The sequence below is a fragment of the Bos grunniens genome, chromosome 15 (assembly GCF_055505025.1).
Source record: "Bos grunniens cultivar Pamir isolate PY7600 chromosome 15, Bosgru_T2T1.0, whole genome shotgun sequence".
Classification (NCBI taxonomy): Eukaryota; Metazoa; Chordata; class Mammalia; order Artiodactyla; family Bovidae; genus Bos; species Bos grunniens.
Genome location: NC_141179.1, coordinates 69,723,599 through 69,795,687, shown reverse-complemented (window position 1 = coordinate 69,795,687; position 72,089 = coordinate 69,723,599). Strand labels below are relative to the sequence as shown.

At 37.4% G+C, this 72,089-nt stretch overlaps 1 long non-coding RNA gene across 1 annotated transcript; it reads left to right on the top strand.

The window, feature by feature from the left end:
- The first annotated feature begins 33,011 nt into the window (after nucleotides 1-33,011).
- On the top strand, nucleotides 33,012-57,609 carry LOC147358444 (uncharacterized). The gene is made up of 3 exons (XR_015141663.1): nucleotides 33,012-33,209; nucleotides 51,023-51,252; nucleotides 55,736-57,609. It is a non-coding gene; the product is annotated as an uncharacterized LOC147358444 (long non-coding RNA).
- Nucleotides 57,610-72,089: the final 14,480 nt, after the last annotated feature.

The following is a 72,089-nucleotide window of genomic DNA, read 5'->3' as shown; positions in this document are numbered from 1 at the left end:
GATAGGAATAAAGAGGGGGTTCCAAAGGAAGGCAGGTAAATGAAATTTTGATATGTCTTATTTTCCAGAATGGCAACTCATTAATTAATTAATGAGGGTCCATTGAAAGTGTTAATTAAATTTTTTGAATTTGTTTCTTATCACTTAACTTTACAAATCCCTAGTGATATCAACTTACTTTCCAACCTATACACAAACTAGTAAAATGGAATGGCTAGTTTATGCACCTACCTTCATAACCTCTGATGTGGGCACCACCCAAATGTTTCCCCATGGTGCTGGAAAAGTGCATACAATTTTCTAAAAGATCTGCACTTTGCCTAACCCCAAGTATTGAAAATACAAAAGTTATTTGCAGAGGATTGAGAGTATCAGAGCTCTTTAGATATTTTCTTGTCTGAAACTTGTTTTAAATTCAGGTCAGAAAAGCTAGTGTAATATTAGAATTGAAAAGAGCAACAGTGTTTTGACATTGTATATCTTGGCATAAACCTTGCCTCATTCACAGTATGAGATGTCATGAAACTCAACTCAGCATAACATAAAATCAAGTCGGTTAAAGGAGTTCAAACAGCAAACACCTACTGTCTCTGGTTTCACAGCATAGTTATGCAACAAGTCTGTGACAGAATAAAATCATCAGGCCAATATTCATTCAATATTTATTGTGCACCCACTATGTGCCAAGGACTGTGTCAAGGACACAGAAATTAATACAGCATTTCTCATTTTCAAGGAGGAAATAAGTTGACAAATAGCATTTTCTGAAAAGCCAGACACTAACCTGAGCATTTTACATGTATTGTTTTTTTTTTTTTAATAGTTTTTTTTTCTTCTAATTTTATTTTATTTTTAAACTTTACATAATTGTATTAGTTTTGCCAAATATCAAAATGAATCCACCACAGGTATACATGTGTTCCCCATCCCGAACCCTCCTCCCTCCTCCCTCCCCATACCATCCCTCTGGGCCGTCCCAGTGCACCAGCCCCAAGCATCCAGCATCGTGCATCGAACCTGGACTGGCAACTCGTTTCCTACATGATATTTTACATGTTTCATTGCCATTCTCCCAAATCTTCCCACCCTCTCCCTCTCCCACAGAGTCCATAAGACTGTTCTATACATCAGTGTCTCTTTTGCTGTCTCGTACACCGGGTTATTGTTACCATCTTTCTAAATTTCATGTATTGTTTTTAAACTCTTCCATGGGGTTTCCCTGGTGGCTCAAATGGTAAAGAACCTGCCTTCAACACAGGAGACTCAGGTTCGATCCCTGGGTGGGGAAGATCCCCTGGAGAAATAAATGGCAACCCACTCCAGTAATCTTGCCTGGAGAGTTCCATGGACAGAGGAGCATGGTGGGCTATAGCCTATGGGGTGGCAAAGAGTCAGATACAACTGAGCGACTAACAGATTCACTTTCATTAACCTCATGAATTTGATTATATTATTATTTTATAGAGGTATAAAGAGGATCCCCAAAATGCCGACAGAATTATCTAAGGCACTTAACCAGCAAGTGGCTGACAAATATTTAGAACAAATTGCCTTAACCACAAAATCTTAATGCTTTGCATTAGAATATTTCCTCTTCATCCACTGAAGGAGACAACCCCAAAATCCAAGATCAATTCACTGTGCTATGTACTTTTCGCATATGTATACAAATTACTACCTAAGAGTAAAGAGGAGGGCATGGAATTATGCCCTGAGACTGTTTTGGAGCGAGGAATGGGGTTTTAACTGGGTCTTAGGCCTTGAAATTGGTAGGCTGCAGTCCATGGGGTCGCTAGGAGTCGGACGCGACTGAGCGACTTCACTTTCACTTTTCACTTTCACGCAATGGAGAGGAAAATGGCACCCCACTCCAGTGTTCTTGCCTGGAGAATCCCAGGGACGGCAGAGTCTGGTGGGCTGCTGTCTATGGGGTCGCACAGAGTCATACACGACTGAAGCGACTTAGCAGCAGCAGGCCTTGAAATCTAGCCTTATCTTTACGGGGCCTGGCATGGATTGGCACCACTCCTGGACAAGCTGTAAGTGACGGGGCAGCAACAAGGAAGTGGTTGCAGGAGAGACGCCACCAGTTGGCCTCCTGCAGCTCGCGGCCCGGCAGCCGTTATCTGCCTGCAGATTTCCAGCAAAACACAGCAAACATAAAACCGCGGTGCCGAACAAGGACAAGATGCACCTCCTGAGCTGACCTGCACATCCGGGACAGTGTGCGGGTTACGTGAAGCTCTACAACGTGATGGCGTGAAGGATGCGGGGAGGAGGGTCCACAGCTGGACCACTCCATCCTAACCTGACAGCCTGCACGTGTTCTCACACTGAACTGTGTCTCCAGCCACTCTGCAGAACCCCAGACCACAGACAGGCCTGCCTGGACATGGCCTCTGAGTCGATGGACCCAAGCACTTTACTCTCGGCGGCCCTTCCTTCCACCGGGACTTAAGGGTTCTTGCCACCCTTCCTTCTCACCAAGCTGTCAGCCCGCATGCTGCAGGTATTTTCGGGGCTTTGCAGCCCTGTGGCTGTGGTTAAGCTACCACATAAGAAACTTTAGGAAGGGTTCTGGTGCTCTGAAGGGGTTTACCACGCTACTTCTCCTCCTCTTTGATGGCATGCTGCCGTGGAAGGTCTCGGCCTCCCTGCTCCCTGTTCTAGTCCCTACTGCTCCCTGTTCTAGTCCCTACTGGGCTGAAAAGGTGCCCTTCTCCCAAGACACCAGGGGATTGTCACCCAGGCGAGGGAACTGAGGCACATATCGCCCCTCCCATTAACATGGCGTAAGCGAGGTGAGCCCATCACCTGCCCCACAGCTGGGGGCTTAAGTGACTGTGAGCTACCAGAGATCAGAGAGGGAACAGAGATATACACATGACCTGTGACTGGTCCTAAAAATATTCCCTGCAGTTGGGCTTTTCTGACCCCATGTTGTTGATAAATAAATTATTTTGCACAAAGACACAAGTACACCCACACACAAACCAGCACAACAAACAAAAAGCTGTATTTTCCAGGAGAAAGTAGCAGCTTATTAAAAGCATGACCTAGTTAAGGAAACACAAAATAATTTTCTTTGTATTATGAGAAGGAAGGAAAAAACAAGCATCATACTAGAAATCCAGATAGGGCCAAAGAGTGAAAGGCCTTGGAGGCCATTTTAAACAAACATGAATGCTTTTGTTTATTATAGGAAATGATGGAGTCAGATATGTTTTTAATATATGTGCTAAGTCTCTTCACCAGGCTCTTCTGTCCATGGGATTTCCCAGGCAAGAATACTGGAGTTGTTTGCCATGCCCTCCTCCAAGAGATCGTCCAGACCCAGGGATTGAACCCACCTCTCTTACATCTCCTGCATTGGTAGGCTGGTTCTTTATGACTAGTGCCACCTGGGAAGTCCATGTTTTTAATATCAGGGAGACATAAGCATGCCAGCATTTATTAACACCTTAACAATATTCTTTAAACACACAGTAATTGTTTCTCTTATAAAATTTTAAATGTACTTGTAAATATTTTGGCATTGATTTTCACACAATAAAAATAGCTGAGGTGGATATGTGTGGCAGGGAAGATACTTGGAATGAAATGTTTGTGAAATATTTCACAAATGCAGACACTTTACATGCAAAAAACCAGAAAATTTCCTTTGTGAAAGTGAGTGTGGTAATGTCTTTGTTGCTTTTGAGTTTCAAGTAAGAGATTAAAAGCAGTTGATCATTCTTAGGTAGTGGTGTGTCACAGAGACAGATGTTTGGAGATATGCACTCTGCTTTTTCACTAGTTAAAAGAAGTAGTGTATACTTTTCTACCTTTTGTGTATAAAAGGAGGAAAATAGAAATAAAAGTCATGTTTTATTTATTCTGCTGGTTTCCCCCTTTATAACAAAGCTGTTTATAAGACTTTAAATGACCCCTAACGCTACAAACTAGAAACTTTAGTTATTGTCCTAGCACTGAAAATACCTTTTTTTATCTTACTCCAAACATGGTAATGGTAACATTTTAATTTCTTTTATTTTTACCACTTTGTATCTGTGGTCAAATTTCTTTAGGTATTTGTTCTTCTGATTTTAGGTTATATCATTTATTTTAAAAATAGTACAGATTCCAACTTTTCTGTAATACTTAATATTTTCTAATTTCCGTCTGTTGTGAAATTTGATAATCATGCCAGTTACATTTGGAATGACATTTTAAATGATTTTTATAAACAGAACATACAAATTCAAGAAAATTTCACTACATATTCTTGTAGAATAATGCATTGCACTTAATTGGTTGAGAGAAGATAAAATGCATGTGTGCATATATGTACAGCCATGTGTGAGTGTGTGTGCACACTTTCGGTAAGCCTTCTCTGTTGCCACTTTTCAACTTGGAAGCAAAGACTATATTTACTTTGTGAAAAAACTAAATAAGAGCTAGTGACATTTTATGTTTTTGTACTTTTATTTCACTTGTTATTCAGTGCATGTAAAAAGAACACATGAAGAAAAATACTAACATTTCATGAGATGAAATATATATATAATGAAAAGGTCCATATCTGGCTTCCTGGGTACCCTTATTCCATAGCAACCGCTGAGTTTGAGTCTTTGAATATTTTCAGAAATATTCTATGTATCAATTTATAAATATCATTATTAAGTATATCTATTGAGTGGTTTTTAAAATATGTGATTGGTGACAAAGTATAAAAGTGGTTCTTCAGCTGCTTCTATTCATTTAATATTTTATCTTAATAATTGCCTAACATCAGTGCAAACATTGACCTGTTTATAGTGACTTTTTAACATTATGTAAAACATGGCAAAACCAATACAATATTGTAAAGTAATTAGCCTTTAATTAAAATAAATAAATTTAAATTAAAAAAAATTTGTTTCCGTATGGACTTTAATTTGGTATCAGATCAGATCAGATCAGATCAGTCGCTCAGTCGTGTCCGACTCTTTGTGACCCCATGAATCGCAGCACGCCAGGCCTCCCTGTCCATCACCAACTCCTGGAGTTCACTCAGACTCATGTCCATCGAGTCAGTGATGCCATCCAGCCATCTCATCCTCTGTCGTCCCCTTCTCCTCCTGCCCCCAGTCCCTCCCAGCATCAGAGTCTTTTCCAATGAGTCAACTCTTCGCATGAGGTGGCCAAAGTACTGGAGTTTCAGCTTGAGCATCATTCCTTCCAAAGAACACCCAGGGCTGATCTCCTTCAGAATGGACTGGATGGATCTCCTTGCAGTCCAAGGGACTGTCAAGAGTCTTCTCCAACACCACAGTTCAAAAGCATCAATTCATAACTTTCCTTCCAAGGAGTAAGCGTCTTTTAATTTCATGGCTGCAGTCACCATCTGCAGTGATTTTGGGGCCCCAAAAAATAAAGTCTGACACTGTTCCCACTGTTTCCCCATCTATTTCCCATGAAATGATGGGACCGGATGCCATGATCTTCGTTTTCTGAATGTTGAGCTTTAAGCCAACTTTGTCACTTTCCACTTTCACTTTAATCAAGAGGCTTTTGAGTTCCTCTTCACTTTCTGCCATAAGGGTGGTGTCATCTGCATATCTGAGATGATTGATATTTCTCCTGGCAATCTTGATTCCAGCTTGTGTTTCTTCCGGTCCAGCATTTCTCAATGATGTACTCTGCATATAAGTTAAATATACAGCCTTGATGAACTCCTTTTCCTATTTGGAACCAGTCTGTTGTTCCATGTCCAGTTCTAACTATTGCTTCCTGACCTGCATAATTTGATATAGGATAATATAATTATCCATTAATAATGTTTTATTGGAAAGAGTACCCAACCTGATGATAGGTGTATATATATTAAGAACAAAACCATGTACCCTCAATTTATGAAGAATGTATAACCATATATTTGAATTTAAATGGAATATCTTATTAAAATTAATTAAATTTTATCAAATAATGTATTACTGAAAATGACCATAAGTTTCTCTTCTGTAAAAATTTGTGCTTTTGATTTATAAAAATGATAATTACTTATATTAAAAGGTCTATTTACAATGAACCATCCTTGCATTTCTGTAATTAGTCTCACAAGGACATCTGGTTTCTTCACTGTGATGCCAAATTGAAATGTTTATCAATATATATTTCAGATTTTTGAATTATTATGTGTTTGTTTAGTTTTATTTATTTTATCTCTGTGTATAGACTTTGTAACAATTTTGGATAAATTAAAACCTAGGCTGTAACTATTTTGGAACACTTATACTTCCTTATTTAACTGTCTTGGATTTCATTAGAATTACCTGTTTTTTCAAGTTTGGTAGTAATATTGAATCACCTGGATCTATAGCTTGGGGAATTTTCTTTATACTAATTTTTAGTTTTATTGGATCACAATTACTAAATATTTCTGGGTATTAACTTTCTTTTATTACATTTTAATTGATGCTTAATATACAGAATTGATTTTTATGAATCCTGCATACACATTTGAAAAAAAATCTGTAGTCTCTGTATATGGGAAACTATTTTCAAAATGTCTTAATTGTATCAGTGTAAAGAATTATGTCCCAGGGCTCATATAGCTTTATTATTTTTAGTCCATTTGATCAATCATGATGTGAAAATGATGACTTAAATTATATGGTAAATACCATATTTTATTTTCCTTATGTTGTTGTAATTTATTTTTATTTTCTGAGTATTGATCTATGTGATTTGGTACATATACATTTACATTGTGCTGTGCTGTGCCTATTTGCTCAGCCGTGTCCAGCTCTTTGTGACCTCATGGACTGTATGTAGCCAGTCAGGCTCCTCTGTCCACAGGGATTTTCCAGGCAAGAATACTGGAGTGGCTTGCCATGCCTCCAGGGGATCTTCAAAACCCAGGGATTGAACGCAGGTCTCCTGCATTGCAGGTGGATTCTTTACCATCTGAGCCACCAGGAAAGCCCATACATTCACTTTATTGTAAGGCAATTTCACCTTTTCTATATAAAGTACTATATTCTGCCCAGTTGAATGAAATAGTTATCTTAGATGTCTGATAACTTTATGCAACTAATCTTGTTAACTCATTATATTTTTTATCATTTTATTTATTTACTTATTTACTTGTGGTTGTGCTGGGTCTTCATCACTGTGCGAGCTTTCTCTGGTGGCAATGCTGCTGCTGCTGCTAAGTCGCATCAGTCGTGTCCGACTCTGTGCAACCCCATAGATGGCAGCCCACCAGGCTTCCCCGTCCTTGGGATTCTCCAGGCAAGAACACTGGAGTGGGTTGCCATTTCCTTCTCCAATGCATGAAAGTGAAAAGTGAAAGTGAAGTTGCTCAATCGTTTCCGACTCATTGCAACCCCATAGACTGTAGTCCACCAGGCTCCTCTGTCCATGGGATTTTCCAGGCAAGAGTACTGGAGTGGGTTGCCATTGCCCTCTCCGCTAGTGGCAATGGGTGGACACTATTGAGTGGACACTATTTCCTATTACAGCTTCTGTGTGCAGGATTCTCATTGCGGTGGCTTCTCTTATTGCAGAGCACAGGCTCTAGGGCACTCAGTCTTTAGTAGCTGCAGCTCCTGGGCTCTAGAGCACAGGCTCAATAGTTTTGGCGCATGAGCTTAGTTGCTCTGCACTGTGTGGCATCTTTCTGGATCAAGGATCAAACCCTTATCTCCTGCATTTGCAGGCAGATTCATTATCACTGAGCACCAAGGAAGCCCCCCTGATGTTACTTTTCTTGTGAGTTGTAGGATAGTCTTTCAACCATCTATTTAGATCTTCTTTTAATTTTCAAAATGTTTGATTAAGTTACATATTTTAGTGTGTTTTGCTTTTATATCTGTAATGTTTTTTTTTTTTTTCCAATTCTGATTTTACTGACCTCTACAGCTCATATTTCCTCCCCAGTTTACTGAGCTTTGCTCTACATGGTGGCTCTCACTGTGGGATATCTGTTCTTCTGTGCCCCTCCAACTGACAATTTCATGCAAATATATCATGTCTATTTAATTTAATTTTAGCCAGGTCTTCCTGTTACTTGAGGATTTATTTATTTATTTATTTTTTTGTCACTGTATGTTTAGACAGACTTTCTCAACCAATGTATGTAGATTTGATGTATTTTTCAAAATTGATGTATAATATCCTTAAGATAATTTAAATAATTTGATATGAGCATGTTGAGTTCAGTATCTGTCAGATATACAGTAAGAGGTGTTCACAAGATGTTTGAATATATGGACTAAGTACTTAGGAAGAAAAATATCTTTGTGTATAAAGAGCAGGCAGAAAACAACACTGAGAAGGTGAACTTTAAGATTGTCAATGGAGAAGAAAAATTCACAAGGAACATTGTTTTAAATTCTGTTCTCTTCTACAGAGACAGAGACAGCATGGGACTGAGAAAGGCACTAAATTTTAATCTACAACATATATATGTGTGTATATATATATGACCTACATTGTCATTATCTGTTTGCTGCTGCTGCTGCTAAGTCGCTTCAGTCGTGTCCGACTCTATGTGACCCCAGAAACGGCAGCCCACCAGGCTCTCCCGTCCCTGGGGCTCTCCAGGCAAGAACGCTGGAGTGGGTTGCCATTTCCTTCTCCAATGCATGAAAGTGAAAAGTGAAAGTGAAGTCACTCAGTCATGTCTGACTCTTTGCAACCCCGTGGACTGCAGACTACCAGACTCCTCCATCCATGGGATTTTCCAGGCAAGAGTACTGGAGTGGGTTGCCATTGCCCTCTCCGCTAGTGGCAATGGGTGGACACTATTGAGTGGACACTATTTCCTATTACAGCTTCTGTGTGCAGGATTCTCATTGCGGTGGCTTCTCTTATTGCAGAGCACAGGCTCTAGGGCACTCAGTCTTTAGTAGCTGCAGCTCCTGGGCTCTAGAGCACAGGCTCAATAGTTTTGGCGCATGAGCTTAGTTGCTCTGCACTGTGTGGCATCTTTCTGGATCAAGGATCAAACCCTTATCTCCTGCATTTGCAGGCAGATTCATTATCACTGAGCACCAAGGAAGCCCCCCTGATGTTACTTTTCTTGTGAGTTGTAGGATAGTCTTTCAACCATCTATTTAGATCTTCTTTTAATTTTCAAAATGTTTAAGTTACATATTTTAGTGTGTTTTGCTTTTATATCTGTAATGTTTTTTTTTTTTTTTTCCAATTCTGATTTTACTGACCTCTACAGCTCATATTTCCTCCCCAGTTTACTGAGCTTTGCTCTACATGGTGGCTCTCACTGTGGGATATCTGTTCTTCTGTGCCCCTCCAACTGACAATTTCATGCAAATATATCATGTCTATTTAATTTAATTTTAGCCAGGTCTTCCTGTTACTTGAGGATTTATTTATTTATTTATTTTTTTGTCACTGTATGTTTAGACAGACTTTCTCAACCAATGTATGTAGATTTGATGTATTTTTCAAAATTGATGTATAATATCCTTAAGATAATTTAAATAATTTGATATGAGCATGTTGAGTTCAGTATCTGTCAGATATACAGTAAGAGGTGTTCACAAGATGTTTGAATATATGGACTAAGTACTTAGGAAGAAAAATATCTTTGTGTATAAAGAGCAGGCAGAAAACAACACTGAGAAGGTGAACTTTAAGATTGTCAATGGAGAAGAAAAATTCACAAGGAACATTGTTTTAAATTCTGTTCTCTTCTACAGAGACAGAGACAGCATGGGACTGAGAAAGGCACTAAATTTTAATCTACAACATATATATGTGTGTATATATATATGACCTACATTGTCATTATCTGTTTGCTGCTGCTGCTGCTAAGTCGCTTCAGTCGTGTCCGACTCTATGTGACCCCAGAAACGGCAGCCCACCAGGCTCTCCCGTCCCTGGGGCTCTCCAGGCAAGAACGCTGGAGTGGGTTGCCATTTCCTTCTCCAATGCATGAAAGTGAAAAGTGAAAGTGAAGTCACTCAGTCATGTCTGACTCTTTGCAACCCCGTGGACTGCAGACTACCAGACTCCTCCATCCATGGGATTTTCCAGGCAAGAGTACTGGAGTGAGGTGCCATTGCCTTCTCCGTTATCTGCCTGAGGTTTACATTTTCTAATTTGTAACAGCCTAATGGGCTTCCCTTGCAGCTCAGTTGGTAAAGAATCTGCCTACCATACAGGAGACCTGGATTCAATTTCTTGGTCAGGAAGATCCCCTGGAGAAGGAAATGGCAACCCACTCCAGTATTCTTGCATGGAGAATCCCATGGACAGAGGAGCCTGGCAGGCTATTGTCCATGGAGTCGCAAGAATCAGACACGACTTAGCAACTAAACCACCACCCAACTTGAACGTTGGCTAGATCTTAAATCTCCACCTATTGAGCATTTCTTCTCCCATAAAATGTATTTCTCTTGTGAAACTCAAATACTTAATAGTAAACAAGTTAATATTTTTTTTAAAGTTTAGAGGATTGTTTGGATCTTCTGATCTCTATAAACAAAAAGAAGCATGAAGTCATAATTTATTACATTTTGTCAAAGCTCTACAAAGATGAAACATTTTAAGTATTCAAATCAGGTAAGATTTGAGAGTGGAAGTTTTTCTGGGACAAAAATATAAAGCAGGACTTCCCTGGATAAACTGGGGTGTATTGTTACCTAGTTGGAAGATGCTTGATGAAGAACATTTCTTTGGTGAAACAAATCTATCAGGTGGTAATACTTTGATTTCACTGTTGATGAATATCAAATGTTGAGTCTACCTCTTTATGCAACCAGCTCTCTTACTTGTAATGTAATTTTCTGTTACTATTTTGTTTCCAAGTAGGCTTTCCCGCCACAAATGGAATGTGTGTTTATCTAAGTGACACGTCTTTCCAACTCATCACACAAGTTATTTGTCAGTGTAAATAAGTGATTTGTTTTTTTGACATACAATTTATCCTTTTAGGGTTTAGGGTAGCTAGATCAATTCCTTAATTGCTTCTGGTGATTTGATGCAATTTAGTTGCCAAGGTTGAACATGTGAGGCCAGAGACCTTAGTATATACACAGAATAATGAGAACAATAACGTTGGATCAGAGCCCATGAAGTTCAATTTTGACAACATCAGTGATCCAAATTTGTTGAAGAATAATTCCCATAATTGCAGCCAGGGGGTACAAAGTGATGTCCCTTCGTTTCCACGAAGCATTAACTGAAAAAATATACCCTCGGTTTCAAACTGTTATTGGTGTTCCTCACTGCTATTGTATGAAATGCCATTGATGAAACAGCATTTTTTTCTGTAGTTCTTTCCCCGTAGACTATGGTCTCTGAAAATCTAACGAAGTGTCTGTTTTTTCTCTTTATTTTCTCAGTTCTCCATTCATTGCACGTATTTTCAGAACTCATTCTTGCTTCATTCGTCTGTGAAAAGTGAGTAGGTCAGTTGGAGGTTTAGGTGCACTTCTCTTTTATTGCATTCTTGGTAGTTCTTATCCTGTGTCCACATGTTAAGTGACAGATAGTGATGGTGGAGGTAATAAGCATATCTTAATTCTAAAGCAAAGTAAACAGGCTGTCATAAAAATATGGAATTGAATAGATGACAAACTAAATTCTCTCTCTGAAAGCACTTATTTCTAAACCTCAGACCTGCTGCTGCTGCTGCTGCTAAGTTGCTTCAGTCGTGACGGAAAACCTCAGATCTACTAATCTGCAATTTTGAAGGCTGAGGGAAGTGCTCGTTTGTGGCTCAATCGATTTACAACAGAAATCCACATGACTATGCAGATAATTGAGGGAAAATGTTTCTTTTCTCTGAACAAATGACAGATACCAATTCTCATATATATCGGATCTCAATTTTTTACAATAATAGTATATTATGCAATCATCTCTATCATCGAACAATAGCTTCATAGACTGGTATAACAGTGTTTTCATACAGTAATGCAATGGTAAATAAATGAGCAAAATAATGGCCTTCACGGAAAGGTAGATGAGTCCCATTAAGCAGATACTTGATAAAAGAATTTTAACTCTACATAGGATTATGTCTCCTAAATAATATATTTAATTGATGCAGTATCTTACCATTGATAAATACCTTTATTTATCTTTTTAAAAAATGACTGCATAAGAATAGCACAGGTGAAATAAAACCCAACACACAATAATTGTATTACAATCTGTAATAATTCTAAGTACAGACAAGTACATTTATTTTGAAGAGCTGTCATGAGCCAGAACTAAATATTTTATCCCTTTTAATCTTCAACTAATGAGATCACAATTATTTCCATTTTAGCTGCTGGAAAAATTAAGTTCAGAGTTAGGAATTACTTATCCAAGTTGATACTTAGATAGTGACAGAGTCAAGGTTCAAAAACATATCAGTCAGATTCCAAAGCCTATATTTAGCTGTATCACCTCCACCAACGGAATGATATTAAATCCAAGCCGTGCTTCAGATAGTGCCATAATTTACTATTATAGAATGTAGTCATCTCATCATTGTTCCATCTACAGAAATTTATTACTGGAAAGAATTACTAAATGTTCCATTCCTTCAAAAATTTTGCAAAATTAAATTAATTTTAATTGTGTACTTTACTTGAAATCCAATTCAACAATTAGTAATGATGTCAATATCGTGCATATAGGTGAGTCTATGCTGTTCTTGCTGTTTATGTGGCTCATTAAAACAGTGAATTTATATTATTATGACATAAATTTGGAGAAGTCTAAAATTAGAAACCTTTAAACTTGTACAAAACTTGCATTTTCTAGATAAACTTATTTTGAAAAAGTAAGGTGATTTACCCAACATTTGATGGGAAGAGGGAAATTTTATTTTAAAATGAACTTTCATAATTCTGATTTGATATGAGGTATATTCAAATTTTCTTACTCTAAAAAAAATCAATGTTTAGCTAAAGTAGGAAGTTACTTTTGGACGACCAGCATATTGCTTACCTTATAATGATACACAACTTACAAGAAAACTGTCTCATAGATTATGAATCCTGTATGTCTTTCTGCTTACTTTTGAATTGTTATGAGTTGCCTAGTACTTTGCATTGATGTTGGGCCATGTTTATACTACAAACTACAGTTATACAGAAGCATAAGTGTTCAAATTTGGTACAAAATAAGTCTAGTTTTGTGGTGGTGGTGGTGGTTTAGTCGCTAAGTCGTATCCAACTCCCTGCAACCCCGTAGACTGTAGCCCACCAGGCTTCTCTGTCCATGGGATCAGCATGGCAAGAACACTGGAGTGGGTTGCCATTTCCTTCTTCAGTTTTGTGGCACACATATGCAAGACTGTGGAACTGTTCATGCAATTGAAAGGGACATTTCTTGCCTACGTAGATACATGCATGCTACAGTGGAGACATAGCATTAAGTTCTTCATATTTACCATTGATGCAGAGAGCACTTTGAGCTCCTGGAAATACTGGATGGCTTAAGCCTTTCTCTCAAGAGTGAACTTCATGGTTTTCTTCATTAGAGAGTGGCACTACACTGCAGAGAACCAATACCAAGGAGAGTTGAGGAGAACAACACTTGGTAATATACTAATTTACTGCATGAAAAGTGTTCTTCTAAGCCTTTTCCATCTAAGTTATTTTAGCCACCAAGCAATACTATAAAATTGTATTTTTATCACCCAGTTTATGGATAAATAACTGAAGTACACTGAAGATAATATGCTTGCTTTCCTTTACAGTTGCTCCATTATTTTTCTTGAACATTTTAAAAATCAGTACATTTTAAATACCCCTAACTCAATCTTTTCTGAATGTTGTTTGCAAACAGAAAAGTTGCATATAACCTTCACATTGCCTAGCTGTTTAAATATGTTTTATAGATGAAGTTGAAACTGACAGCAGATGGTGGTTGGAGAGAATCCAATATTTTCCCTTTCTCCTTCATGTAATAGCAGTTTTTAGTGTCTTCTCCTCACTCAGTACATTTACCCCACCTGTCAGAATAATTTTCCAAGAAATTTCACTAATCAAGCTATTTTTACAAATTTGTACTTAGTATATGTCTGTATACATATGAAACATATTTAAAGCACATGTTTATGTGGTTAATCAATAATTTCTGTCTTGTATTCTCATAAACATCTCCACTGCTTTTGCTTTTATCTTTATTATCACTAGATTTTAAGTGATGGTTTAAAATGTGGTCATTTATTGTTAATTATTTAATTCTATAAGGACTCTAAAAGTTACGTGAAGTATTGCCTCTTCATTTCAGAAGAAAGGGAAATGTTATCACCTCTTTAGAGATTTTGTGGACTTCTGATGATGATAAGGCTGAAAACATACTTTTTTATTTTTTTGGTAACTTTTTATGTTATATTAGAGTATAGTTGGAGAAGGAAATGGCAACCCACTCCAATATTCTTGCCTGGAGAATCCCATGGACAGAAGAGCCTGGCAGGCTACAGTCTGTGGGGTCACAAGAGTCGGACACGACTTAGCGACTAAACCACCACCACCACCATAGTTATTAACAATGTTGTGAGTGTTTCAGGTATACAGCAAAGTGATTCAGTTATATTTACACATGTAATCTATTGTTTTTCAAGGTCCTTTCCCATTTAGGTTGTTACATAATATTGAGCAGAGTTCCCTGTGTTATATCATAGGTCCTTGTTTGTTATCCCTTTTAAATATAAAACATGTACCTGTCAACCCCGTACTCCCAAACTATCCCTTTCTCTCCCCCTCTCTCCTGGTAACCATAAATTCTTTAAGTCTGGGAGCCTGCTACTGTTTTGTAAAAAGTTTATTTCTATTGTTGCTTTTTAGATTCTGCATATAACATATGATATTTCTCTTTCTCTGAGTGACTTACTTCACTCAGTATAACAGTCTATAGATTTATTCATGTTGCTGAAAGTAACAGACATTATTTTTTTATGTGGCAGTTTAAATACTCTTTATCACCAAGAATGGTACAAAGCATGACTGGTATCTTAAAGGGAAGTGAAAATTCTTAAATTAAGTTTAGCAATTATGCTCTGACACGATTTTTAGCAATTTTAATTTGAAAATGTTAATATATAAACAAAACGTTGGATAACCATTAGCTATAAAAAACTTTGAAATAAGGGAAATGAATGAGATTTTATTCTTAATTGGTAGTTTTTAAAATTATGTATTGCACAATGATGATGTAGAATATAAAACAACAACCAAGTGATAGATACTAAGTAAAATTTAAGCTCTTGGTTAGAAAAAAAAAATGTTTTGATTTGAAATTTGAATAATACTGTGTACCATTTAATTTAATAACCTCAGAATGTACATTTGATTCCCCATGAAATAAAAGGAATACTTTATAAAATTTGCCTAACCAAATGTGTAACAGTATACATGAACTACTATTTATTTATAAAGACTGTTTCACATATCATGATTCAGAGCTCTCTTAAAAAATACTGTAGGTTTTTATTTTAAAGCATATGAACAGAGGCTGTCACTGCGAATCCACAATCTTTACATTAAATAATGTCTCACAAATCTAAAACCACTGCAAAGAATATTAAACTTTTAATTTGGAAAGTTACAATACATATATAATTATGTGTGTAGTGTGGGTCAGTTGACCATTGTTCCCTAACAAAGTACTGATGGTCTACAATTTATCCTTCATCCCTTCAGTGGAGAGAACCAAAAAAGAAGGTCATGGATGGGAGACGGAAGAAATCACAGACGATGTCTGTTTTGAAACTACCAAAAAAAGATGCACTGGGATAGCATTAGAATATTCTAGACAAATGGCTGGTATTGCCAGAAATCCTCAAATTGTGCATTTGTGATTATAAGAATAAATGGAACGGATACAAAAGTGAATTTTGCCACAGAACTCAAATAATTATTTAATAAGAAGTCAATAAGACATGTATGCATTACATTTAGTTGTCATACCCCCTTGGGCTCCTCTTAGTTGTGACAGTTTCTTAGACTTTTCTTGTTTTTGATGAATTTGACAATTTTAAGGAGCAGCCATCAGATACTTTGTAAAATGACCTTCAATAAGCAACTTTTCTGAGGCTTTCCCACATGACTACTAATGGACATTTTAGTCAAAAGACTACAGAATGCAAATGTCATTTTTATGACATCATATCAGGGTACATGCAATTAATATCACACGTTTAATACTGACCTTAATCATCTGGAATCAATAATGTTTGTCAAAAATTCTTCATTGTAAAATTATGCATTTTCCCTTTTTTATTTTTACTGCTTAAGAATATCATAAAGTTTAGGTGTACCAGTTTGTATAGCCCATCATGCATTGAAAGACAGGTTAGTGATTTCCAATTCTGGGGGATTTTCAATACAACTGCAGTTTATAACATATAAACAATTTATGTGCAGGGCATTATAAGGACATGCATTTTCAAATAAGCTGTGTATATACCTAGAAGCGCTGTTGTTGAATAATATAGTAAGACTATGCTTTACATTGCCAGGTTGCATAGTGGTAAAGAATTTGCCTGCAAATGCAGGAGATACAAGAGACATGAGTTCAATCCCTGGGTTGAGGGGATATCCTAGGGTACAAAATGGCAACCGACTCCACTGTTCTTGCTTGGAAAATTTCATGGATAGAGGAGTGTCGTAGGCTACAGTCCATGGGGTGGCAAAGAGTTTTACATGACTGAACACACACTCACGTGTTTAACATTGTAAGAAATCAATAAATTATCTTCCAAAGTGTCTCTTGATTCTGCATCCCCCGTCAAAACGAAAGAGTCCCCGTTGGTCCACATCTTCATCAAGAATCGTGAAGTGTTCTTGAATTTGAGACATTCTAATTGGTATATAGTGGTTCAGGGTCTGTATTTCTTTGTACACACATTTACAGTGTCATTTCTCACATTTTATGATATGTCTTATCGTCTCCACTACTACACTGAGCTTCCTAGGGTAGGTCTATGTCTTATTCACCCTGAACTCTCAGTGTCAGAATGTTGGGTTTCCCTCGTGGCTCAGCAGTAAAGAATCTGCCTGAAAATGAAGGAGATATGGGTTCGATGGGTCAGAAAGATCCACTGGAGAAAGAAATGGCAACCCACTCCAGTATTCTTGCTTGGGAAATCTCATGGAAACATGTAGCCTCTCCAAGCATGGAGGCTACAATCCACAGGGTCACAAAGAGTCAGACACGACTGAGCAACTAAACACCACCAAGATTGAATAAAAGAACAGAATCGCGTCTAATGAATAACTTCAAACATGATTCGAATAACTGAATGTGTTAAAGAGCAAGACTTACAGTGATAATTTGTCTGTTATGTATTATGTTGTGTTCATTGCTTTTGATTGGGCTTCTCCTGAACACTCGCCTCCTTTAATTTCCTTTTTAAAAATATTGTTCTTTGAAAAATGATCCAATAATTCATTAGAAACATCTATTGACAAATTAATTTCCAAATAAAAATTAATTATGCCCCACATGTTAAAATTAATAGATAAATGGGTAGCATTTACTTTGACAAAATCATTTTACTTCTTCCAATCAGGTTTCAGTAACATCTTTCAAGCCAATAAACATATTTGAACAATATTAAATTTCAAATTTAGCATTAACTGCTTAACTATGTGCTACTTAAAGACATGATAAGACAATATTAACAGTATATATAGTGAGGGCAGTATGTAAAATATACATATAATATTACAAACTAAACTGATACATATTTATAAAATCATTTATTGTTCTTCACATTATACTATATTCCTTACATCAAATTTGTTAAGGTATATAACTATCATTTTATAGACTATGAATTTAAGACCAATGGAATATAAGAAAGTTGTCTAATATTACTTATCTGTTACAATGTCAAGCCAGGATCTGAAGTTTCAATAGGGCTTATTTTGTACTTCAAACAGACCATTCATATCAAATGTATTTTTGTTTCGTTAAGTATTCGAAGCCAGTTTTTATTAAACTACCTATGTGTAAACCCTCAAAGATGTAGCCGTGTTATCTTATCTCCCATTTCTGAGTCACCTTGCTCTTTTGAAGGGCACCTTCCAGCAGAAATGTGATATAGATATCAAAATAAGTGATGATGCAGAAGAAAGCTAAAGAAAGGAAATTTATCAGAATACACTATAATAATACAAGGTGATTTATTTCCTGATTTTCTTTTTACTTCAACTGTAGTTGTAATGTCAATTTTTCTATAGTACCCTGTGGGGTTTAAAAGCTATTATTGATGCCAGTGCTTTGCTTCCCATGGAGTCCTCATTCTTTTAGAAATAAAATTAGAGGAAGTAGAAAAAAGTCACTTAAAGAATCTCAAATTTGTGCCATGTGAAAATTTATTCTCTAACCTATCTTCTGCCTTTCTTGCCAAGATTCTGGACTTTCATGCACTTTTTGCTGACTCCTTGAAAATTATATTCTTTTCTCCTACTCTTTTTGAGATAGAACATGGATGGATGTCTACTTCCAACAGTAAATCAGTTGCTCTATGCACAAAGAACATTTGTTCCAGCAAATATTTTTCCTTGATTCCTCAGCAAAGTATGAGCCAAAAGATAAAGTCAAGCCCATGAAATGACATGAGGTTGATGCTGTCGGAATGTTTTATGTTGATTGAAAAATGTGGGAGACTAATGTTTCTTAGAGAATCATTCAGAGAAATATGTTTGGTATAAGCCCTACTGTAAGACAACTACCAATTTTCAAGTTGCTAACAGAATAAAAGTGGGAAAAAAAAAAAAACCTGTTAAAATAAAAGTCAAAAGTTAAAAAAAGTTATATTAACCAGTACTATGAGTTTGTTCATTTATAGAATTCTAGGAAATTAGATTGGGATCATTCCCTGATCCTTTCTTGAGGAATGAAATAAATATTATGCCATTATCATGTTTTATGAATGAACACTGTATCACCATAACGGAAGCATTAGAATGGTTTTCAGATATTTTTGAATGATGAGGGAAGATGTTAAAAATAATTTAAGTGACTCAGAAAGGAAAGGCTCTATTCAGCTGATGCAAATCAGGAAGAATATGAAGAGCAGGAGGCTCCCAGTGAAGCAGGGTCAAGATTTTTATGGAATATAGAAAAGCTCCATGCCTATCCTCGCAGTTTGGACATAAGCTGTTTTTATTATAACCAAAATAGCTAATATGGACCATTGCTGTCTCCATGTTACTTGCTTGGAGCACCAATAACTATTACAGAAATATTTCTTGGGAACTATTTTTGCAAACCTTGCATTTAATCAGCTAATCAAGATGGGAAAGATAACTAGCAAAAAAAAAAAAAAAAAAGGAGAATGAAAAGTGGTTAAAGGTAGAAACCAAAAGAGGAACTGGGACCCTCTATCATGTTTGAGCTAACATTTTTTACGTTAATGTTTTAATGCAAGGTAAAGTGTCTTTTTTTTTTCCCCCTTAAAATATATACAGCTCTCTTTGTTTCATTGGGTTTGTGTCTGTATACTTATAACTGTACATACACACACATGTAATCTGCGGAGCTGAGTTAAATCAAACCACAGAAACACTGGTTTGGTTTCTAAGATTAGGAAGAATGATATACATGCAGACTCAATAGAGACTTTCTTCTTTCTTTACTACTTATATTTGGTTAAATTCCCAGAAATAGATCCTGAAATAATGCTTTTTATGAAAGTGATTACAAAAATGTTTCATGGAGTAAAAGCAGAAGACAGATGCAGAATTAGTATCAGAATTGTAAGGAGGTCAAATTTTGGGTATTTGACAAAGATTTACAGAAGGAAATTAAGCTCAGTTCAATAGAAAATTCATAAAGTGAGAGTCACACCTTGACCAAGAAACAGAGAAATTGGAGTTTATATTTCCTAACAGGTCACTCACTGGTTAAACGCTAATTCATTGGATGTAAATTTACAGGTACCATCTTTCACAGTATCTGCAAGTAATATGGTTTGTGTAGCCCTAGGTCTCCTATGGAAGGGAGACCCCAAGTGCTGCATGCTGGGAGTGAAAGCAAACTGAGGATCAGTGAGAAATAAGAAACGAAACTAGGCTTTTCAAGTTTCAAGAAAATACAACAAAAACTCAAGAAGAAAAATAATGCCAGACATATTATCAGGTTTCTTATTGGACAAACTAAGTTGAAGAATGCAGCATGCCCTCATACCTGTTCTTCTGTAATATAGAACTTAGAACTCATGCCGTAGTAAGTCATGCAGTTACAACAGGTGAGACAGAGGAAGCAAAAACAAGGGCTCCATTGAGACAGATGGTTGATAGTTAGAGAGGTACGTCTTATTTTGAAGTAAAAAATATGAAAAGAAAGCATATTATCTCCTCTTCCTCCTATAGGTAAGAAGAAGTAAGAGCTTAGAGTTAAAAGTGAGTACTCCCCAGGATGTCTGAGAGGCTAAAGAAGATGAGATTTCCCTATTCTCTTTATCAACATGCAAATTATTCTTACCTTTATTTTACAGATGAGTGTATTTAGTTACACAGAAATAACATTCCCAAAGGCAAGTGATAGAGCCTCAGTTTGGACTAGGTTCTTACTTTGTGCTACTACCTTAATGAAGTTACCGGAAGGCACAGATTTTCAGACCTCTTTGTGTCCTCAAAGACAGCCAGATTTAACATCTGACAAAGAGAGATGTGTTAACCTTCCGCATTGGAATACTGTGAGGAATACAGACTTCTTCCAGTGAATGGAGGGGCTACAATTTTCATAGCCTTGGAATTAAAAAAAAAAAAAATTGGAGACAGTGTAGTATGTGGAAAATCTTGATATAACAAATGTTCTGCCCTTTAGTTTCATGATATCCAGTGGAGAATGAAATATAAAAATAAGATTTGCCAATAAAGTTATTAAAGCATAATGGAGACTGTACAGATATTTGCAAAAATATGGTATAACTTTCTTTTCCAATAATATTCTGTAATACATTAGGCAGATGCCTTTTTCCTAAATGGCAGTGAGTAATACATCTGAATTCAGGGATTTCTTCTTTTCCTTGACCCTTTTCTAAAAGATCTCTCCTTAATTATTTTTTTTCTCTTTAAAATAGACTTTATTTCTTATTTTAGGTTCACAGCAAAGTTGAACTGAAAGGTACAGATATATTTTATATGTCCCCTGCCCCTACACGTGCACACACTCTCATTATGAACATCCCCACTACAGTGGTACATTTGTTACGACATATGAACTTTTTTTGACATTATTATTACACAATGTCCATAGTTTACACTAAGGTTCACACCTGGATTTGTACAGAGTTCAGACAAATGTATAATGATATGTTCTCACTATTACAGTGTCATACATGGTAGTTTCGCTGCCTTGAAAATCTTTTCTGCTCTGCCTATTCATCCATTCTTCTCCCTTAATCTCTGGCAACCATGAATCTTTCTAACAGCTTCACAATTTTTCCATTCCCAGGTCACATAGCTGGAATCATGCCAAGTGTAGAACTCACTAAGTGAAAGATTGGCTTAGTTCCCTTAGTGATATGCATTTTCTCCCTGTCAGGATTTCCCTGGCAATCTAGTGATTAAGACTTGTGCCCCAATGCAAGGGGCACGATTCTGAACCCTGGTCAAAATAACTAAGATCTTGCATGCCCCTCACCACAGCCAAAAGAAAAAAAAAAAAGAAAGAAAGAAACTGTTTTCTGCCTGTCTTATGTCTCCTGCATTAGCAGGCAGGTTCTTTAACACTAGTAACATAAATATCAGAGAAGGCAATGGCAACCCACTCCAGTACTCTTGCCTGGCAAATCCCACGGATGGAGGAACCTGGTAGGCTGCAGTCCATGAGGTCGCTAGGGTCAGATATGACTGAACGACTTGACCTTCACTTTTCACTTTCATGCATTGGAGAAGGAAATGGCAACCCACTCCAGTGTTCTTGCCTGGAGAATCCCAGGGATGGGGGAGCCTGGTGGGCTGCCATCTCTGGGGTCGCACAGAGTCGGACACGACTGAAGCGACTTAGCAGCAGCAGCATAAATATGGACTATTTCTCCAATTATTTGATTCTTATTGATTGATTTATCAGTATTGCAGATCTCCTCATAAAGGATTAGACCTATTTTGTTAGATATGTATTTTATATTTTCTTTTAGGAGTGCAAATATAAATTGAGTCTTTCATTTTAAACCCCACTTATTAATCACTGGTATAGGCATGCATTGTTTTATTGGATATTACATTATTCTGCATTGCAAGTACTGTATTTGTTTGTTTTTTAACAAACTGAAGGTTTGAGGTAAACCTGCATTGAACAGTCTATTGCTGCCATTTTTTTTTTCTGTCAGTATTTGCTCACTTTCAGTCTCTATGTGACATTTTAGTAATTATGATATTTCAAACTTCTTTATTATTACTGTGTTTCTTATGGTGATCTGTGATAAATGATCTTTGATATTACTATTATAATTGTTTTTTGGAACCACTAACTGAGGCCATATAAAATGGCAAATTCAATCAATAAATGTGTATTCTGACTGCTCCATTGACAGACTGTTCCCCCATCTCTCTCCCTCTCCTTGAGCCTCCATATTACTTGGGACTCAACATTATTGAAATTAAGCAAATTAAGAACCTTAAAGGACCTCTAAGTGTTAAGTGAAAGGACATATCATACATCTCGAACTTTAGATCAAAAGCTAGAAACGATTAAGCTTGGTGAGGAAGAGATGTCAAAAGCCTAGATAGGCTGAAAGTAGGCCTCATATTAAACAGTTAGCCTCGTTATGAATGCAAAGGAAAAATTCTTGAGAATTAAAAATGCTGCTCCAGTGAACATATGTATGTTCATATATATAATAAGATAACATATATATAATAAGAAAGTCAATCACTCTTACGATTGATGTGGAGAAAGTTTTAGTTGTCTGGATAAAACATCAAACCAGCCACAATATTCTCTTACCTAAAAGCTAATCCAGATGAAGACCCTAATTGTCTTCAGTTCTATGAAAGTTGAGGTGAGGAAGTCACAGGAGAAAAGTTTGAACCAGCAGAGATTGGTTCATGTGGTTTAAGGAAAGAAGCTATCTCCATAGCATAAATTGCAAGGAAAGCAAGAAATGCTGATACAGAAGCCGTAGCAAGTTATCTGGAAAATCTAGCTCAGACAATTAATGAATTTGAGTACATTAATCAATGGAGTTTTTATATAAATGAAACAGTCTTCTATGGGAAAGAGATGCCATCTAGGACTTTCATAGCTAGAGAGAAGTCAATGCCTGGTTTCACATCTTTGAAGGATAGGCTGATTCTTTTTAGGGGCTAATGCAGCTGGTGACTTTAACTTGAAATCAGTGCTCATTTTCCACAGTGAAAATCTTAAGGTGTGTAAGAATTATACTGAATCTCTCTTTCCTGTGCTGTAGAAATGGAATAACAAGGCCTGAATGACAACGTATCTGCTTACAACATGGTTTACTGAATATTTTAAGCCCACTGTTGCGTCTCAGTTCTCAGGGGGAAAAATCCTTATTGAAAATGCATCTGAACACTGCAGAGCTTTGATAGAGATGCACACAAAATTAATGTTGCTTTCCTGCCAACTAACACAGTATTCACTCTGCAAGCCATGAATCAAGTAGTTTTGACTTTCAAGTTTTATTATTTAAGAAATACACTTCGCAAGGCTATAGCTTTCATAGATAGGCATTCCTCTGATGGATCTGGGCAAAGTCAATTAAAACCTTCTGAAAAGGAGTCAGAATTCTAGATGCTATTAAGTACATCTGTGATTCATGAGAAGCGACTCAGGATATAAATATTAACAGGAGTTGGGAAGAATCAACCCTCATGGTTAACTTCGAGGGGTTCTGCTCTTCAGTGGAAGAAGTAACTGCATATGTGGTGGAAATAGCATGAGAACTAGAAGCCTGAAGATGCGACTGAATTGCTGCAATCTCATGATAAAACTGTAACAAACAAAGAGTTTCTCCTAATGAATGATCCAAAAAGGTAGTTCCTGAAGATTGAATATACTTTTGGTGAAGATACCTTCAAATTATTGAAATGACAACAAAAATGTAAGATATCACATGAACTTTGTTTGCTGCAACAGCTTTTGAGAAAAATGACTCCCAAGTCTGAAAGAAGTTCTACCATGAGTAAAATGCTATCAAACAGCATTGCATGGTATAGAGAAATTATTCATGAAAGGAAGAGTAAACTGAGACAGCAGACTTCCTTAGGCCTGATTTTAAGAAATTGCCAGAGCCATCTCAACCTTCAGCAACCACCACCCTGATCAATCAGCAGCCATCAGCACTGAGGCAAGACCCTCCACCAGCAAAAATATTATGATCTGCTCAAGGCTCAGATCCTGGTGAACACTTAGCACTGAAGTATTTTAAAGTTAAGTATATGCATTATTTTTTGACATAATGCTATCGCACACTTAATAGACTACAGTATGGCTAAACAACTTTTGTATGCACTGGGAAACCAAAAGATTTGACTTTAATACTCTCTTTGTTGGAGGAAGTCTACAAGCAAACCTGCAATATCCTTGAGCTATGCCTATATATATGAAAGCCATCAATCTTTATATAGCATCCTTATATCCTTCAACCTCATCCATAATTGCTTACTAGTTATAAGAGTTTTCTGTCAGTTCTTTCATATTTTCTTCATAGCTGATTGCATCACATCATCTATGAACAAAGACAGTTTTATTTACTTTTTCTGAATACATATACTTTTATTTCATTTTTTGTTCCTTTGCATTAACTACGACAATTATTTATTAAATATATATATTTATAAAATATATCCTGCTGTATTAGTATTCATAAGATACTGATATGTTAGGAAAAAGAAGAGCTCTCTAGGGCTCCCCTGGTCATCTAGTGGTTAAGAATCTGCATTGCAATGCAGGCTGCACTGGTTTGATCCCTGGTCTGAGAGGATCCCACATGTCGCAGGGCAATTAAGCTCGAGTGCCACAACTACTGTGCCACATGCAGCAGCAATTCAAGCCTACATGCCTAGAGCCTGTGCTCCACAAGAAGAGAAACTACCACGATGAGAAGCCCACACACCACCACTGGAGCGTAGTCCCCACTCTCCACAAACAGAGAAAGTCCACGTGCAGCAATGTGAAGACCCAGCATAGCTATACATATATACATACAGTTATACATATATATATATATATATGTATGTATGTATGTATAAAAGAAAAGAGCTTTAAACCAGACTTGTTCAGTTTCAGAATGTAATTTCACTTATTAACGTACTTTGATTTTATAAACAAGGAAACAAATTTAAGTGATTTGACCAAGATCACACTAGGTTAGTACTGAAACGGATGCTGACCTTTCTCTAGCTCAGAGATTTTCAACTGTGGGTGATTTTGTGCCCAGGGGATATTTGACAATAGATAGAGCCATTGTTGATAGTCACCAGCTGGGAAAAGGGGTTGCCACTGACATCTAGTGGGCAGAGATCAAGCATGCTACTAAATATCCTACAATATAGAGGACAGAAGCTGGCAACCCACTCCAGTATGCTTGCCTGGAGAGTCCCATGGACAGATGAACCTGGCGATTAGAGTCCATGGGGTCACAGAGAATCGGACACGACTGAGTGATAAGTACACGCACACACTCCCACAGAAAAGAATCACTGTTGAGAAATTGTTGAGGTAGAGAAACTTTAGGTGCTAGCTGTATTAACTTAAGCTAATGCAAAGTACCAACAAATTTTAGTTGCTTACATAATGTCCAATGCAACTGTTCCTGATTGAGAGACTCCCCTTAAATCTTAAATCTGTGATTCAGGTTGCCAGATATTATCTACTGCCATATAACATGTTACTCTTTCATTTAAGTTAGTCATAAATTAAAGTGGTTTCAACAACAACACATTTATTGTATCTTGTAATTTCTCTGAGCTAGAAATTTGCGAGCAGCTTTCCTGGGCAGTGCTGGCTCAGAGTTTCTCATAAAGACTCAGATATTTGCTAGAGCTGCAGTCATATGGAGGCTTGATTGAGGATGAAAACTGGCAATAGCTTCCAAGGGACTCATTGACATAGCTTGCAAATCTGTGCTGGCTATTGACACGTACTTCCATTTCTTTCCACATGGCCTTCTCCACAGGGTTGCTGGGGTATCCCCGTGGCAGAGGAAGCAAGTTAAGGGGAAGATGCAGTGCTTTTTAAAGCCACACATCACTTCTTCAGCCTCCTATGTGTCACACAGATCATCCCTGATTCAGTTTGGGAAAGGACTACAGAGAAACTTGATTACCAGGATGTGAACATTACTGGGGATCATTTTCACTGCTGGTTGTTACATCTTATTACTTCCAGTATATGTCTTCACTGTATTCTATAGCAGGGTTTAAGGATCACTGTTGAGGTCATCTCTATCTCAGCCAAACAAATAGGCAAAAAGCAAAGAAAAGTACACATAAGGGATTTGGGGGCCACAGCTGGCAGTTGTACACAATCTCTCTTGCTAAATGAAAACCATGTAGGTGGATAGAAAATGTAATCAATGTCTGTGCTCAGAAAGAAAAGTAAACAGGTATGGCATAACATCAACCAAACTATGCCATACTCCCAGGAAGTTACTTAAACACTATATTTTAGACAATGTCATGCAAAAGTGCCATTACCTTTAGAAACCAAAAAGATATGAAACTATAATTGGAAGAATAAACATAATTAATAATCAGATTGAGAGTGCTGCTGCTAAGTCGCTTTAGTCGTGTCCGACTCTGTGCGACCCCATAGACGGCAGCCCACCAGGCTCCCCCGTCCCTGGGATTCTCCAGGCAAGAACACTGGAGTGGGTTGCCATTTCCTTCTCCAATGCAGGATGAAAGTGAAGTCGCTCAATCGTGTCCCACTCTTAGCGACCCCATGGACTGCAGCCTACCAGGCTCCTCTGCCCATGGGATTTTCCAGGCAACTATTCAATAAAAGTACATTATACAGTTTGGTATCACATTAAAAAAAAAAATGTAATATTGTAAAAAAAAACTTCACTTTTTCAGTCATTAACATAAAAGGATAACTTACATGGGTTAGCTATCTTGTTTGTATTATATATTGCATAACACATTTAACAGACCTGAGAAATAACTATTATTACCCTTATACTACATATCAGGAAATAGATTAAAAATTTTTGACATATTATTCAAAGTGATAGGGCTAATAAGTAAAATATACAAAATGCAAACATGTGTGGTTTCACCCTAATACCCACGAATTTTTATGATACACAATATAAGCTGTTCTCATTTAACCATCAAATATATATTAGTTCACTCTTATTTCCTTAAAAATATCTGTGAGATTTTTAAGTTTTAAAACTATTTATTCTTAGTATTCCCATTACAAATAAGTACTTACATATTCATATTCTAGGTGGTCTAAAATTTCAGACTTTTCTTTAATCTTGGACAGAAGGATATAATGCAAAGTAAAAAAAAAAACGAGTCTTGAAACAGCACTGTGTTAGGTGCTTTTATCCTATTTGGAAGCGGTTTTGGAGAGTGATATCATGCACCCAAATAAAGTAGTGCATCAACAGAGGAATTTAGCTACAGAATATCTAAATTATATCAGCTAGAAGATGTAAATACCTCTTGAAAGGGCAGATTGTGGTGAAATCTACTGGAAGCCATAATACTATCTTAAAAAGAAGTCTTTCAGACACACAGCTTACCTCTGCTTATTTCCCATACATATCCTGTGACAAACTACTCAATGTCATTCAGCTCTTGGAGGGGTGTTTTATGATCAAATGATGATTACTTTAGGGTGATGAGATTTGAAAGGTATGCAAATGTGCTCTTTGATGGAACAGCCATTTACCTATGAAAAGCAACATTACTATAAGACTGATCCATTTAGAAGTAAATGGCAAGCCAAGTGAGCCTCACAGTATTTGCCTGGTTCTTAATCAGCGGCATATCCAGAAACATCCAGTGCCAGGATCAGAAAATGGCAATGCACTTAAGCACTGGAAAAGTCTATAATTCGTGCCTGAGAGCCAAACTGGGAGTGGAAAAGACTCTCTAAGACATATAGGGACAATTGTCTCAGAGCATTCTCACAGACAAGACTTCTTAGTTTTCATTACTCCTCTAGTGAAAGATGCATTTTGTTTGCTTTTGGTGTTTGCTGTTGCTGTTTTTTTATCTATCTATTTGTTGTCATTACTGAGAAATTGGACTTACATAGTTTTATATGTGGTTTATATGAGTTTTATCATCCCAGAGACTCATCTTCTATGTATTACCCATTAAAATCATTAGCTAATGTGTTGGGAACAAATTCTCAAATGTTTTTGGTCCATAATCAGTCTGTGAGAAGTAGAAGATTTCCTGGGGTCTTTGTCCTTTTCCAGTTGCCTTGTCAGTGTAAGAGCCACCTCTCCCAACATCACCATCTCCAGTGAATGGCGCTTCTTTGGTTAGAAGGCTAACAGTAAACATATCCTTCTTTCTCCACCACAACTTTCTGTTTCCCTTGCTTATCTGAGTTAAGTTAAATTAACATACACCAAAAATAAAATGCTAGTTATAGCCATAATGTTATATATTATTCACATAAGATTCTCCTCTAAAAATTCCATGTAGAATCCTCATTACAGAACCACTCCCCATGTTTTGATATCCATAATAAAAAAATTATAAACACAGTGAAGGGCTTACATGGGAACATATTATGTGATGCCTCAACCCATCAATTTCCTTTTTTGGTCCATTACAGAAATGACTCCAAATTGAGGTAGGTATAATAGAATATCTCCGAATTTGTTAACCTCTCATTTATGCCAGGGAAACCACAAAAAGCAAACAAATCAAAATAAAGTCTAATACTGTGAAAAAGTTTACTTTTGTCAAGTTAAAAGCTGAAAGTCCCCGCCAATTTTTATCTTTTTATGTTAGGAACTGCTGAGTGAAACCATGCACCTTGGCCAGGCATGATCAGTACCATTTTCATGAGTTGTTTTACAATACAAGGTTCTAATAAAGAAAAGGATGCTGCTGCCAAAACTAACCAGGAGAATTCAGTGTGGGGTGGGGGGTGGGTGCAGAAGGAGGGAGGAGATGCCAGCCCATAATATGCCCTGCTAACCTCCCAGGAACCCTTGCTCTGGAATCCTTCTTGACTTAGAGATACATCTGGCACCATGAAGGACCCTGAGTCAAACCAAAGATGGGCATAAGCAAGATGATTGTCCAGAGACAACACAGAAAGCTAACCCCTCTACCAGAAAGCCATATGGCAGAGTAGTTCTGAGTTTCCCTAACCTGCTGTTCTCCACCAGGGTACCCCTTTCCAATAGTCTTTTGCTTTGTTAGTATGTGTATCTCCTTGGACAATTCATTTCTGAGTGTTAGACAGGAGCCCACTCAGGGGCCTTGGAAGGGGTCCCCCATCAGATAACTTTTGTACTGTTGCTGCTACTGCTGCTGCTAAGTTGCTCAGTCGTGTCCGACTCTGTGTGACCCCAGAGATGGCAGCCCACCAGGCTCCCCCGTCCCTGGGATTCTCCAGGCAAGAACACTGGAGTGGGTTGCCATTTCCTTCTCCAATGCATGAAAGTGAAAAGTGAAAGTCAAGTCGCTCAGTCGTGTCCGACTTTTAGTGACTTCATGGACTGCAGCCTACCAGGCTCCTCTGTCCATGGAATTTTCCAGGCAAGAGTACCGGAGTGGGGTGCCATCGCCTTCTCCATAGAACCATATTCAAGGGAGGTAATTTTCATATACTGTTCCACCCAGTAGTAAGCAGATAAGGTCTGATGGAGTAAGAAGACTTAGTTTGCTAGAAAGAATATTAGCTTTAAAGTCAGCTATTATGTGAAAACACTGGAGTAATTATTTAATTTCCAAAAGCCTCTGTAACTTCAACATTAAATTTAGAACCCAGGGTTTCTGGAAGATAATACAGAACATACATAAAATTTGTAAGCAGAAGGCTTGTTTAGTTAGTTATCAGGGACCAGTTTTCATCATTCAAGGCCATTTTAGGATTTCTATGCAATCTCAAAGGGGCCAGGTCAACAGTAAATAGAAACACATAATTTTTTAGTCATCTCAATATCTTTACTTATATGTCAGCTTTTAATTTATCGAAATTCTTACTGGATCTGTAGTACAGATAAGCCAATATAATTTTAACCTCTAATTTCAAACATTTCTGTGATGAAGAAATTCATACAATTTAGTGACTGTTTGCTTCATTTTGCAAGTTTCTAACTTCAACTGTAAAGAAACTTCTTGTCATCTCTAAGACCTTTCTCTGCATAAGAGAAAAAAATAAATGATATAATGGTGACATTCAGAGATAGTGTTATTTTGAGACAAAAAAGCCACTCCACAGAATTACATCTATATGATCACCTAAGCAAAGCATATTCTAGAGCCATTGGTGCTTAATTTTTCTTATTTGATTCTAAATTGGGCAGCAATAAAGCATTATTGTGTTGTCGAAAGAGCACAGACTTTGAAATCAAATTGGCCTAGGGTCCATCCTGTCTCAATCATTTAACAATGATATAGTTTTGCTCATGCCCCCCAGTGGCTCTGAACTTAATTCTCTCCTAATATTATAATTCCTGGTTGCTATGATGAAAATCTTTCTATGTAAGAACAGTTTCTGTTTCATAAATTCAAACCTTCCAAACTTCTGGCTCCCAGCCTGGCAGTCAGGAAAGTTAAAAGTACTGGATAAAATGGATAATGACTTTGTGCATCTTCATTGATAAATATGTGTCATTGTAAAAAAAGAAAAAAGAAAAAGCAGTATACAAAGGCAGATAAAGAATGTAAGCAAAGAGACGAAAACTGTAAGAAAGAATCAAAATAAATGTTAGAAGAAAAAAAAGTATAAAAAAAAAGAAAAAAGAAATAATGTATATGTCAGTATAAAAGCGTAAAATATATGCTGTTATATGTGTACACACACACAGAGCATTGTGAACATGTTTTACTCTACTGCAGAATAAAATACAATGATTCTATGTCAGCTCTTGCAGGTGAGATGCTATAGGAAAAGCTCCCTGGTCCATGTTCTTTCTTTTTATGTGGTATTTTTGTTTACAAACTTTACTGTTTTTTTTAAAAATGTATGTCTTTTATATTTAAAAATCACATGAAATTATAAGTGAGAAACAAAATTATCCAAAACTCCACCATAAGAAAAGAGAAAATAGAGGCTTCCCTGGAAGTCTAGTGATAAAGACTCCACGCCTCCAATGCAAGGAACTTGGGTTCGACTCCTGGTCAGGGAACTAAGATCCCAGAGGCCATGTAGCCAAAATAATGTTTTTTTTTGTTTGTTTAAAAAACAAGAAAAAAAGAAAGAATTTACGTGTCAGTGTAAAAGCATAAAATATATGCTATTATATGTGCACACATAAGACATTGTGAATGTTTTACTCTACTAGATATTGCAGAAAAAAAAACACAATGATTCTATGTCAGGAAATACGCATACATATCATATTTATAATGGTTGCATTGTTATATTTTGTGTAAATCTACTTTAAAATATGTAATCAATTCTGTTTTAAAAGCTATCCATAAAATAAAGCTCAGAGATGTTACTGCTTAGGTCACCCAGCTGATGAGTATTGAACCGAAAAATAAAACTAGGTCTTTCTGCTTTCAAAATCCATCTGCCCTGAGTACAGAATATTAGTTTGCTTTTCTCACATAGCATTTCCAGTTATTTGAATGCATGTCATTGACCTAGACAAATCATTTTAGGTTCTAAAAACAAGGTTAATAGTGTGGGTTAAATAGGTCATTTGTTTTTGCCTTCTCATTTCAACGTTATATATTTGTAGCTCCTGTGATTAGAATGTGAAGACACTAAATAAGGACCCCTTGTTTTACATCATTTTGAAAGTTAACATGGAAAAATTCCACCTAAAAATGCCCTCAGCTGCATTAGTAAAAGCATTAGCCCTCCGTTTAGTTTGCAAGGAGCTAAAATGAGCAGTTAGAACAATAAAACAATGCTCCCCAGTTGCCTGGCATTGTGCAGGCCCAGTTATAAAGTGCATGTTATGATGTAACACCCACTGGGCCTCATTATTCCCTTTTATGTACAGAAGAGCACAAGCTGTGCAACCTTTGGGAGTATTGACTACTCAGTAAGCCTTCTATTCCTCTCTCCTCCCACTCTCTGCCCACAATAGGAATTCTCCCATCAAGCTTCCATTTTGCCAGGAGAGAGAATAGAATCTTTGGTAATTGATAGTCTCTGTTCTGGCATGGAGTAGAGCAAAAGCCTGCAATTGTCATTCCTCTACTCAGACACCTTTAATGGATTCTCACTGCCCAGGAATAAAATCTTTAACATGGCTCAGGGCCCTCAAAGATGCTGCCCAGCTTGACTTCCCACCCTTGTTCACATCATTACTTCTCTATAACTGTTTTATTCCCTTCTACCAAGTCTGTCTATTCATGATTCCCCGGAAGCAAATGCTACCATGTAACCTTTCTTAACAGCACTTTGCCTTCCAAAAATGCCTTCAGAACTCTTCTGCCTATATGATTTTTTTTTTAATATAGTCAAGGTAACGTTCCACTGCTCCCTCAAGACCTCCGAACTACCTTGAATTTTATTGAAATTTATTTCTTAGTAGCACTCATTTTCTCTTTCAAGCATCTTTGTATGGTTAGTTTTATTTTTTGACCACATGTTATTTTTCTCTGCCAGTGAAAGAATTGTCCTTTTCTCTATCTTTGGCTGCTTAAATTCTGACCTATGTTCTCTGAGGTGTTCAAATCTAGGGATTGGTTAATTTTCTTGTACTTGAGAGCTTAACCTTTTATGAGAAAACCTTTCACATTAGAGCAAATAAAGAAAAAAAATTTTTCTTTACATAGTCACAAGGAGAATCGTCTATAGTTTCATTACTGTTTAAAATCTGGCTTTATGTTAGACCTGTGTCAGCCCATCTGAGACACCTGAAGACCAGTTAGCACCTGTGAACGCAGCACCTAGAACACTTGGTAATTTCGGTTGGGTTTTCAGGTGTTTCAATGATAAAGAACCCGCCTGCCAATGCAGGAGACACAGGCTCGATCCCTGGGTTGGGAAGATCTCTAGGAGAAGGAAATGGCGACTCACTACAGTATCCTTGCCTAGAAAATCCCATGGACAGGGGAACCTGGCAAGCTACAGTCGATGGGGCCACAAAACAGTGGGACATCCAACAACAAGAAGCAACAAGAAGTTTTAAGGTGCGTGATAACAACTGAAGACACTTAGGACTCTTTTTATCAAAGACGACTGGGAGAGAAACTAGATTGCTTAGTATGAAAGTGAAATGTTGAACTTTTAAACAGTCATGCTTGTTTAATACCAGGAATATTTAAAGAGGCCTTTAGCTATTTTGCAGTTCTCATATTATAGGCAAATAGTCATAGTTTATCTTCTTCCTTGCTGCTTTAGGGTCTTCTAAGCCAATCTCAGTAGGTAAATATCAATTGTTCAGCCATAGAAGTCCATAAAAACCAGAGTTCCAGAAAGAGCATTATGTTTTGCATACAGTAATGTGCTTATAAGTGTTTTATATGCCCCATGCAACAAAAATGAAAGTATGAATACCAACAATATGATATTTCAGTTACTCTCTGGGGCACTCAATAATATTAGCAATATGTTTCAATCAAGCTCATGCTGTATTTATTAAGGAACTTTATGGGGTTTTCTTTTTCAATTTGAAGCTAAACCATTGCTTACAAATCTGCAAGTAAATGTGTGGCATCAATCCTTGTATACTAGCTGATGTTTACAACAGCACACCATGGGACATTACTTCCAGAATGACTTGAAAGCCAAACCATGAATTTAAAGGGCTACGTGAGCTCCCATTATCCATTTCCAGCAACTCAGGTAGTTCTATAGTGTATAAACTAGGGCAACTTAACATCATAAGATGGTCCCAAATTCATTTATCTTATAAGTTGCCACTCAACTATAGTTCTTTAAGCCGCTGAAGGTGAAAAAAAAAGTTTAGATCAAGTCAGTTTCAGTGACACTCAAGATATTCTTCACCCAAAAGGGCTTGCCAGGTAGCACTAGTGGTAAAGAATCTGCCTTCCAAAGCAGGGATATAGTAGATGCAGGTTTTATCCCTGGGTCAGGAAGATCCTCTGAAGGAGGAATTGGCAACCCACTCCAGTATTCTTGCCTGGATAATTCCATGGACAGAGGAAGCTGGTGGGCTACAGTCACGGGGTCACATAGGGTCAGACATGAGCACACAGCACACACACCCATTTGTTAAAGAAAGGAATATTTGGTCTGCTTTTATTAACAAATTATCAGCCCAGAATTGATAATAACTTTGAGGTATTCAGTAATCTAGAAATCAACACAACAAGCTTTTAAACCAAGCTTTTTGGACAGTTTTAGATTTGGTTATTCTATCCATACATCCTTCCTTCTATATCAGTTCAGTTCAGTTCAATCACTCAGAAGTGTCAGACTCTTTGTGAGCCCATGGACTGCAGCACGCCAGGCTTCCTTGTCCATCCCCAACTCCCAGAGTTTACTCAAACTCATGTCCATTGAGTCAGTGATGCCATCCTACCATCTCATCCTATGTCGTCCCCTTCTCCTCCTGCCTTTAATCTCTCCCAGCATCAGGGTCTTTTCAAATGAGTCAGCTCTTCACATCAGGTGGCCAAAGTATTAGAGTTTCAGCTTCAACATCAGTCCTTCCGATGAATATTCAGGACTGATTTCCTTTAGGATGAACTAGTTGGATCCCCTTGCAATCAATTCTTCAGTGCTCAGCTTTCTTTATAAGCTTTAAAAGCTTTCTGTAGAAGACTGATATAATGGAGGATGGAGATAGTCTATCCAGATTCCCTGGATCCCTCTTATCTTTTTTTTTTTTAATTTTATTTTATTTTTAAACTTTACATAATTGTATTAGTTTTGCCAAATATCAAAATGAATCCACCACAGGTATACATGTGTTCCCCATCCTGAACCCTCCTCCCTCCTCCCTCCCCATACCATCCCTCTGGGTTGTCCCAGTGCACTAGCCCCAAGCATCCAGTATCGTGCATCGAACCTGGACTGGCAACTCGTTTCTTACATGAAATTTTACATGTTTCAATGTCATTCTCCCAAATCTTCCCACCCTCTCCCTCTCCCACAGAGTCCATAAGACTGTTCTATACATCAGTGTCTCTTTTGCTGTCTCGTACACCGGGTTATTGTTACCATCTTTCTAAATTCCATATATATGCGTTAGTATACTATATTTATGTTTTTCCTTCTGGCTTACTTCACTCTGTATAATAGGCTCCAGTTTCATCCACCTCATTAGAACTGATTCAAATGTATTCTTTTAAATGGCTGAGTAATACTCCATTGTGTATATGTACCACTGCTTTCTTATCCATTCATCTGCTGATGGACATCTAGGTTGCTTCCATGTCCTGGCTATTATAAACAGTGCTGAGATGAACATTGGGGTACACGTGTCTCTTTCCCTTCTGGTTTCCTCAGTGTGTATGCCCAGCAGTGGGATTGCTGGATCATAAGGCAGTTCTATTTCCAGTTTTTTAAGGAATCTCCACACTGTTCTCCATAGTGGCTGTACTAGTTTGCATTCCCACCAACAGTGTAAGAGGGTTCCCTTTTCTCCACACCCTCTCCAGCATTTATTATTTGTAGACTTTTGGATTGCAGCCATTCTGACTGGTGTGAAATGGTACCTCATAGTGGTTTTGATTTGCATTTCTCTGATTATGAGTGATGTTGAGCATCTTTTCATGTGTTTGTTAGCCATCTGTACTCTTCCTTGAGCTTTTGTTAATGGTCTCCACCTGTGACTCTCCTGTGGTTTCCCCTCAGGCTATTGAGGCCATTTTGCCATGCAGGCAGAGAGTTTAAAAACTGTGGGTGCAGTTCTTAGCCCGTGATACAAAGACTGACAGGTTGAGTGAGAGGCAGGTCTCTGGTCTCAAGGCAGAGCAGTTCTGAAGACAAATCTTGCACTTGGGAATATTCCAGTGAAATCTGCTGATAGGGTCTTCCATGGTGTTTTGTGGCAAACCATAGCCTTATTGGGTTCCATGCCTTCTTTATCATGCTTCTCCCCTTACCTGTTCATCTCTGGGGTTTTTCCTAATAAATTACTTCAATACAAATGCTCACCTTGAGTTTTGGCTCTGGAGAACAGCCTGTTTTACACACAGATGATTAGGTATTAAGTACCATTCTTGATCTACCAATGAAGAGTGATACAAAAATAATTCATTTAATTAGTGATTACTCCTTTGCAATAATAATTTCTGTTATTGTTCCTTTTAGAGAAAGCAAGATCTTAGGACTCAAAACAAGGTCCACTATCAACTTGGCCTCTCCCAGCTGTGCAACACTGGAAAAGTTACTAGTCAATGTTTCCTCAACTCTACTGGATTAAATTCGTAGAAGAATATATATGTATAGTGCTTTGTTCATAGAACTTCTAATTATCAAATAGATTTTTTTTTCTTAGCTACCCTTCTATTCATTTGACAATGTTTAATCTACCAGAAATATGATATATTCAACAGCAGTAGAAAAATAGGTTAATTTATTAAATGTAGGCCAGACCATGTCATCCTGACAACTCATCTTTCAAGGAAAAACGAGGGATAGTGAGAGGGTAGGAGATAGGCATTTAGATGTATTTAGATGTATTATCGGAGAAGGCAGTGGCACCCCACTCTAGTACTCTTGCCTGGAAAATCCCATGGACAGAGGACCCTGGTAGGCTGCAGCCCATGGGGTCACTAAGAGTCAGACACGACTGAGCAACTTCACTTTCATTTTTCACTTTCATGCATTGGAGAAGGAAATGGCAACCAGCTCCAGTGTTCTTGCCTGGAAATCCCAGGGATGGGGGAGTCTGGTGGGCTGCCGTTTATGGGGTTGCACAGAGTCGGACACGACTAAAGTGACTTAGCAGCAGCAGCAGATGTATTATGACTACTTCATGATAAACAATAAACCTTCCCTCAAATGCACAAAGCCAATACCATTTCCTGTCTTTTCTCCTGAATTGTGGCAGTATAACCAAATTTAACTAGAAATACCATCATAGAAGCAAAATTTAAAACAAAACAAAACTTCAAATGTTCAGGGAAGAATATAGCTTTAAAAGTTTACAGAGAAAATCACAGTCACTTGATAGAAACAGTAAGACTGCCTAGCAACTTCGTCTATGAGGTACAAGCATTATTGCCCAAATTACTTTATAATTATAATTATTTGCTTAATTAGCATCTAACGATCTCTTCACTGGAATTCAGCTCTATCTCAATGAGAAGGCCCAAATGGTCTAAAGATAACCTTAGTTTTACTTACTAATTTTTTTTTAAAATTAATCTAACTTGAGCAAACACATTTTGAGGAAAGTATTCTAGGCCTTTTAATAAGGTTATCTCTGAATTCTGAGAGAGCAGTCTGGAGCAAATTTCTTATCTCTTCCTCACCTTCACTGAAGATTATCAATTATATATGAGTTTGGTAACTGCTGCAACCATTTTAAAATTAGAGTAAAGATGAAGTTCTAACTGAAGAAGGCAAACCAGAAAAAATTGCAGAGAAATAAAATTAGAGCAACTCAACTCCAAAGAGAGTCATTTCTCTGAGCTACTATTTGTAGGAGCTAATAAACTTCCATATTTTACAAATCAATTTAATTGGGTTTATTAGTTTCTTAGAAACGTTGGTAACAAATTACAACCAAATGGGTAATTAAAATGCAGAAATGCATTCTCTGAAAATTCTGTTGCCCAAAAGTCTGAAATCAGTGTCCCCACAAGGCTGGTTCATTCTGGAGGCTCTGAGGGAGGATCAGTTCCTTTCTCATCTACCATTTTCTGGTGTTTTCCAGCAATTTTTGTCACTCATTGACATGAGATACATCACTCCAATTCTCAGTCTTCTAGTGGCTTTCCTTGTATACTTAAGTGGATATTATTAAGTGAGAGAAGTCAATCGAAAATGACTATAACCTGTACGAGTACAACTACAAGCCATTCTGGAAAAGACAAAACTATGAAGACAGTAAAAAGATCAATGGCTCACGAATTAGGCTGCAGGTAGATATGAATAGATGGATCACAAGAAGATTTTTAGGGCATCCGAAATAATGTTGTAATGAATGCACGTCTTTACACATTTGTCAAAAGCCATAGAATGTACATCAGAGACTAAGAGTAAACCCTAGTGTAAATTATGAAATTTGGGTGATAATGATTTGTCAAAGTAGATTCATCAACATTAACAGATATACCATTTTGGTTCAGGATATTGATACTGGGGGAGACTGGGGCTGAGGTGCATATAATGGGCACAGATAATATATGGAAACACTTTTCCATAAAACTACAAAGGAAAAAAGGAAAGATATAAGCATCTGAATGCAGAGTTCCAAAGAATAGCAAGGAGAGATAAGAGAGCCTTCCTCAGTGATCAATGCAAAGAAATGGAGGAAAACAATAGAATGTTAAAGACTAAAGATCTCCTCAGGAAAATTAGAGATACCAAGGGAACATTTCAAACAAAGATGTGCACAATAAAGGACAGAAATGATAAGAATCTAACAGAAGCAGAAGATATTAGGAAGAGGTGGCAAGAATACACAGAAGAACTATACAAAAAAACATCTTAATGATCCAGAAAATCATGATTGTGTGATCACTCAACTAGAGCCAGACATCCTGGAGCGTGCAAAGTCAGTGGGCTTTAGGAAGCATCACTATGAACAAAGCTAGTGTAGGCGATGGAATTTCAGCTTAGCTATTTCAAGTCCTGAAGAATGATGCTGTTAAAGTGCTACACTCAATATGCCAGCAAATTTGGAAAACTCAGCAGTGGCCACAGGACTGGAAAAGATCAGTTTTCATTCCAATCCTAAAGAAAGGCAATGTCAAAGAATGCTCAAACTACAATACAATTGCACTCATCTCACATCCTAGGAAGTCATGCTCAGAATTCTCCAAGCCAGGCTTCAACAATGTGTGAACCAAGAACTTCCAGATGTACAAGCTGGATTTAGATGAGGCAGAGGAACCAGAAATCAAAGTGCCAACCCCTGTTGGATCATCAAAAAAGCAAGAGAATTCCAGAAAAATATCTATTTCTGCTTCATTGACTACATCAAATTCATTGACTCTGTGGATCACAGCAAACTCTGGAAAATTCTTAAAGACATGGGATACCAGAACACTTTACCTGCCTCCTGAATCATCTGTATGCAGGTCAAGAAGCAACATTTAGAACTGGACATGAACAACATGCTGGATCCAAATTGGGAAAAGAGAACGTCAAGGCTTCAGTTCAGTTCAGTTCAGTCACTCAGTCATGTCTGACTGTGACCCCATGGACTGCAGCATGCCAGGCTTCCTTGTCCATTGCCAACTCCCCGAGCTTACTCAAACTCATATCCATCAAGTCAGGGATGCTATCCAACCATCTCATCCTCTGTTATCCCCTTCTCTTCCCGCCTTCAATCTTTCCCAGCATCAGGGTATTTTCAAATGAGTCAGTTCTTCACATTAGATGGCCAAAGTATTGGAGCTTCAGCTTCAACATCAGTTCTTCCAATGCATATTCAGGGCTGATTCCTTTAGGATTGACTGGTTGGATCTCCTTGCAGTCTCTTCTTGTTGGAGAAGAGTCTTCTCCAACAACACAGTTCAAAAGCATCAATTCTTTGGCACTCAGCTTTCTTTACAGTCCAACTCTTACATCCATACATGAATACTGGGAAAAAAAACACACATAATTTTGACTAGATGGACCTTTTTTTGGAAAAGTAATGTCTTTGCTTTTTAATATGCTGTCAAGGTTGGTCATAGCTTTTCTTCCAAGGAACAAGTGTCTTTTAATTTCATGGCTGATTCATCATCTTCAGTGATTTTGGAGCCCAAGAAAATTAAGTTTGTCACTGTTTTCTTTGTTTCCCTATCTATTTTCCATGAAGTGATAGGACCAGACGTCATGATCTTTGTTTTCTGAATATTGAGTTTTAATCCACTTTTATCACTCTGCTCTTTCACTTTCATCAAGAGACTCTTTAGTTCTTCTTTGCTTTCTGCCAGAAGATTGGTTTCATCTGCATATCTGAGGTTATTGATATTTCTCCTGGAAATCTTGATTCTAGCTTGTGCTTCATCCAGCTCTGCATTTCGCATGATGTACTCTGCATATGTTAAATAAACAGGGTGATAATATACGGCTTTGATATACTCCTTTCCCAATTTGGAACCAGTCTGTTTTCCCATGTCCAGCTCTAACTGTAGCTTCTTGACCTGCATATGGATTTATCAGGAGGTAGGTAAGGTGCTCTGGTATTCCCATCTCTTTAAGAATTTCCCACAGTCTGCTGTGATCCACACACTCAAAGTCTTTGGTGTAGTCTATAAAGCAGAAGTAGATGATTTTCTGGAAATCTCTAGCTTTTTTGATGATCCAGTGAATGTTGGCAATTTGATCTCTGGTTCCTCTGGCTTCTCTAAAACCAGCTTGAAAGTCTGGAAGTTCATGGTTCACATACTGTTGAAGTCTAGCTTGGAGAATTTTTAGCATTACTTTGCTAGTGTGTGAGATGAGTGCAGCTGTGCAGCAGTTTCAACATTCTTTGATATTGCCTTTCTTTGGGATTGAAATGAACACTGACTTTTTCCAGTTCTGTGGCCACTGCTGGGTTTTCCAAATTTGCTGGCATATTGAGTGCAGCACTTTCACAGCATCAGCTTTTAGGATTTGAAAGAGCTTGACTGGAATTCCATCACTTCCACTAACTTTATTCACAGTGATGCTTCCTAAGGCCCACTTGACTTCGCATTCCAGGATGGCTGGCTCTAGGTGAGTGATCACACCATTGTGGTTAATTGGTCCAGAAAGACCTTTTTTGTATAGTTCATCTGTGTATTCTTGCCACCTCTTCTTAATATCTTCTGCTTCTGTTAGGTCAAGGCTTATTTAACTTATATTTAGCATGCATCATTTGAAATGCTCGACTGGATGAAGCACAAACTGGAATCTAGACTATTGAAAGAAATATCAATAACCTCGGATATGCGAATGACACCAGTCTTATGGCAGAAACTGAAGAGGAACTGAAGAGTCTCTTGATGAAGGTGAAAGAGGAGAATGAAAAAGCTGGATTAAAACTCAGCATTCAAACAACAAAGATCATGGCATCTGGTCCCATCATTTCTTGGCAAATAGATGGGGAAACAATGGAAACAGTGACAGAGTTTGTTTACTGGGCTACAAAGTCATTGCAGATGGTGACAGCAGCCATGAAATTAAAAGATGCTTGCTCCTTGGAAGAAAAGCTATGACCAACCTAGACAGTATATTAAAAAGCAGAGACATTACTTTGACAAAAAAGGCCCATATAGTCAAAGCTGTGGTTTTTCCAGTAGTCATGTATGGATGGGAGAGTTGGATCATAGAGAAAGCTGAGTGCTGAAGAAGTAATGCTTTTGAACTGTGGTGTTGGAGAAGACTCTTAAGAGTCTTTTGGACTGAAAGGAGATCAAATCAGTCAATCCTGAAGGAAATCAACCTGAATAATCATTGGAAGGACTGATGCTGAAGCTGAAGCTCCAATACTTTGGCCACCTGATACAAAGAGCTGACTCATCTGAAAATACCCTGATGCTGGGAAAGATTGAAGGTAGAAGAAGGGGATGACAGAGGAGTAAGATGGTTGCCTGGCATCACCAACTCAATGGACATGGGTGTGTGAAAGCTCAAGGAGTTTGTGATGGACAAAGAGGCCTGATATGCTGCAGTCCATGGGGTCACAAAGATTCGGCCATGGCTGAGCAACTGAACTGACTGACTGACTGATGAAGGGTAAATAACTGTGGCAAGAGGCCAGTTAAAGACATATATATATATATATATATAATATATGTAATTTTTTTTCTGGCACAATATACAACTAGGATAACAGTGGTGAATGTTTTGAGAGATAGTTGAATTCAGAATACTTTTGGAAGGTAGGCACTCCATTTGAAAATGAAGAATAAGAGAGAGTTGGAGGATAACCCCTGGGTTCTTGACCTCTGTGAATACATGACTGATGACACCTTTAGAGTTGTGATAGACTAAGAGAGACTAATTTTAAGGAGTGAAAAATTATATTGCAGCCATGTTGTGCTTGAGGCATCCATTAACTCTTCACGTAGAGACATCAACTTAGCAGCTAGATATGTGAGTCTAGACCTCAGAAATAAATCTTGGGAAATCAGTATCTTAGACTGTATTTTAAATGATGAGTCTGAATGTCTTCTAGGATATGGTAGAGCTAGTGGAAAAAAGTTGGATGCAAGCAGTGTTCTGAGGAACATGGAATTTAGAGAGCTGGAAAGAAGGGAGAAACCCGGAGGACTGAAAAAGTCTCCTTGGTATAGTGGGGAGTACAATTGGTATTTGATGTTTCCCACACCAAATAATTTTGGTTTAAAATGAAGTTGTCAATGGCGTCAAGGGCCGTTATGAGTTCCAATATGATAAGGACATATATTTGACTTCTTTTATTTCAAGAACTAATTGATGGTGAGATTGATGAGATCAATTTCAATGGCAAGATGGGGAAGAAAATCTAATTTTGGTAGTCCAGAAAAGGAGACTGACTATAGGCATCTCTTTGGATTGTTTATGGGAAACATGACTACAAAAGAGAATAGGTTTTTGCTACTTATTTTAATAAGGATGATTGTCAGATGATAGAAATTATTCAGTAGAGAAGATGAAATCAATTACCCCAAAAAAAAAAGCAGATAATACAGTTAAAAAGCAGCTAAAACAGCAAAATAAATACAGTAGGCTAAAGCAGAGAGAATTCAGTATACAATCGGAAGGTTTGGTTCTAGCTACAATAAGGGCAATTTTGCCATTATAACCAAAAGTGGTATATGGATTCAGTTTTAATTAAGATTTTTTGTTTCGTATGATTCAAATAATTCCCCTTTACTTATTGAAATATAAATATATAGGCCACATTTAAAAGAAAAAAAATAGGCTGGTATAAAGTTGTTGTCTTAAGGTAAGAATGTGTTTTATTTTTCTTTTTCCTAGGAATTGTAGTAGGGTTTCTGGGTAACACAAATAAACTTTACAGTATAGTATATATCTCAGTTTTCAATTAATACTTTACCATATTTAACTTCCTGGGATTAACATCAAATTCAGAGTTTAATTTTTAAATAATGCAAAATGGTCAACAGTTGTTCTGATATTTACCAAAGATTTGTTGAAGTTGGAAACATTTTCCCAATTATTTTAATACTATAACTCGCTATAGTTTAGGAATGTCATGGGCACTTTTTCTTTTTTTCTGTGTGTTGTATTATTATTTCCCTATGCTGGGTTTCTCACAGTAGTACTAATTGGATCAAGTTGTATAAGCATTTTATGGCCATTAATGTATGTTGCCACAAGTACTCTTGTCTGGAAAATCCCATGGACGGAAGAGCTTGGTAGGCTGCAGTCCATGCGGTCACGAAGAGTCAAACACGACTGAGCAACTTCACTTTCACTTTCCACTTTCATGCATTGGAGAAAGAAATGGCAACCACTCCAGTGTTCTTGCCTGGAGAATCCCAGGGACGGGGGAGCCTGATGGGCTGCCGTCTATGGGGTTGCACAGAGTCGGACACGACTGAAGCAACTTAGCAGAAGCAGATGTTGCCAAGTTGAATTCTAGATAGTTTATATCAATTTACACTGCCACTGTAAGTGTATAAGGTTATTCATTTTATTTCATCCTTGCCAGATTTGTTTAGTAGTGTATTATTTGACAGTTCACTAAATGATGTATGGTGTCTTCATTTGTGTTTTTCCAGGAGGAGACCTGAGGCCAGGATTTTAGCCTGAGTAGTTTATTTGGAAGGTCATCCCCACAGAAAGCATCACCAGTGAATTAGAGACATGGGATAAGAAGAGAAGGGAGACAACAAAAGTTGCTTTATAAAGTCAGTCACCTCTGTAGGTAACTGGAGTTTAAGCTCATTGGGAAAACGGGGAGCCAGTGTCAAAGGCATGCCTCAAAGATGCCCCAACTAAGGTGGGAGTCAATTGAAGTATCTAGTCACACACTCCTGCTAACTATTGGTTGAGGCTACCAATGGTAGCCTGGTGCCTTAAATCAGTTGGAACTTCTGATTGTCAACAAGGATGGGAAAGCATCCTATAGCAGCATGGAAAGCAAAGGCTATAAGTACAGATATGCAGATACTAGCAGCTAGAACCAGGCTGGTGAGGAGTGTGAGCATTGACTATAGTATCTTGTTTTTATTAATAATATAACAGCAACAAAGACTGAAATAAAAGCAACGAGGTTAACAGGATTTTTTTTTTCTTTTTTGCAACTGCTATGTACCAAGCGTCTGCTCACCCCTACACATCCAGTCCTCTCCTCTCTTCACTTTATCTCAGATTCCAAGACCCCAGCTACCTGTTGACTGTGTAGTTGATATTTTTAGAGGTTTTTATTGTGAATTCTGTGGTGGTGAATTCTGTAAGCATAATTTAAGACAAAATCCTTCACCACCATCTTTGATAATGTTCTTTTGTTCATTTTATTTTGCTTTCTTGAGGTCTATTTTTTAATTTATTTTTCAATATTCTAAATATTTTTAACATACTTGGCTGAAATATTCATGAATCATACCCATGTGAAATATTTTCTGAGACTTTGCATATTAAAAATAATTTTTATTCTTTTCCAACATGAGTAAACACTTGATTGAATATAGAAAGCTTGATAAATGGTAGCCCCACTCAAATTCTTTCTTTACTTTTGTTATGGATATTTTTAAAAAATAAATAAACCTGATGATTTGTGTGTGTGTTTAGTAAACTTTCTTTTCTCCCTTTGGAAATTTTGGTACTTTTTGTCACTTAAATATTAAAACATTTCTTACTTAAGTCTATATTTGTCATAAGACATTTTAATTACTCTTTATTGAAATTTTCCTCCTTTGCTTTTAAGGTAAAGATGTTTTTTCCAGAAAAGTTTCCACCCTGTCTCTTCAACTTTTTCTTTTGATCAGACCTAATGGGGGCAGGAGGAAAAGGGGACGACAGAGGATGAGATGGCTGGATGGCATCACTGACTCAATGGACGTGAGTCTGGTTGAACTCAGGGAGTTGGTGATGGACAGGGAGGCCTGGCGTGCCGCGATTCATGGGGTCACAAAGAGTCAGAACTGAATGTGCATAGTTTGGAGTCATAATACTAGTTCCACCAAAATATTGTCTTTTAAAGTACCTTTTGACCACATATAATTGTCTCCCAAGGTTCTGGGATTTTTCTCTCAGTTCTTTCTCATTGTTGTATGATCATATCTTAGGTTTCTTTTCCAAAATACAAGTTTGAAACTGTTCAAACCAATCAATCCTAAAGGAAATCAACCCTGAATATTCACTGGACTGATGCTAAAGTTGAAGCTCCAATAATTTGGCCACCTGGTGTGAAGAGGCAACTCATTGGAAAAGGCCCTGATGCTAGGAAAGATTGAGGACATGAGGAGAAGGGGGCAACAGAGGATGAGATGATTGAAGGGCATCACCAACTCAATGGACATGAGATTGAGCAAACTCCAGAAGATAGTGAAGGAAGGGGAAGCCTGGTGTACTGTAGTCTATGGGGTTGCAAAGATGAGGACATGACTTAGTGACTGAACAACAACTATCCCTATCAAGCACTTTGCTCATATGTGTGTTTCCACAACCCTCAGCTTCTCTTATTTTCTGCTGTATGACTCTAATAGGTATGCTGATCCTAACTCAGAAATATATGGGTAAAAGCATTGTGTAAAAATAAATTCCAGGCTCCTCTCCCACTGATAAAACAGCTTTCTCCTTTGGTAATTTGTTGTTCCCTTGATTTGTTCAAAGAGACATTGCTCCAAGATGGAAGATACATATATGTATGTATTTTTTAAAGACTTTATTTCTTTAGGCAGTTTGAGGTTTCTCTTTTAATTCTGCATCTTCAGCTTCTCTACTAGCCACATTTAAACATTTTAAACCTGAAATATGCTTAGAGAATTTCTCACTGTAACTGATCCCAATGTTCTACCATCACATGAATGCCATACCCTGTCTTCCACTTTAAACAGTTGAGGAGAGGAAAATGACACAGACTGTAACAATAAGCTCAGCACAAAAAATAGCAATATGCACAAGTGGTCAATGGGTCATCTTGGAAAATTAGGATTCTTTATATGAACACAATTCAAAGGCATTGCTTTATGCTAGCCCCTATTAGGAAAAAGGCAAAAGATATTTTATAGACCATTTAAATCATATTGAAATTACTATTAAAACATAGGTTTTGTCTTCATCTCAACGACTTGTTTGTTTTCAAGTTCCCTCAATGACCATGTGTCTAAAACCCAAATTTGTGTCAAAATATATTAATAATTTAATTGAAAAAAGTAATAGAAATAAAGTGCATCTTACCTTGAGACCTTTATAAAAATGTGTACTTTTAGACAGATAAAATTACTGTACTTCATAAAGTAAATTCTTGTCTAGAAACTTGAAGTATGGGGATGGGAGGGCAGCAGGAGGGCAGCGTGTGTTTAAATATATGGATTTGTGTATATATATAATATATATGGTAGTGAAATTTATTTGGGGCCTGTGACCTATTTAGTTAAATATAAGAAGGAGATAGACCTGGTCCTGGAATTCAGCCTACAGAACTTTCAGTTGTCTTGTGCCTAACTCTGTGACCCCATGGACTGCAGCCTGCTAGAGTCCCTGGCCATAGGATTTCCCAGGCAAGAATACAGGAGTGGGTTGCCATTTCCTTTTCCAGGGGATCTTCCCGAGCAAATAATGTGTTGCTGCTGCTGTTAAGTTGTTTCAGTCATGTCTGACTCTGTGCGACCCCATAGACGGCACCCCACCAGGCTCCCCCATCCCTGGGATTCTCCAGGCAAGAACACTGGAGTGGGTTGCCATTTCCTTCTCCAGTGCATGAAAGTGAAAAGTGAAAGTGAAGTTGCTCAGTCGTGTCCGACTCTTAGCGACCCCATGGACTGCAGCCTACCAGGCTCCTCCATCCATGGAATTTTCCAGGCAAGAGTACTGGAGTGGGGTGCCATTGCCTTCTCCGAATAATGTGTTAGCTATAGTCAATGGTAACCAGGAATTCCTGCTGGACATAGGCTAGAAAAATCTAAGAAAAAGTAAATTCCTTGGGAATGAGAAAATTGCTCAGTGATCAGGCCTGGGGAAAGATCCAAGGCTGCCATATTATCAACAGTCATTTGATGGGGCAGCTCAAATGCTGGTCTGTCTGTCATCATGGCACCTGTGAATGAATCACTGAATCATTCTCCATGTAAGTTAAGATTTGTGGAGAGACAGAGTTGAGACAAATAGCTCAAGGAGTGGCTGAAAAATAAGCAAGTCATAAATAAACATTGATGGAGTAGACACTGCCTTTGAATAATGTCTTTATAAACAGCTGATTAAGTTATATTGAGAAAAGAACTATTGAAGGTGCCGGAAGAAACAGCCTCTCTGAATAGGTAAAATACGTAATTTCCTACACTGGATAATTTCAACAATCTTTCATATTATCCTCCAAGCTTTCATTCATTCATTTATTCAGCATAAATTTATGATAGTTTTCTTTCTTTTTCCTTGCTCAACTGTATAGTCCTACATTAGAGATGTGGAAGACAGTGTTTTATAAAGTTTTTTAAAAAAGGGAGGCTTGATACTCCTGGAAGTCAGTCACATAGTTGTAGAAATATTTAAGTGTTTGTTTTGTTTTTGTCCATTTGTTTTTTGTCTTTACTTGGCCTGGTGCTTGGAAATATTGTGGAGAATCAAGCAATCTTTGTAGAACTTTTACTTAGGGTAAATCTAAAATCAGAATCTGGAAGAGTAAGAAACTATCAAATGATTGTATTCCATAGGGGTTGAGTGAGTTTCAGTGAGTCAGAGGTACATATGAGGATAAGGAGGTTGTGTCAAATGCAAGACCTGCCTTCTTTGCAGTGTAATTAGGATGAGAAAATGTTAAGCCCCTTGAAAGATTGTATGTGTCCCTCTCATTATCCTGTTGCCTCCAGAGATACTCTCCTTGAGTATGAGACACACACAGCTCATCCTTTTGTCCTTCAAACTAGAGTAGTCCCTCAGGTTGTCTCTGCATGGGTAAAACAGAAATCCAACTAAATACAAAGAGGTTTTCCTATGAACAAATTAAGGTTTTCAGATTAAGTTGAAAAATGAACTTTTACTCCATTCACATCTCAGCACTTTCTTGTCTAAGAAATGCAGTTGGTATCATCAGTAAATGAGTCATATTAGGAGAGGCCAGGCATGCAGGTCTAGAACCAGAAGCTTCCCTGTGCCCTGCTCTGATAATGAAATTCTCTAAATGAGCTGTGATGTGTCCCGTCTATGAAATGTTTTTCCCTGTTCCACTCATTCAGGATGTGACTCAAGGCAACTCAAAACTCAAGAATTCAGTTTGGGATAATCTTAATATTATAAATCTTGCAATGATCAATTAGAAGTGATGAGCTTAATTAATGTTGCCTTTCAAATATCCTTCAGAATTCTTCCTATAGATTAAACTTGGTATGCCACACTCCATTAGAAAAAAATGAACATAAAGGATACATTTGATTTTCTCACTTTTTATGAAAGGAATAAACCAACAGGTGAAAAACTAGTGTTGGAATGAAAGGAGATGGTAGTAACAAACACCGATGTCAGAAAATCCAACATGGGCACAAACAAGCCATCTCTCCTGGATGGCACCAGCCTTCCTTGAGCAAGGAGACCTCTCTGCTTCTAGCCTTAGACCAATGTTCCTTACCTTAATGTAAGTACTTGTATACGTGCTTAGTTGTTAAGTCTTGTCTGACTCTTTGTGACCCTATAGACTGTAGCCTGCCAAGCTCCTCTGTCCATGGGATTCTCCAGGTGAGAATACAGGAATGGGTTGCCATTTTCCTCCTCCATGGGATCTTTCTGACTCAGGGACCCAACCCGTGTATCCTGTGTCTCTTGCATTGCATGTGGATTCTTTACCCATGGAGCCATCAGCAAAGCCTGATTGAAACTCAGATTCTGATTTCGTATGTCTAGAGTCAGTCTTACCTTTTACATTTCTAGGAAAATCACAGGCAAGGGTTTCCCAGTCTCAGCACTATTAATGGGTGTAGCATGTATATGAGCTCAGTCATGTCCAACTCTTTGAGACCCCGTGGACTGTAAGTAACCCATCAGGCTCCTCTGTCCATGGGGTTTTCCAGGCAAGAATACTAGAATGGGTTGTCATTTCTGGATCTCACTTACCCAGGGATCAAACCCATGTCTCTTGCATTTCCTGCATTGGCAGGTGGGTTCTTTACCATTGCACCACCTGGGAAGCATATTTTGGACCAATTACTTTTGGGGGTGGGGGTTCCTATCCTGAATAGTGTGAAATGTTTAGCACTCTCCCAGACCTCTACCCACTAGATACCAGTAGCAAACCTCTGACCAGTCATAATCATCAAAAATGCTTCAAGATATTGCCAAGTGTTTGCTGGAGGACAAAATCACCATCATAGGGGATGCTAATGCATTGGTCTTGTTGCTGCTGCTGCTAAGTCACTTCAGTCGTGTCCGACTCTGTGCGACCCCATAGACGGCAGCCCACCCGGCTCCCGTCCCTGGGATTCTCCAGGCAAGAACACTGGAGTGGGTTGCCATTTCCTTCTCCAATGCATGAAAGTGAAAAGTGAAAGTGAAGTCGTTCAAGTGGAATATTCAGAGGACTCTGCTTGAGCTCCCTGTTAACTATGCATCTGCCTGCAGGGTGAGGAGTGTGTGGGGCCAAGAGAAAGACACAGTCTGAGCCAATGTTCCCCTTCTTGAGCAAGGACTAGGTATCTAGGACTTGGGAACTGTGAGCTAAAATCATCCAAGATTTATGAGGCCTCTTTGCTGAATCTGTTTTCCCAAAGACTGACCACATCACTGATGTATATACCCTCAGGCCTTCAGGAGGATTGGCCAAAGGGAGACACAGTGAGAGGTATGGACTGAGCTCAGATATGAGCCCAGGATGTCCACATGCATGCAGTCCAATCACAGTGCAGGAAGAAGTGAAAGGAGAAGGAACAGGTAGGGGAAAAGCAGAGTAGAGGCTGAGAAGGGATCCTCCACATCCTGCCATGTTTTGGTGCAGAAACTCTTAAAAGTCTGAGCGTTATGAGTACAAGCTTGAGTTTCTAGTTCATTATGAAGGTATGCTTATCAAAATATTTAGTGATTTTTTTTTGCCTGATTTATGACATTTCAATGTGTCATATATGAACCTCCACGTATTCTCATGCTTGGACCCCACAAATACTAAGGTTGGCCTAGTTTCAGGGCTGGGGGAGAATTCTGAATGTTCAATACCAAGATAAGATCCCAATTATTTGGAAAATGGAGAACCTTAGTGTAAGAGGAAATTACGTTGCTTAACATGGAAGACATGTTAGGACTCATAAAATTTAGCACAAAGCATAAAGCTTATCTGCAACGTAGCTCCCTGTGAGTCTATCTGACTCAGACCATCTTCTTTGTCCTATGTCAGGAAAGGGAAAACTTTTCTGAAAAGTATCGGTAAATATTTTAGCCTTTGAAAGCCAAGTGTTCCTGTTACAACTACTCAACTCTGTTGTAGGTTGAAAGCAGCCACAGATAGTACATAAAGCAATGAATGCAGCTTTCTTCTAATCAAATTTCCTTTAAACCCCATGCTGTATTCCCCCTCAAAGAAATGGGACCCTCAGTTAAATGTTGGTAGGGAGTAATACTAAGTGTTGGTAAAAAATTTCTCAGTGTATGTTAAATTCAAATTATACATAGGGTGGAAGATACTGATGAAAATATGACTATTGTTTTTTTTTTTTTTTGTAATATATTTTGTCCACCTGGTTTCAGAACGTTGACTGTAATAGTATTTGCCTTTCATTTAGTATTTGTCTTTTGATCATGCTTATCTATCTATTAGGCTTCCCTGGTGGCTCAGTGGAAGAATCCACCTGTCAATGCAGGAGACATGGGTTCAATCTCTGATCTGGGAAAATACCCTGAGGAAGGAAATGGCAACTCACTCCAGTATTCACCCCTGGAAAATCCCCTGGACAGAGGACTCTGGCAGTTGTGAAGTTGAATACAACTTAGCTACTGAACAACAACAATCTATTTATAACGATCATCAATATCATTGCTTAGTAAATGGTATTTCCCTTTGTTCATTTAATACATTTGCTATCTCTCTAACTGAAGTCTATATGCTCTGTGGGGTTTATTTTCTGCTTTTGTGTGCTCAATTTATGACTGGTACCTGGCTGAGCAGAAAGGAGGTAGGTACTATGTTCTCCTTCAGTTGGAAAGAAGTAAATTCTGAATTGCATTATGGACTGAAAACTGATTCCTATGTTGGGAAGAAATATGGATGGAATCCCATTTTTTATATAAATTTTAGTGTGTCTTTCCTGGAAGCTGCAACTAACCATCAGATAGTCCACCTAGGGTCTTAACAGTAATAGAAATAGAATTACCCATTTCTTCAATCTATAATCGCCTCTAGCTTCTTAACCCCACTCCAGTACTCTTGCCTGGAAAATCCCATGGACAGTCCATGGGGTCACGAAGAGTCAGACACAACTGAACGACTTCACTTTCACTTTTCACTTTTATGCATTGGAGAAGGAAATGGCAACCCACTCCAGTGTTCTTGCCTGGAGAAACCCAGGGACGGGGAAGCCTGGTGGGCTGCTGTCTATGGGGTCGCAGAGTCAGACACGACTGAAATGACTTAGCAGTAGCAGTAGCAGCTTCTTAATAATTCTTATACAAGGGCCTAAAGATATTGATTTGTCCGCAGGAGGACATCTTTCTAGGATAGTGTCGTTTTAAAAATAGTGCTTATGGTTTACTGCAGTTTTAGATTCCCAGCTAATTTAGAGGAAAGCACAGAGGCTTTTCATATACTCTATTCAATCACAGTCTTTCCCTTTATCAATATCCCCCATGAGAGTACTACATTTGTTAGAAGTGATGAAGAGTGTTTTATTTGCCTTAAGACATCCATGTGCAATCACACAACCATGACTTATCCAGAAACACAACACAGTAATTAAAAATTGAAGATGAGGCCTGTGTTCTCATTCCCTATCCATTACCTGCAATATGCATCAAGCTCTGATATGGAGAGGGAGGCAGGCTGATAAAACATTTGCAAGGCAGTGAAAATGTTTTCAGGCTGAAATATTCAAAAATACATCTACAAGGCCAAAAGGAAATATATTATACAGAGTACATGGAGAAAAGTGTTCCCACGATAGAAAACCAAGGTTCCTTGCTCATTTCTACCTGAAAAAAGCTTTAAGGTCTTCATTCTTCTTTTTCTGTAGCTAATGTATTTCCCAAAATCTGCAATTATCACACATGAGTAGAGCAGAGAAAATGTGCTGTGCTTTCTACAGTACTTCTCATCCTATCCTTGATAATAATAATGGTGATGGACAGGAGTTTTATTTCTGGAATCATGGTCACCATGTAAAACCAAATTATCAGATTTCAGGGCCAAAAAGAACATTTTGTTGGCTGTAACAGTTATAAATCATTCCTCTCTAGAATACACGAAGTTGTGGCTTTTAGCAAAGAAATATATAAAATGTAGTTTAATATTGATTTTTTTTCCTTTGGAAATACATTTCAGCCAAGAGGACCCCAAAGTTTAGTAAATCTGCATGTAATTCTTATGCAGGCTACAGTTACACTTTCCCCCCTTATTTTATTGAGAAATGTTTGTGACAGTTCACTCAATTTATTCTCCCAAATCTGACTTGCTATTTATAGAAGTGAATCATGAGAGACTGTGGCTTCACATTTATTGAGAATATCAGAGTGTGTATACTGAAAAGGAGTGAATGATGCCCTGAATGAAAGTGACACCCCAACAGTTCCCTTGGGAAGCTCCTTCCTGGAAGAAGTGTCATATAAGTATGTTACTATATTTTGCCATGTGTGGCCTTTATCAGTTAAGCCATAATTGATCAGACTAGGTTTAAGTGCCTGGACAAAAAATAACCCACCAATAGACTGTACAGTTGTCTTACTGGATTTTTGTCTTTAGATAGGGGTATTGAATCCAAATATATACACATCATGAGGAAATGGAAGATATGAATAAGCATAAAATTTAAAGTACAATAAACTGTATATTAATTATCTTCCATAGAACTTTCTGCATAATGTTCATCAATAAGAAAAATTATTTCCATCATAGCACAAATGTGGGAAATGCTGAGTTAGATTAAGTTGAAGGGATTTCTTTATCACGAAGTTTCTCAAAATGTTTAAAATACAAATATGAATTTGCATCTCCATGGAAAGTAATACCTCAAATTTTGGATGTAGATCCTCAGTTGCTTTTTAAATGAGTTTTTAACATATTATAGGACACTAGGTTTACATGAATACAGTTTAGAAAATGCTAAAATAGAAGAATGTGAGAGAGAAAGAAATTTAAAAAACAGGGTCAGATTCACTGAATCCCTCACATTGCTGGAACAGTAGAGTTGATGAAAATAGGGAGCAGTGGATTCCGGTTATAGGCACATAACAACATACCTTATTGCTGCACTGTTGTTCTGGGTAGAGCATCTTGAAGGATACTGAACTGCGCTTCACCCTTATGATGATTTGCTTTGAAATTTTATAACTCTCACTGTTCTATAATTCTTATTAAAAACACTCATCAATTATATGTATTAGATCAATACAGAGCAATTCATCTAGTTCAAAGTTTCAACTGAGGATAGATTCCTTTTACTCTAATTAAATAAACATTTGAATGGAGACCTTTAATGTACAGGATATAGATAAAACGATTACAAGCCTGATTGTTGCCTGCTGCCTGAACCACTGGTGAACAGACGGGGGCTCCTAGACAGTACTGCCATTGAGGATTGGCATTTTCCTCTCCCAGCTAGAAGAAGAAGGTAGAAACAGGCCAGATTCTGGTAGTCTTTGTGGCCAACAAGCCAAGATCTTCCCTTAGTCTTAAGTGAAAATCAGAAAATACTTACTGTCGAACTATCGCAATTTTCTTCTTCCTTCTAAGAGAACTGCCATCACCACCACCACCACCAATATCCACAGAATTATCGGAGGTGGCGTTGTGTCCAGTTGAAAAGTACTGTTTCTTAGTTTTCTTTGTAGATACATGTAGACAGTGAATTAATTATTAACACAAGCATAAGCGGAGTGAGTCTTAGAAAGCTCTTTTTGTCCTTCGATTTGCTCTTCTGCCTGTTACCTGGAACGTGGGTATTAAATGTAACAGACATACTGAGAACAGGAGAGAAAAAATACAACAAATTACTGTACCAACCACAGGGATTCAGTTCAGTTCAGTTGCTCAGTCATGTCCGACTCTTTGCGACCCCATGAATCGCAGCACACCAGGTCTCCCTGTTCATCACCATCTCCCGGAGTTCACTCAAACTTACATCCATCGAGTCGCTGATCACTCTCCTCTTTCACTTTCATCAGAGGCTTTTTAGTTCCTCTCCACTTTCTGCCATAAGAGTGGTGTCATCTGCATATCTGAGGTTATTGATATTTCTCCCGGCAATCTTGATTCCAGCTTGTGCTTCTTCCAGACCAGCGTTTCTCATGATGTACTCTGCATATAAGTTAAATAGGCAGGGTGACAATATACAGCCTTCGTGCTGAACCAAAACTAGAATTCACTCATTTTTGGATTTCTGATTGAACAAAGAAAGTGAACTCTTAGATGAAGATTCCTCTGTTCATATGATCAGTTTACTTTTGACTGTTGTGAGAGCTTGTTTATAACTGCCTAGCCCAGCTGCTGCTGCTGCTGCTAAGTCGCTTCAGTCGTGTCCGACTCTGTGCGACCCTATAGACGGCAGCCCACCAGGCTCCCCCGTCCCTGGGATTCTCCAGGCAATAACCCTGGAGTGGGTTGCCATTTCCTTCTCCAATGCAAGAAAGTGAAAAATGAAAGTGAAGTCGCTCAGTCGTGTCCGACTCTTTGTGACCCATGAACTGCAGCCCACCAGGCTCCTCCGTCCATGGGATTTTCCAGGCAAGTTACTAACTTATACAAGGGAGGAAAGATAATCTCACAGGCTACAATAGAAAGGCAAAGGTTGGAGACCTGAACTGTTAACCCAGACTGCTGTAAATGGCCATAAGGCATTCAGGTTTCCAACTATAAGTAAATTTCATCATGTCTTCTAAATAGAGTGCCCAGGCATTTAGGGAATATTGGGCCACTTAAGGGCTTTCCTAGTGGCTCAGAGGGTAAAGAATCTGCCTGCAAGGCCGGAGATCTTGGTTCGATCCCTGGGTCCAGAAGATCCCCTGGAGAAGGGCATGGCAACCTGCTCCAGTATTCTTGCCTGCTAGAGTCCATAGGATCTCACAGGGTCAGACACACCTAGACCAACTTAGCAGGGGAAACTTAAGTACAGAAAATACATTTTAAAGTATAAGCTAAAAGTCCATTACATCCTCAATTCAAACACAGCCTTTTTTCCTGGGTCCAAGCTACTTCATTTTAGCCAATTTTTAACAGCCTGTTTTTCCACCAATGCTTGTTGAAGAAATTGTCTGTTCTCTGTTGTATAACCTTGCCTCTTATGTCATAGATTAATTGACCATAAGTGTATGGGTTTATTTTTAGGCTTTGTATCCTGTTCCATTGATTTATATGTTTTTGTGCCAGTACCATAATTGTGATTACTATAGCTTTGCCTGATGTGAAGAACTGACTCATTTGAAAAGACCCTGATGCTGGGAAAGATTGAAGGCGGAAGGAGAAGGGGACGACAGAGGATAACATGGTAGGATGGCATCACTGACTCAATGGACATGAGTTTAAGTAAGTTCTGGGAGTTGGTGATGGACAAGGAAGCCTGGCATGCTGTAGTCCATGGGGTCGCAAAGATTTGGACACAACTGAGTGACTAAACTGAACTGAACTGAAAGTCTGAAATCAGAGAGACTGATTCTTCCAGCTCCATTCATTTTGTTCAAGATTGTTTTGACTATTCAGGTTTTTTGTGTTTCCATATAAGTTAAAAAAAAATTGTTCCAATTTGTGAAAAATGTCATTGGCATTTTGATAGAGATTGCATTGAGCTTGTAGATTGTCTTAGATACTATGCTCATTTCCATTTATGACAAAGGCTCTCCAGAAAGTGGGCATAGGAGGAACATAATTGAGCATGCCAAACCCACAGTAACTTCCTGCTCAGTGGTGAAAATCTGAAAGCATTCCTTCTAAGATTATGAACACTACAAGGATACCCACTCTCACCACTTTTATTTGACATTGTCTTAGAAGTCCTTGACACAGCAATCAGAGAAGAAAAATAAAAGAAATCCAAATTAGAAAGAAAGAAGTAAAACTGTCACTATTTGCAGATGACATGATACCATACACAGAAAACCCTAAAGAAGCCATCATAAAACTACTCGAGCTCATCAATGATCTCAGAAAAGTTGCAGAATACAAAATTAATATTCAGAAATCTATTGCATCTCTGTACACTGACAACAAAACATCAGAAATTAAGGAAGCAATCTCATTTACCATCACATTAAAAAGAATAAAACACCTAAGGAAAAAAAACTATGTCAAAAGGCTAAGCCCTGTACTCCCAAAACTATACAACATTGATGAGAAAAACTGAAGACCATACAAACAGATGGAAAGATATACCATGTTGTTGGACTGGACTATCTCTTTTAAAAGCCCCCTTGTTTTATAGCAGAAGCCCTCCAAGACAAATTTCTTCTGAAATGGAATTTTGCGATATGCTTACCACTGATTCTATGTTTCGTCCCCAAGATTCATGTCTCTGACCACACTACTGGAAGGGCATGTAATTAGATTTTCCTGGACAGTCCTTCACTTTGCCTCAGGGCAATAGCCATCCCCCAGCTTTAGAATCCTCAGGCTAGGGTGTTATGGCCTTTGAAGTAGAATATGTAAAAATAAGGAATATGTGAAAGAATAGGAAATATGTAAAAATGTTAATAGTTGGTTAACTGGTCTTAGTCTTGGTTGAATGGAAGCTTTAACTGCCTTCCTTTATATTTTCTAAAATTTTGTGAGTGTTGACAAACATTTTCTCCTTGACAAAATTGGCCAAGGTCCTCTGAGCCCTTTTCTCAATTAGGCCTTAATCTTACCCCATAAAATCTTGAACAAATAGTAACACAGACTCTAAGGACTCAAGACCAAATCTCTGTGTCTTGAGCGATTTGACACCAGATTTATTGTGTCCATAAAGAGTTTCCTGAGAAAATTCATAGGGCTGCCAAAGGAATTTGCTTTTGCGGAAAAGGAATTTACTGTTTTCTCCAGCCACCACCTGAAGTTAGGACCCCGCCTTCCAGACTCTGTGAGAGGGTAGGAGCCTAACTTTGATAAGCAACAGTTATCAGACATAAATGGCTTTCACATAGACTGACCACTTCTTTCTACTTTTTGTACTTTTCACTTTCCTGACTCTACTGGGCCTCTGCTTCAGCCTCTTCCTATTCCTTCATTTGCTCTTTAAAATATCCAGTTACTTCTGTACAAAGCAAAATTGAGCTCAGCTATTTTCTCTTCTGTAACCATAAATATAGCTGATTAAAATATGTTCTCACCACTCTAACTGGTACCTGCTCTATCTTTGCCTCTGAACATTACATTTAAAACAATAGTAAGAGAAATTAAGAACCAACACCAGATATAATGCATGTGACAGTAAACTCAAATTTTTAGATAACTCTAGTTCATTTGTAAAAGATTTCAAAGAACACTCTAGAGAGTGAAAGGAAATCAACAAATGAGCTTAGACGAAAAGCAAAAATCTGAGGAAGCATTTTTAGGTCAAATGCATCCGTGAAAGACCAGAAATTAAAAAGAAGACAGCTCACTCTCAAATAGCTAGAAAGTCATAGAGAAATAGAGAAAAGGCCAGCTTGACTAATTTATTTATATATGTATCATCTTTATGGGGCTTCTCCGGTGGTACCAGTGGTAAAGAATCTGCCTGCCAATGCAGAAGACTCAAGAGACATGGGTTTAATTCCTGGGTCTGGAAGATCCCCCCTGGAGAAGGGACTGGCAACCCACTCCAGTTTACTTGCCTAGGAAATCCCATGGACAGCGGAGCCTGGTGGGCTACAGACCATGGTGTCACAAAGGATAAAACACAGCTGAACACACACACATCATCTTTGTACCTTAGAACATTATCTGATATGAGAGTCAGGTTTAAGAACTATATTTCTAAGGAATAAATCAATTACAAAGAAGAATTCTTATTTATTTGTTCACTAGGGAAACAAGAAAATCCTTGTTTATGGAAGCGTAACAAATATTTTCTTACATCTATGAATGTGCGCCTGTAGTAGAGTCAGTGACTATAGTTTCTATATGCTTAAACACACATACACAACAAGTTCTATAGATAATATAAGTATGTTCCTTCACAAAAGATGTTGGGATCAAGAATATCCTACTCAATAGAAAGAACTTACTGATATATATGGTAGGAAGAATGGAGAGAGAAAATTGTAGAATATGTTTTCATCCATGAAGCTTCTTTTATTTAAATAAGTGAATAAAATATTCAAAATTTAAACATTTTAAAAATATTGAATATGTAAAATTCATAAAATATGTGATCATCAATTAAGTAAATATATAATTGCATATAAAGACAAGATCATCAACTTTTTATATATTATATATATGTTTTTAGTGGTAAATACTTATAGACAGTAAGGTAGGGATTCATATATAAATTAAATACATATGTATTATTCATGTATACAATATCTGAATAAATAATAGAAATAGATATGTAAAGAATAAAGATATAGACACACAAAAAAAAACGTGTATGTGTGTATAATTACACATATACTTAGATGCTTATAAAATTATATAAAATAAAGTAAAATGATTTCCATGATAAATAAGAAAAGGCAATAAATTGTACAAATTGGTAAAAGTGAAAGTGTTAGTCACTCAGTCATATCCAACTCTTTGTGACTCCATAGACTGTAGCCCACCAGGTTCTTCTGTCCACGGAATTCTCCAGGCAAAAATACTGGAGTGGGTAGCCATTCCTTTCTCCAGGGGAATCTCTCTGACCCAGGGATCAAACCTGGGTCTCCTGCATTAAAAGGAAGTTCTTTACTGAATGAGCCATCAGAGAAGCTAAAGGATGGAAAATTATAAAGGCTTAAATCCTTCAAAGGGAATTATTCTGAATGTGAGGAGAATACCATAAACCTCAAGGAAAGCCTATAGAGATATGTATAAAATACAAGAGTCTGGTGGGGAACAGTGAGAGAGTGCCTGCTGTGTGATCCCTTTGTGCTGTGGAGATGCCATTGATCAGCATTGGCAGGCCATCAATTTGCCCTGCTTTCCAAGAGTTGATGATATTGTTCAGATTCACCCAACCTATGGAATAGTGAAAGCCATCTGGCTCTTCCAGTGCCATAAACTCTTATCTCTGGCTTCTCAGGCAACAGTTCTAACCAACTGAGGTTAATCTCAAAGACAACATGCTCCATCAATCATGAGTTTAATTTATAAGCAAACAGGAAACAATGGAAAAGAGTTATAGGAAGATGGATTCATCAATCATCTCATCTGTTTTCCCTGGAATACTGTTTTATTTTGCTTTGCCTTCTCATTCTAGATAGATCCTTTTGTGTATAATTTCCAGACCTATGTTTTAGGTTTAGCCAATGTTTTGTGATTAAATTCTGTGACTAAAAATATGTCTTTATAATATAAATCCTGACCAATGTTTTCTTCATAGTTTTAGTCCATCTTGGTAGGGTAAAGAAAATGTATGGGACTTGGTTTTCAGTTCCATGTTGTAGAGAGGCTATTGGGGGTTAATGATAGCACTACGTGTTAAAGATGACCTTCAGTAATGAAGTATTAATACTAAATTCTTCTTAAGACCAAAATTTTCTAGTACTTCCTATTCAACATTTAAGATGTATTGGTGATTATGTCTTTCTCTTTAATCTGTTCTTAAAATAATTCTCCTTTTACAAATACCTATTAAAAATTATCTTTAATTCTTGTTGTGATCACAGCAATCTGTGAGCTATGTAAGACTGATATAACCCTCATTAAACACATGTGGAAAATAAAGTCTAGAGATTTTAGGGTGGCTATTTCATGATCTAATAGCAGAGATGAGGCAAGGAACCAGATATCCTATTCCAAGTCCTATAGTATTTTCATTTCCCCAAAGGCTTCAGTGTTATGTAGTGGCACTTCATTCTCTCCTTACTGCCATTTGTTAGATGAAAAAATTTGTTCAAAGGTCTTAATTGGAAACAGTCTGGAGAATTGTATCTATATAATGACAACATAACTTTAGAATAAAGCCATCTCTTCTTCAAGGAAGCATTCAAGACATATTTGAGATCTGAAATATAGTGAATTATGAAAAACAGCCTCAAATCCTTTTAAAAGAGTTCATTGGAAATACACACCCAACTAAGAAATTTAGCTTCAAGGAAACTAAATGAAATTTAAAAGTACTTTAAAGATCTCTTTAAAACTGTCTTTCATTCACAGAAGCTTGGAACATTTTTCCCTTCTGCTCTTAGTGACAGAATCTCCTGAAAATATCTTTTCTGGGTGTGAAATTTAATTTAAGCTGTATACTAATGCTGCTCTTATTAATAAAAATAATTCAGAGACCTGATTCTGTCGAATACTCTTACTTTGTTCCTGACTTAAAGTACTCTCTTAGTTTCTTGGAGAAGAAAAGCTAATACAAACATAAAAATTAATTTTCATTGATCTAAATAATCCAGCAAAAGTTTTCAAAGTTAAAGGAGAGCTAGGTTCTTTCAATATACCATTTGGCATAATAAATACTATTTGGTATAGTAAATATCATATGGTATACACTTCTATATAGTATCTATTTTATTAAAAGCATATAAATATATATGTGTGTGTGTATATATATAGCTAATAAAATATTTTTAACAAAAAAGTAGAGTAAGGGTATCTCAATTATGTGATCTTAAAATGCTTGAAATTTATCAATTGACCTGAACAAAGAATCATTTTAAAAGCACTAGTCACTTTTTAATGGAGCCCTGCTGTGAATTCTTTTGTGATAGGAATAATCCCTTCTATTATGCAAAGATGCATTCCCTAATTCACAGGTGTAATCAGCTTTCATTAACTGAAGCACAGCTCTACAAGCATGACCTTATCTTTGTAACAGCTGTCAAATAAATAAATAAATGCTTATTTTCAGCACGTTTAATTCTGTCCCTCCTGGTACAAGTGAAGAGGTGCACACTTGCCAAAGGATAGCTCTGCACAATGTGTCAGACAGGTAAACTTCTGGGAAATAGCAGTGTCAGACAGATCAGCCTGGCATGAAGTTATCAGCAAAGAGGGTGCTTTTTAAAAACCTAGAATTACCAAACTGCAAATGCAACTGGATTTCAATCATTGGCTTCAGTCTTTGGAGAAGCATTGTTTTCTTGTGGGCTTTTTCCTTTTCCATTAACATTCAGGAGACAATCAGTGTCAGTCTCATCAGCTTGAAATGTGAATGACAGTGATGTATGAACAGTGAGATGAGCACACCAAAGACATTCACAGTGGGGGTACTGAGCAAGGGGCAGATTGGAGGTGAGACAGAGCTAAAGTGACAGGTTTCAGCAAAAAATAGATGGATGGAATGAGACAAAAAGAGAGACCAGTGGTTTACAATTTACAAAGTGACAATGCATAGAGAATAGCCTTAGAGGAAGAATGAGTAGCTCTATCTTCACGTTATTAAGCAATAAAAGTATGTCTGTCACTTACCTGAGGCTTTCATTCAAATAAGCTAAAAATAATAAAAACCAAACTATACTATCTGGCATTCTGGGGGAGAACACTTTTAAAAATAAAAGTACATGTTTCTATTGTGTTTTGAATGTCCTATGAAAATAAATGTCTTGATCCTTTAAGAAATTTGGTCTTGAGACTTGATGTGGAACAGATAGGAAGCTGATAGTTCCTAGGAAAGGAATTGATTCTATTACCAAATAGAAATCATGGCTTCAACGAGCATGAGGCTGGACAGGTATAGACATGTAGAAAATGGTAAAAATGACTTTTTTTCTGGCTGGGAAAAGCTTATCACAGAAAAAATTGGAACTCTTAATCTTTCTTTTTCCTCTTTCTCTCTCCACACTCTCCCTTTCTTTTTCCCCCTGAACATGAAGCTGCATAGAGCAAAATGTCAGTCTTTAATGTCAATAAGACAGATTAGCATTGGACAGTCAGATAAACAGTTTATCACAGTGAAAAGATCCCATTTTAGAGCCAGATGATACATCAAAAATGATTGAATCCACTATTATGTTTTCAAGATGAGGAAACCACGGCCCCAGAAACAGAAGCGAGACGTTGTGTCTTATCAGTGGTACGTGATTGAAGTGTATATGATTTAGGTATCTGTCATTTAGGAAATCAAGCATATTTTAAAATTTATAATCTTTAGATAAATATCTGTTACATTGTGAATTGGAGTACTTCTCTGGTCTTTCTAGACAACCTATTTGCCCAAATTGCTGAAATGGGATGAAATGCATGCTGTGACCCAGTGAACTGAAGTCTGGGTCCACTGAAAGGGTACAATGTAGCCAAACATCCTGGAAAATGTTGACGGCCAGCTATCCTAGTTGGTAGGTGGTAGACCTTTCACCTTCATGCACTGGAGAGGGAAATGGCAACCCACTCCAGTATTCTTGCCTGGAGAATCCCAGAGATGGGAGCCTAGTTGGCTGCCATCTATGGGGTCGCACAGAGTCAGACACAACTGATGCAACTTAGCAGTAGCAGCAGCAGCAGACCTAGAATGTGAATCAGCACCTGTGTTGAGTCAGACATAAAAAGAGCAAAAGGGAATAGCATCAAAATAGGAAAACCAAATGTAGAGTCTCACAAAGCTATATAGGTGGTTCCAAATAGAAAAGGAGTATGTCAAGGCTGTGTATTGTCACACTGCTTATTTAACTTATATGCAGAGTACATCATGAGAAACGCTGGGCTGGATGAAGCACAAGCTGGAATCAAGATTGCTGGGAGAAATATCAATAACTTCAGATATGCAGATGACACCACCCTTATGGCAGAAAGTGAAGAGGAATTCAAAAGCCTCTTAATGAAAGTGAAGGAGGAGAGAGAAAAAGTTGGCTTAAAGCTCAACATTCAGAAATGAAGATCATGGCATCTGGTCCATTACTTCATGGCAAATAGATGAGGAAAACAGTGGCTGACTTTAATTTTCTGGGCTCCAAAATTACTGTAGATGGTGACTGAAGGCATGAAATTAAAAGACGCTTACTCCTTGGAAGGAAAGTTATGACCAACCTAGACATCATATTAAAAAACAGAGACATTACTTTGCCAACAAAGGTCTGTCTAGTCAAGGCTATGGTTTTTCCAGTGGTCATGTATGGATGTGAGAGTCGGACTATAAAGAAAGCTGAGCACCGAAGAATTGATGCTTTTGAACTGTGGTGTTGGAGAAGACTCTTGAGAGTCCTTTGGACTGCAAGGAGATCCAACCAGTCCATTCTAAAGGAGATCAGCCCTGGTTGTTTGTTGGTAGGACTGATGTTGAAGCTGAAACTCCAATACTTTGGCCACCTGATGTGAAGAGCTGACTCATTTGAAAAGACCCTGATGCTGGGAAAGATTGAAGGCAGGAGGAGAAGGGGATGACAGAGGATGAGATGGCTGGATGGCATCTCCAACTCCATGGACATGGGCTTGGGTGACTCTGTGAGTTGGTGATGGACAGGGAGACCTGACGTGTTGGGGTTCACGGGGTCGCAAAGAGTCGGACAGGACTGAGAGACTGAACTGAACTGAACTGAAACTATAGTCCCACTGGGAATAATCATTCCTTTCAGCATACATGGTGCAAACTTGTCTTTGTGTAAGGAACTCCTCAATATGAACTGATATATGCAATTTTTTTATAATCTATGATGAATAACATGTGACAGATTAAAGTATGTGTACATATGCAAATGGCTTCCCAGGTGGCTCAGTGGTAGAGAACCCGCCTGGCAAGCCTGAGCCGCAGGAGATCTGGGTTAGATCCCTGGGTCAGGAAGACCCCTAGAGAAGGAAAAGGCAACCCACTCCATTATTCTTGCCTGGGAAATCCCATGGACAGAGAACCCTGGCAAGCTATAGTGCATGGGGTTGCAAAGAGTTGAACATGACTTAGTGACTGAGCACACACACATGTGTGTACAAGTGCAAACACCCACCCTTTGTGAGAATTCACTTTACCTCTAAAAAGTTGTTTACTCTGAAGGATCTTAATATTTCTAAGTGAGGGTGTGTGTAAGTAATCAAAGCAGAAGTATTTTGAAAGAAACAGTTTCAAGCAAGAAAATAAATTAGGGAACAGAAGGATTCTGGAAACTGAGACAAGTTACATGGGGATGCTGCAGTATAGTGGCACTCAGGGGACCAGAATGGGGCGACTTTGAAATAGAGAAAGGAAAACACAGGGCTAGAGAGAGAGAAAGCAGAGGTATATTTTACAGGACTTTGATTCATTTTTGTGCTGTGGGTTATAACATTATCCTTCCCTCTGGATTCTCGGGGAACCCGTGACTAAACAGTGCTTTGGGGATTGGATTTATATTGCTTATTTGGCTATAAGGAGGTTGCTGAGGCAGAGTTCCAGGTGAGGAAAAACATGAAGCCTGAACCACAAATGGCCTAGAGACAGACATATTAGGGTCAGAGGAGACGCTGAGAAGAGGTGTAATGATAACCATGGTTGACAATTTTTATACCTTCATATATTACCACAAATTTTAATTAGGTGTTTTCTCTGTCTTGGGATTTTAAGTAAAGCACTTTCTTCACATTTTTGTTCTCGGTGTTCAGTCACTAAGTCAAGTCCGACTCCACAACCTAATGGAATACAGCATGCCAGGCTCCTGTCCTCCAATATCTCCCTGAGTTTGCTCAAATTAATGTCATAGAGTTGGTAATGCTATTCAACCATCTCATTCTCTACTACTCCCATCTCCTTTCACCTTCAACTTTTTCCAGCATCAGGGTCTTTTCAAATGAGTAGGCTCTTCACATCAGGTGGTCAAAGTATTGGAAATTGAGCTTCAGTATCAGTCCTTGCAATGAATGTTCAGGACTGATTTCCTTTAGGATTGATTGGTTTGATCTTGCAGGCCAGGGAACTCTGAAGAGTCTTTGCCAGCACCACAATTCAAAAGCATCAAATCTTCAGTGCTCAGCCTTCTTTATGGTCCAACTCTTACATCCTTTCATGATTATTGGAAAAAACATAGCTTTGATCATATGGACCTTTGTTAACAAAGTGACATCTCTGCTTTTTTAATACACTGTCTAGGTTTGTCATAGCTTTCCTTCCAAGGAGCAAGCATCTTTTAATTTCATAGCTGCAGACACCATCCACACTGATTTTGGAGCCCAATAAAAGAAAATCTGTCACTGTTTCCCACTTTTTTCACCTTTTTTTTTTGCCATGAAGAGATGAGACCAGATGCCATACTTTACAATATAAAATGCGTATATGGAAATATTTGCTCAAGCTTTGTATCTAATCTATTGGGAACCCAGTAGTGTAGAATATGAAACTGTATAACTGAGGGAAAATGACCTTAATAAAGGTATAGAGTTGGGAAGGAAAAAAAGATAGTTAATAGATTATCAACTCTCTTGCCAGCTAACACTCTCAGGAATACCTGTTAGGTTAGCTGCATCGAGAGGCTCAGCACAGAATCCATCAGTCAGTTAGTGATGCTTTACCAGTGAAGAGGAGTGAGGGGTTATAGAACCCTAGTCCCATGTTTCCTGATCCCAAGGAAGAAAACACTATGATCACAAACTTTTATAATATGTACATTTTCAAAAGCTACAAAAATATTACCAGGAGGATAAAGATCAGAGATTTATGGCTCACTTAATAATTTATTTACTATTCAAGCTCATAATTTTGAATTCACTCTAAATTGTGATTTAACACAATTTTTAACACAATATTTCCAGAACACTGGAGTGTACACTATACACTGGAGTGTACACTGGAGCGTACCACTTCCAGAGTGTACACTATAGGAATACTCTGTAGATCTATATCCAGAAATCATGTTTTAGCTAGTGGTTTTTTAAAGCTTTGTACTCAACCAGGGTTTTCTAAAAATTCAAGGAGAATCTCAGAATAGTTCTTAAGACTACAAATAAGCAATATTCCAAAGACAAAAGTGTTGGGCAACTTTCTATTGTAATAATTTTGTACAGTTAAAATATACATATATTTATAGATATATATATAACATTATATATAATATTTTATAAATAGATTCTGAGATGATCCCATGCAGCTGTGTTTTTTAGGTTAAACAGCATAGTTCCATGCAGGCCTAGAAGCAAGAGTTAGAACCAGACGTGGAACAATGGACTGGTTCACATTGAGAAAGGAGTATGTCAAGGCTGTGCATTGTTACCCTACATTTTTAACTTGTATGCAGAGTACATTATGTGAAATGCAGGGCTGGATGAAGCTCAAGCTGGAACCAAGATTTGGGAGAGATATCAATAACCTCAGATATGCAGATGTTACCATTCTAATGGCAGAAAGTGAAGAGGAACTAAAGAGCCACTTGATGAAAGTGAAAGAGGAGAGAGTGAAAAAGCTGGCTTGAAACTCAACATTCAAAAAACGAAGATCATAGCATCTGGTCCTGTCACTTCATTGCAAATAGTTGGGGAAACAAACGAAACAGTGAGAGACTTTATTTTCTCAGACTCCAAAGTCACTGTGGACAACCATTATTTTAAAAAATATTTGCTTCTTGGAAGAAAAGCTATGACCAACCTAGACAGCATATTAAAAAGCAGAGACATTACTTTGCTGACAAAGGTCTGTATAGTCAAACATATGGTTTTCCAGTAGTCACGTATGGATGGGAGAGTTGGACCATAAAGAAAGCTGAGTATCGAAGAATTGATGCTTTTGAACTGTGGGGTTGGAGAAGACTCTTGAGAGTCCCTTGGACTGAAAGAAGATCCAACCAATCAAACCCAAAGGAAATCATCCCTGAATACTCTTTGGAAGGACTGAGGCTGAACTGAAGCTCCAATACTTTGGCCACCTGGTGTGAAGAACTGACTCATTGGAAAAGACCCTGATGCTGGGAAAGATTGAAGGTAGGAAGAGAGGGGGATGGCAGAGGATGGTTTGATGGCATCACCAACTCGATGGACATGAGTTTGAGCAAGCTCCGGGAGTTGGTGATGGACAGGGAAGACTGGCGTGCTGCAGTCCACATGGTTACAAATAGTTGAACACAACTTAGTGACAGAACAACAACAGTACAGCTCCATAAGACCATTTCAGAGTTTTTATGGGATGGGAAGTTTAAAGAGTATATTCAATAACATAACATAATATAAGTTTACATCAAGGAAATAAAAACATACATAGAATGAATCTCTGTAAAGTCTTTTTGACTGATGGATGGGTGATTGTAGAGGATAAAGTATTTAGCATTTACACATCATGTGACATTTGTTTATTTAAATACTAAGGTGTGAGTTCCTTGTGTATTACAAATGTTTTTGTTTATGAAGTACAAAAGAAATTAAATGCTATTTCTTTATCATATCATATGTAATGTTCCTTCATGATTTTAAGGACTATATATTTTATTTTAAAAGACAGTTTGACATTCTAAATATAATTAGCTGCTGCTGCTAAGTCGCTTCAGTCGTGTCCGAGGACTCTGTGCGACCCCATAGACGGCAGCCCACCAGGCTCCCCGATCCCTGGGATTCTCCAGGCAAGAACACTGGAGTGGGTTGCCATTTCCTTCTCCAATGCATGAAAGTGAAAAGTGAAAGTGAAGTCGCTCAGTCGTGTCCAACTCTTAGCGACCCCATGGACTGCAGCCTACCAGGCTCCTCAGTCCATGGGATTTTCCAGGCAAGAGTACTGGAGTGCAGTGCCATTGCCTTCTCCAAATATAATTAGCATTATAAACCAAATTTTATAAGAAACAGAAACCTATAAACCAAATAGAAGGTATAAGATTTTGGTTTATAATTAGCATTATAAACCAAAATCTTATACCTTCTATTTTGAATACTGTATAGATGGGTATTTATAATTAATCAGTCATAAAATAATTTACCCTCAATTCTGTTTTTATGTGCATGGCATGACTAAATATTTCCTTGAAGAATTAGCTTTGTTTTATAAATAAAAATTACCTTAAAAGCTGATGAATTTTTGGATCAAATAAGCCATAATTGAGATGGGGAGGGGTGTGCAAAATTGAATGCTAATGATGCTTCAAAATGTTAGATTGGTGATTGGCATTTTTGTTAATATCAAAATCAAGAGAAAAAAAAAATTACCTGTTTTCAGGAAGAAATGTGTCATTTACCACCAAGCATTGGTTTTCAAAATTGCAAGTTTCATAAGGTCTAAGAGAAAATCTGAACTCTCTAATCAAATAGCACAATTATATTGGAGGGAAAAAAGACTAAATACTGAAATTTGTGCTTTCTTTTTAAATATTGTAACAACACAAAATAAAGTATGTTATTCCATGCCTTGATTCATTGGTTTTCAAAAAGAAATATACTAAAAAATACACAATGATCCTATTTTATGAATGACAAGGTAGGATGAGGGGACTGCTTCAGTTATACAGGTGCAGAGTTACATTAATTAAAAGTCTTAAAAAATGACAACTTAAAAGAGAGCAAGGCAAACGATAGCTGTGCATGAAGAGGTGAAAAAAAAAACACTGAGGAACTTGAAGCTTCAAGTATCAAACAGAAAATATCATAGAACATTGTAGCTAAATTTTTATTGCAAAATACTAAAAAGTAGTGATATGATACTCAATTTTATCGATTTAGTGAAGTGCCCAGGGGCAAGAATCCTTTAATTAATTTTTATGGAAAAAAATTTGATTTCAATAGCCATCCCACAGAATGACAGCCTCTTCTGAAAAATTCAGGGGAATTTTTCCTTGTTTTGATCGAGCATCTCACTTGCAGTTTGTAGAGAACCAGTTTGTAGCATAATTATTGTGACACTTTTAAAAAGTTATCTTTACTCAGTGACCTTTTATTTCAAATATACGAAAGCATTAAAAGGTTAACATTGATGAATATAACTATTATTTATCAATTGATATAAACTAGATAAAAATACATTATTTGTGTTATTAATTTTATTTTCTTTCATTACTATCTCTATCCAAGTAGTTTTTAAGGGCACAGTAACTAAAACTGGTTTTATAACTTGTATAGTGTAGTAACTCATGTGAAATAATAAAGAAACATATACCATTTCATTCTATCTTATAAACCAGATATGTGTGTATATTTATAATTAATGAAATAAATCTAATGCTTTCACTCATATGGGCCTTAAGTATTTACCTGAAAATGAGTTTTCATGGTCAAGTGTCTTTGTAAAATGTGCAAAAGCAGGATGTTTTAATTACAGTTTTTAAGTTCTTAAAAAGCCTCTCTCTGATTTGACTTCCCATCTATCAGAATTCCCTGTCAGGTGCCTAGTATTAGAATTAGGATGGTGTGAAGAAGTGCTTGAATTAAGTCTACCTTAAAGTGTATTTTAAAAAATAATGTGTAATGAACATTTATTATGTGCTGGCTGCTCTGGAGATGATCTATCTTCCATTAAAATACTGTGTACCACATAATTTTATAATTATCTAAAGGAAATTATTTGCAGAATAATTATAATTATTTTAATTTATTAATTAAGATACATAAGTAGACTATATTATTTTAAATGTAATACTGAAACTTTTGATTTTGATGGTATATTAGTTTTTCATGACAGATTAGACAGGAAATTTACATATCATTGGTGCTGATCTAGTTATTGGTTCAAGTTGCAACTGAAATTAGGGAAATAAAACTGAGAGCACCAGAAATATTATAGAATATCAGTTTGTCATTCTGAGGAATTTTGAATGGTGGAAAGTAGACATGCATGTTCACATATGTGTATATATATGTAGCTTTTATCTATTTATCTATCTCACATATGAACATATTACACATGTAAAATAAAACACCAAAAGCAATTATGAGTCTGTCCAAGGAAAACTTGGAGAGACGACATAGCTGGAGAAAATCAATACACAAGACAGTGTTTTCCTTCTAAATTTGAGAACAGCAGGGAAACCCTAGATAGATCTGTGCCCGTTTCTCTTTTCTCTGCACAAGATATCTGAGAAAGTGGGTTTGAGCTGGAAGAAGCTTGATACTTGATAGTAGTAGTAAAGGTAAGAAGAGAAACAAAAGAACTTGGTATGACTCTTCAACAAATTTAGAGCAGAAAAAAAAGTTTAAACGATAGCTCTAACACAAAATGAGTTACACAAAACACATCATACAGAAAGTTTTTAAATTTATTTTTATCTTAAGATTTCACACCAGGAATTCAATAAAACTTAAATCTGCGGAAACGAAAAATGAGGTATATAATCACTGTAACCACTGAGAGAAACATATGCACACACAACCCCTCCCCCTGCCAACCCCAACACACACACACACACACACACACACACACACACACGAGTCACCTCTGTGCCAGCAGTCAGTGGGAAGGGCTTGGGAAACGGAAGCAGTGCAGAAGCTAAGAAGGTGTTCCTTCTTTTCGTCTCTGGTACTGTTTTATAGTGTATCACTCTGTATATTGCTTATGTTTTGTTAAACTCCACGTTTGCGTACGTTTATGAGAATGCTAAGACGTTGCTTTGGCGTCTGACCACTAGGGGATGCCCTCATTGCACATATTGCTGTGCAATCAGTACAGCTGGGCTCTTGACAGCCAGTGTAGTGAGATAAATTTTATTTTTGGAGTTTCAGTTCTAAATTTATTTTGCTACTGTAATATTTTTAACCTCTGACCCAAGGATTTGTCATCAGCACATTCTTCACTATGAGACATAAAGCCACTTCTTCTAAGTGCTGTTAATATTCAGACACGCTGGAATGTTTCTTGAAAAGAGCAGAAATCTGAGCCTAAATAGCTTTCTTCCAGTTTTGCTTCAGTTTTTTGTTCTCAGGAAACACACAAACCCGCATGTGTATGTGGCATCAATTATTTCAATTTACCATAGTTTCACATAATTTCACACATGTATTTTGTCTCAGTTTAAGAAAATTTCCAAAATTTATATATAACATATATTATAAAATTTAAAATATTCAAAATTTTAGTGTAAAAGAAAATCTGTTAGACTATTCAAGTATTAAAATTTACTCTCTTATCACTAAAGAACTGATTCTTTTTATCTGCTAACCTATTTGTGATCTTATACATTCTTAATAATGCATTTTCACTTAGATTTTATATTACATTTACAATTGCTAGTAAATAGTCAAATTACAATTATAACAAAACAGCTTATCATAATGTTCCAGTATGGCTTTCCTTAACAAAGTATTGAAATAAGTGGGTTGAAATTTATATAAAAATATGGAGTATGTATAATATTTTCATGTGAGTAATGAGGTTAAATGAACTTTCTTATATTTAAGAAATTATCAATGCAAGAATTCAGACTCTTTATTAAATTATTAGTATAATATTATAAGTAGTCTTAGAAAATGTCAGAAGGGTTTGAAAAACTTTAAATTGCAGAAAATATTAGTGGTGTATTGTCTAGATTACCCATTCAAGTGATCTACATCTTCCTTGGTCTATGAGCTATTTTGAAATTTTGTAAGTTATAGAAAACTTATAGTGTAAATGATTTGTGTTCACAATGGCAATTGTGTCTAGTGAAATGAAATTGATTACTGTGCTAAGGATAGACCTTTTAAAAAAATCTTTTTACAAATTTATTTCAGAATTTGTTTCCTATGTATATGTGGATTTTGGAATTTTCTTTTGAAATGTTTTTAATGGTTTTCATGTTCA